Source organism: Eleutherodactylus coqui, chromosome 8 (genome assembly GCF_035609145.1).
Source record: "Eleutherodactylus coqui strain aEleCoq1 chromosome 8, aEleCoq1.hap1, whole genome shotgun sequence".
Lineage (NCBI taxonomy): Eukaryota > Metazoa > Chordata > Amphibia > Anura > Eleutherodactylidae > Eleutherodactylus > Eleutherodactylus coqui.
The window spans coordinates 172,759,005-172,831,093 of record NC_089844.1 but is presented as its reverse complement, the minus strand read 5'-3'; the positions used below and the strand labels follow the sequence as shown (position 1 = coordinate 172,831,093).

At 47.8% G+C, this 72,089-nt stretch overlaps 1 protein-coding gene across 2 annotated transcripts; it reads left to right on the top strand.

Annotated features, from left to right (window-relative positions):
• The first annotated feature begins 14,818 nt into the window (after positions 1-14,818).
• LOC136577196 (guanylate-binding protein 1-like) lies at positions 14,819-44,809 on the top strand. 2 transcript variants are annotated; one of them, XM_066576995.1, is made up of 11 exons: positions 14,819-14,925; positions 24,585-24,764; positions 24,912-25,039; positions 26,206-26,315; positions 26,435-26,622; positions 26,772-27,020; positions 28,198-28,478; positions 32,321-32,533; positions 32,633-32,735; positions 41,168-41,361; positions 44,315-44,809. In XM_066576995.1, exons 2-11 carry the CDS (start codon positions 24,587-24,589, stop codon positions 44,546-44,548), a joined length of 1,878 nt encoding a protein of 625 aa, XP_066433092.1. In that variant the 5' UTR covers positions 14,819-14,925; positions 24,585-24,586; the 3' UTR covers positions 44,549-44,809. The 2 variants fall into 2 exon arrangements, with proteins under 2 accessions (XP_066433092.1, XP_066433093.1); XM_066576996.1 differs by lacking the exon at positions 14,819-14,925 and adding an exon at positions 24,350-24,481.
• The last annotated feature ends 27,280 nt before the right edge of the window (positions 44,810-72,089 follow it).

Below are 72,089 nucleotides of genomic sequence, written 5' to 3'. Positions count from 1 at the left end.
AACATAATTAACATATAATAACAATTTTAACCCCCTCTGAACTAACCCTGAGAGAGATCCCTGGAGCCCTAACCATAAAACTAACTGCCGCCTCACCAATAACCGCCAGAAAATAGTTGTACCTGTTGCTGGTCGCACTTCCGACTCGGGTGACACTATTTTCCTACCACTTGCCCCGCCGCCAGTCGACAGACTCGGGGGCCCACCACTCATCACTTTGCCCCAGGTCGCCTCAACCGGACCCTGAGGCCGGCTAGCCATAACTTGGCTAACTATACCCACCAACTCAGCAGGGCCCGCCCTGCAAGAACCAGAGGCGACAGTCCTAAAAATAAACCACATCAAAGAGGGGAAGGAAGCTATCCAGCCCCTGCTACCCCTCTACTCCCCTTTTACTGGCTCCAAGGGACCCCTCCACAGCCATCACGGCTTGACCTACTCAAGCCTATGCAGCCCGCCACCCCAACAATGCTCTCTCAATCCCTTCTTGAATCCCTTCCAAACATAAATCTATTCCTATGTCGTTGAGGTGTACCCCATCCGACCTCTAATAATTCCCCACCCCAGCTTCCAAATCAATATGCCTCACCGTTATTCCCTCATGATACCCCACAAAGCGAGACACCTCTCTGTTTAATTTAATCCTCTCTTTTTTTAACCCCTTCACTGACCTAACCCCCCTCCACACTCTTCTCGGGACTATTTCCGACCAAACTACCCTTAACCGTGGGTAAGCCGACATCAATCTAAGAATATCATAACGAATATCCCTCGATAGGTCTCTAAATGGCCTCTGACCTAGGTTGTTGCCCCCCCGCGTGCAGGACAAGTATATCCGGCACCCTATCTAACTCTACCCCTCTCTCTACTTCTTCCAACACCCTACCCCATGACATCCCCCTAATCCCTATCCACCTCAACACCGCCTCACTACACGGCAAACGCAGCTGCCTCCCATCGCGCCTAGCCTTTGCTCGCTCCGTCCCCCAAAAGACAAACGAGTGACCTAAAATCCAGACTAGAGCTGGGCGGCGACCTCAAAGAAAATAAACCATAATCAGTCAACAACTTCTAAACAATTTTTTTTTTTTAATTATAACAACTGAGGTCGAACATACGACCTATAGCGCCCCGATCCCCATCTGCCTATCCTTTTCACTGCCTTTTCCTCCATCCCCTGAACCGAGGCCTCTGTTGCCGCCCCCACTCTGAACGAATGTGACCAAAACTGTGAACTATCACCTCGAGGACCGTCCTAAAAATTGCCGCAAACTGAAACCGCGACAAAAAACTCCCATTCCCGTGTTGGAAAAAAGGCCCATCACCTCCCCCCCGAATCCGATAATAGTCCTCCGACGCACTCACAGGGCACATAGATGCCCCCGGGACCCTCCCAAGCCGTAAGAGTTGACCCCGCCCCTCCTGATCCGTTTTTGACCGACGCACCAAAATCTTCAATTTTCCGTCCACCCATCTAACATCTTCCTTTTGCACCCCCCCCCCACTAACTTGCTAGGCGAGACTAACTCCCCCACCCTAAAGCCCCAAAAAACACTAGCGAAAAAGCAGCTCTGAACAGCAAACGTTCAAAGCTGTCACCGCATACCACCTCTATAGCCCCCCCAACCTTTCCAAAATATTAAACAACACCGGCCTCCTGGTATCCAAACTCGCATTACCCCTCCTGAAACCTTTTAATGCTTGCCTAACCATAAAACTTTTTGTAATATCCGTACTCCCCCTAAGTTTACACCCAAAAGCCACCTCCGCAACGAACCTATTTACCCGCGCTACCGACACGCCCTCCTTCGAGCTTTTTCCTATCCAACTCAAAAGTACTCCAACCCTATCATCTACTGAACCAGCCCCCCCGCACTGTTCCAACCAGCTCTCCCACTCGTGCCACGCAGCGCTATATCCCACCCTCGTCCCCTGAGCCAGGGACCGCTCAATCAGGTGCCCCACCGCTCGCTTACCGCGCTCCATAGCCGATCCAGGCACTTCCTTCCCTTTCTCTCTGCTTCCGGCGCCAGCATCCTGAACCGCTCCCACTGGAAACGAGAGAGCATCAGCAATGGAATTATCAACTCCCCGAACGTGCACCGCCACAATCCACATGTTTAGTGCCAACGCCTCCAGCACCAAATGTCGCAGCAAATTAATGATCGGGGGAGATGAGGCCGTCAAATTATTGATAACCTGCACCACTCCCATGTTATCGCAGTGAAACCTCACCTTTCAATCGCGAAAGTGAGCCCCCCCATAGCGCAATGGACGCTACGTTTGGAAACAGTTCCAATAGCACCAAATTACACACTAGTCCTTCCTTTCTCCACTACTCCGGCCATTCCCCCGCTTATCATCTACCCTGAAAATATGCCCCATAACCACCGCTGCCCGCCGCATCTGTAAACAGCTCCCAGTCAGCGTTATTGCTTACTTCCGCCATCACTACAGACCTGCCATTGTTTTAAAAATACGTCCCATACTGCCAAATCATCCTTATGACTCGCCTTCAACCTAATAAAATAATGAGGGGCACTCACACCTGCCGTTGCCGCCGCCAAACGCCTACAAAAAACCCGCCCCATTGGCATTATCTGGCAGGCGAAGTTAAGTTTGCCCAACACCGACTGTAAGTGCTGCAGCGTAATTTTCTTTGACACGGGTGCGGCCGCCACCTCAACCTGCAAATCCTTCAGCTTATCCTCAGGTAGGCAGCACTCCATTGCCTCTGTATCAATGGAGATGCCCAAAAAGCTCAGGGAAGTTGTGGGCCCTTCGGTTTTTTCGGGGGCAAATGGCACCCCAAAATGTTTCGCCACCCACTGAACTGTACCCAACAAAGTTGCGTAAACCTGCGATCCCGCCGGCCCAGTACACAAGAAATCGTCCAAGTAGTGGATCACCGACTGAACCTCAGCAGTGTCTCTCACTACCCATTCTAAAAATGAACTAAACGCCTCAAAGTAAGCGCATGAGATGGAACACCCCATTGGCAAACAACGATCCGCGAAAAATTTCCCATATCAACAACACCCCAGTGACCTAATGCTCTGAGGTGCCACCGGTAGTAGTCGAAAAGCCGATTCAATATCGACCTTCGCCAACAATGCCCCTTTTCCATATTTCCTTACCCACCGCAAAGCGGCATCAAATGACGTATAGACCACCGAACATAGGTCAGGGTCGATACCATCATTCACAGACGCCCCCTTTGGGTAGGATAGGTGGTATATCCACCGAAACTTGTTGAGTTCCTTCTTTGGGACCACCCCCAGTGGTAATACCACGAAGTCCGGCACCGGAGGCTCTAAAAATGGCCCGGCCATTCTACTCAAACAAACCCGCGCTGAACGTAAATTTTTAACAGAAAATGGGAAACCATGGGCCAGAGGTGGGATAACAAACCCTTGCTTAAAGCCCCTCAGCAACAGATCCGCCCTTTCTCTATCCTGGTACCTATTTAAGAAGGGAGCCATCTCTTCCACTTTTACTGGGGTCATCCCTTTTTAAAACACCCCCTGCCCCTCTACCCCGTCCATTCTTAAAACATTTTGCCGCTCCGTGGGACCCAGCGTTACAGTGGGAGCAGACATGCTTAAATTTGCATGTTGCCCCAAATTTACATTGACTTTCTTTGAATTGCCAACAAAAGCCAGAGTTTCACAGTTGCAGGAAGAACGCCTAGATGTAGAACTAGTTTGTCACAGTGAGGGTTCAATTATAGTCTCTAAAACCTAACTTTTATTCAAAATAAAATTAAAAAGGATTTTGTGTCTACTTATTGAATAGCTGTATAAATTGGTTGAGCTGGGAACATCATTCCTAGAGAGCTGACCTTCGTCCTTCCCCCAGCCTTTTGACATACGGTTGGGTGCTGGGAAAGAGAATTAGGATTTTCCCAAATCCAATACTGTTGGTTCACATACCTTCTCCCAAGGCAGCTCATAAACTACTTTCCCCGCTTTATGATTGGGGTTATGTTTTATTTTATGTTCGTGTGTCTTTGACTTAGGATTTTGAGACACAAAATCCTTTTTAATTTTATTTTGAATAAAAGTTAGGTTTTAGAGACTATAATTGAACCCTCACTGTGACAAAGCCAACAAAAGCCAGATCTATTCCCCCCCCCGCCTGTCCTGTTCCTGAGGTGGAAGCCAGGCCCGAGGGCCCGGCGCCCCCCTGAAAGGGCTGACCTAAACGCGCTGGGGCCATGACCCTCAGCCACAGACCAATGTCCTTTTGGTCCCATCTAATTGAAGGGCGCACTGCCTTACGCTGCCTAAACTGTTCATCATAACGCAGCCAGGTCTTCCCCCCATAAACCCGATAGGCTTCGCCTATCGATTCCATGTAACAAAAAAGGCCGGAACAATTTTCCGGCGCTTTTTCTCCAATCACGCTTGCTAAGATAGCAAACGCCTGAAGCCAATTGGTCAACATCTGAGGAATCAGATGCCACCTCCGCTTCTCTTCCTCCTCTTTTTTAAATTCTGTCCTCTTTCCTTTGTCAAGATTAAATTTCTCCAAGGGAAGGAGGGAGAATATCTCGACATACTCATCCTTCCATATTTTTTCTCTGACCTCTTTCTTCAAGTGGGCCCCTCAAAGCACACATACACTTCCCCCCTAGCGCGGTCATCCAGTCTAATCCCATCCCCCTCTTTCTCGGTCTGCACCGCAACCGTTGCTGAGTGCCCGGTTTGTGCACCCCCGCCGCCGCTCTGCGCGACTTCAGACACTACAGGAGAAACTGCATCTGCACGCCACGCTGAAACCGCTGAAGGAGCGGGGCTGGTGAAGGTTCCGGACGCCGCCTGGCCACCCCCAGTCCCCCCAGCCGAGTCCGTGCCTGGCGAGCCCACGATGCTGGACGATGCAGAAAACGGCGATTCACTCGCCACAGCCGGCAGCGCGGCCTGAACACCCCCTCCCCCCACTCTGCCACATCAGTAAACCGCACATAACGCCAAGCAGCACCCCAATTTCCCCTCCCCCACTTAATGCGCTAGCTATCACTGCGCCACCTTCCAGCAACCCCCTAACCCGCTCCGCGCGCGCTAATTGACTACCCCCCCCCCGGCCTCCTACCCCTGCCAGTAGGGGTTACCTGAGGGACTGCACGTGGAGGGGCCGGGGAAGGGCTCCGCAAGCAACGCCGGCGGGAGGGAGCCTGCTCCGGGCTCAGCCTAACCGGCGGACTCGCTCTCCGGGGTCTCCCCTCTCTCTCCCCAGCCAGGGGTGCTGCCATCGCTGCTGCAGCCAGGGCCGGCACCGCATCTTCAGGGGGCTGCTCCAGCATCTGGACAAGCCAGCTCAGGCCCCTCTCCTCCGCTGCTGCCCGGATCCGTCCTAGGATGGCCTCCATCTTTTCCTGGTGAGTAACTTCGGGCTCTTCTGTCTCTTCACCCCGCTGCACCCTACCTTCTTCACGCCGATTCTTCTCCCTCCTCAGACTTCTTCTCTGTCTTCTTTCTGTGTCCTGGACTTCGCTCTTCGGCTTGGGCTTCCCTCTTCTTCTGGTCACTGCTTTAAATCTTCTCCCGGTCTTCCTCTGTGGTCTTCACTCTTCGCAGTCTTGCTGGAAGTGAGTCTACCCCACCCAAACGGACTCCTCCTCTCCCCCTCCTAGCATTCCACTGACTCACCCTCCCCTTCTAGCAAAATCTAGCCTGTTAACCCTTCCCTCCCCGTTACCCGGTCATGTCTGCCTCTGCCTATGTTCCCTGAACTCCGGCTCCGGCGGTTCTTATTGACTGATGAGGTACTGTTTGTGTGAGGGCTGCACTCTCTTGTTAACCCTTTCCAGTCCAATGTCGGGCCTGCCCCGACATCATAATTTCCCTCCACAGCTCCGATGTCGGGCCAGGCCCGAAACTGCACTGCAGGAGTGGATCTGCACCCGATCGTCAGACACATCGGGTGCAGATACACTCCTGCACTGGTCCTCATCGAGGACCCCCGAGGAGAAGGCAGAAAGGGTTTTTAACCCTTTCTGCCTTCTCCTTTACACATTACATAACGCTCAATTAGCGCTATGCAATGCATAGATTCCGGCCGGCGATCATGTGACCGCCGGTGTTACCTGACCCCCAGCGGTCACATGAACGCCGAGCCGGGAGCCTGCACTGTGGGAGGACCTGCTTACCTGACCGGCGTCTTGCGCATTCTCCTTCTGTCACCCGGCCCGGCGATCATGTGACCGCCAGGAGCCACCTGACCCCAGCGGTCACATGATCGCCGAGCCGGGAGGCAGAAGGAGAATGCGCAAGACGCCGGTCAGGTAAGCAGGTCCCTCCCTGCACCATCCTGAACTCTGTCAGATCAGGAGGGTGCAGAGAAAAAATAAATGGATTGGAAAGGGTTAAACTTGTACATTATAAATATAAATATTTTAACATGAATGGCAAATTAAGATATATTTTTTATATATTCATAATCTGTCTATTGAGAATATCTTTTTCTTCCCACAAGTAGAGGCCTGATGAGTCATAACGAGGTTCGGGTAGATGCTACGATCACTTCCTGTGACAGGGAGGAAGTCAGGCCAGGTTTGGCAGATGTCCTCACTATCTGCAAACAGGAATCTGTCATCGGTGACAGCAGGAAGAATGTGCTGTGCTTCTAGCACTCGATTGGTGGGCGCAGCCAAGCCCCAGAATTGAGGGGGGGGGGGGGGGCTCTGAGCATTTAAACCAGGCTTCAGCCCTGAGCACTGGCATTATCATTCAGACTGTCCACCTACCATCTATGCTGCACGGCACCGATCATCTGGTGTATTTCTTTAGGATCCTGAGTCTATCAGAAACGTGTTGAGCCTGAGCAATAAATCTCCTTTTCATTTGCAGTAATCTAGATTTGCAATAAAGTGTTTAATTTTTTGGAGTTCAGGATTGTTAAGTTATTTTTGGGTCAGTTACCTCAGTGCTGCCAGCCTGGTCCCCTCTAAATGGTCACCTCAGGGCAGCATGGCTGTTTTACAGCATTTGAGGAGACTGGCATTCTATTAATGCTGAGTGGTGGGGAGGAGGCACTTTTTGCCTTTATTGTGTACTTCCCACATGTCTGCTGATCTCCCCACGTTGCCAGGAGGGGATCGGCAGCTCTCAGTCTGCACAGTGTGGGTCCAAGGACTAATTTCATAGTTGCAGGCTTAAACGTGGGAGTACTACCTTGGTGAACGGATGGGTATTCAGTGAGAGGGGTGACAGTGACGGTGCACCTCCCACTGATCCTCAGTTTTTCAGACACGTCCGCCTACACCAGTGTTTAAAATCGTAGGAACCTAAGGCCGCCTCCTAGTTTTTAGGATCCAGACCATGTAGTCCCTTGAGGTGGCATACCATTACATTAGTTGATGCCATCCATAGTTTTGTGTTAATTTTTTATTTGCTCTTGTTTTCAATTAGACACATTAGTAAAAGTTACATTTTAGATCCTCTCCGTGAATCCCCCTCACTTCAATAATTGGAAAAATATTTGAGGGGTTTCTGAAAGACATCATCCTAGAATACCTCAAGGAGAGCAACGGAATAACTCCTCACCAGCACGGGTTCATGAGGGGTCAATCATGTCAGACCAATCTGATCAGCTTCTACGATGAAGTAAGCTCTAGGCTGGACCTGGGAGAGTCTATTGATCTCGTATATCTGGACTTCTCTAAAGCATTTGACACCGTGCCACATAATAGGCTAATATACAAAATGAGACAGCTCGGATTGGGTGAAAACGTGTGTATCTGGGTAAAGAACTGTCTCAGAGATAGAAAGCAGAGGGTGGTAATAAACGGATCGTACTCTGATTGGGCCACCATCGCTAGTGGGGTGCCACAGGGTTCAGTATTGGGCCCCATTCTGTTCAATATATTTATTAATGACCTGATAATCTATCTATGTATCTATCTATCATCTATCTACCTGTCTTATATCTATCTATCTGTCTATCTATCATCTCGTCTAGTGAGGGCAAATTAAAGGGGGAAGGATGTCAACTCAACTTTACTGGTGTTCCGAACGACAGCTGATTGATATTGGACAGCTGGTGGCATGCTCTACTATGCGGCCCTCGCAGATGACACTTTATTCATCTCTTTACATTACAAGAGCCAGCAAAGCATACGCTGAATGAGCAGTCAGATAGGAAGGAGGAGAACCAGGAGAGAGCAGGGTCCTTTAGTCCAATAGAGCGAAACATAGCGAGGAGGAGTTTGTGGTCGACAGATACTGCGGAGAGATCGAGGAGGATCAGTAGGGAGTAGTTGCCCCTCGATTTGGCAATCAGGAGGTTATTTGACACTTTAGACAGGTGGTTTCTGTCAAATGTAGAGGGTGGAAGCCCGACTGTAGGGAGTCAAGAAGAGAGTGTTCTGATAATTAGCTTATAAGGCTATTAAATTTTGCAGTGATGTGTCGTGATATGTTGTGGCTGGAAGAAGTTGTCATGGCGGTCTGTGGTTGGATGGAAAAAAGTTAAAATGAACAATATCAACCATGAGTCACTGTTTTTAACTGGTCTGCAGAAATATTATATTCTCGGGGCAATATCACAATCTTGTCGTGCTACAAAGTCGTGCGACTTTGTATCGCTCTCTTGCCATGATTTTTTGGGGGGGCCTTAAAATATAAGACAATGTGATGACTGGGATTGCTTCATCGAGCACTGCACTGATTGGCTGAGCTGTGGTGCTCAAGAACCAATCAGAGTCAGCGCTTCCTGGAGGTGGGATTTATGAATTCCCTAACCAGGAATCGGCAGCTGAAAAACTGCAAACAAGTGCGGTGGAGCCTCAGGAGAAGAAGTGCGGCAGAGCGGACAGGGCCTGTTAATTATTGTATTATTTTTTCAGTTTTTCTAAATGCAGCTAGGGCTTATTTTAGGGGAAAGAGTAGAACTTCCTACTGTAAAGGTTGCATCGCATTGCGATGAGCGAGCGCACTCGTCCGAGCTTGATGCTCGTTCAAGTATTAGTGTGTTCGAGACGCTCGTTACTCGAGACGAGCACCATGCGGCACTCGACTCAATTACATTTCCTTCCCTGAGAAGTTTGCGCCCTTTTCTGGCCAATAGAAACACAGGGAAGGCATTACAACGTCCTCCTGTGACGTTTCAGCCCTATCCCACCCCCCTGCAGTGAGTGGCTGGCGAGATCAAGTGACCCCCGAGTATTTAAATCTGCCCCGCCCGCGGCTCGCCACAGACACACGCTAAGAGAGATCAGGGACAGTGCTGCTGCTGCTATAGGGACAGTGTTAGCGTCTTCAAGAACCACGACGGTCCTTCTTAGGGCCACAGCTCACCTAGTACATTACTGTTGTGGCTGCTGTGAGCAGTTTTGCACTTTTTTTTTTAATGTATATCGGGCGTGCAGGCTATAGCCTTCTTAGGCTGCAGTCTGTACTTGAGTATAGGGGCAGTATTGGTCAGGCAGGGACAGTGGTAGTGTAGAATCATTTCTACAAGAACCCCAACGGTCCTTCTTAGGGCTACCATGTGCATTTAACTCCGTGGTTGCTGGGAGTTGTAGTACTTCAGTATTGCACAGCAGAGCCAGCGTGCAGCCTTCATGTAAATATTTTTCGGTCCGCAGTTAGTGTAACATCAGCGCTGTCTGCCTCTTAGTCTACGCCAAGAAACCACAAATTTTTTACACCGCTCTGTGTTACACGCGTGCTGTCTCAGAAGTGTACGGTGTGTCAGACGCCCATAGATTGAAAGTGCAATACACAATGCATAGCCTCAGCCTGCATTGCATAGAAAAAAAAGGAAATTTTAAAAAGAAATCCTTTTTAGGGCTGACGGTGACCCAGTGCATTTGCCTGCGTGGCCTGTTGGACTTCACGTCCATCCAAACTGCATAGTTCACAGCTAGGCCTAAGTGCAGCCTTCATTTAAATATTTTGTGTCCACAGTTAGTGTAACGTCTGCGCTGTCTGCCTCCAAGTCTACGCCAAGAAACCACAAATTTTTTGCACAAGTGCACGGTGTGTCTGACACCCATAGATTGAAAGTGCAATACACACTGCATAGCCTCAGCCTGCATTGCATAGAAAAAAAAGGCAATTTAAAAAAGAAATCCTTTTAACGGCTGACGGTGGCCCAGTGCATTTGCCTGCATGGCCTGTGGGACTTCACGTCCATCCATCCAATCTGTGTATGATATTCGTCCTCCTCCTCCGGCTCCTCCTCCTGAAACCTCTCGTAATCACCGCGAACGGGCAATTTTTCTGTAGGCTTATATAACTTTTCTAAATAATATTTATCTGTTTCAATTCTCATTAAAGCACTGAAACTTCCACCTGAACCAATTGTTTTTTAGACTGGGTTGCCTCCAGGCCTAGTTAAAAATTAAGCCACAGTACGCTAAGCGATTAATGGGTTTCACCTGCCCTCTGGGTTGGACATGGGCAATTTTTTGTGGGGTACATTTGTACTGTCGGTACACCAATTTTTCGGGCCCTCGCTTACAATGTAATCCAAGTAATTTTTATGGGCTTCGCCTGCACTCATGGTACACCACTGTGTCTGGGGTTGGCCTACACTTTTGCTACAGAAATGTAACTCTGTTCTGCCTACCTATACTTCTGCCACAGTAATGCTAGAGGGGTCTGACTATACTTCAGCAACAGAAATGTAACTTCGGTCTGCCGATACTTCTGCTCCTGAAATGTTACCTTGGTTGGTGTATACAGTTAGTACTGTAATTTTACTAATACTGGGCTCTGCCCATACTGCTTCTACGGAAATGTTACTGGGGCCTGTCTATACTGCTATAACAGAAATGTAACTAATAGTGGGCTCTGCCCATACTGCTTCTACGCTAATGTTACTGGGGCCTGTCTATACTGCTATTACTGAAATCTTACCAATACTATGCTCTCCCTACACTGCTGCCAGGGAAATGTTTTTCTGCTGCTTTGACCATACTGCTTCTACATAAATGTTACTGGGGCCTGTCTATACTGCTACTACTGAAATCTTACCAATACTATGCTCTCCCTACACTGCTGCCAGGGAAATGTTTTTCTGCTGCTTTGACCATACTGCTTCTACGTAAATGTTACTGGGGCCTGTCTATACTGCTACTACTGAAATGTTACAAATACTATGCTCTCCCTACACTGCTGCCAGGGAAATGTTTTTCTGCTGCTTTGACCATACTGCTTCTACGTAAATGTTACTGGGGCCTGTCTATACTGCTACTACTGAAATGTTACAAATACTATGCTCTCCCTCCACTGCTGCCAGGGAAATGTTTTTCTGCTGCTTTGACTATACTGCTTCTACGTAAATGTTACTGGGGCCTGTCTATACTGCTACTACTGAAATGTTACAAATGCTGTACTCTCCCTACACTGCTGCAAGGGAATTGTGAATCTGCTGCTTTGTCCATACTGCTTCTTTGTTCATGTTACTGGGGTCTGACTATAGTGCTACTACTGAAATGTTACAAATGCTGTACTCTCCCTACACTGCTGCAAGGGAATTGTGAATCTGCTGCTTTGTCCATACTGCTTCTTTGTTAATGCTACTGGGGTCTGAGTATACTGCTACTACTGAAATGTTAAAAAAAAATGCTCTCCCTACACTGCTGAAAAGGAAATGTCAATCTGCAGCTTTTCCCATACTGCTTCAATGTAAATGTTACTGGGGTCTGTCTATTATGTTATTACTACTGAAAAGTTACTGCACTCTGTCAATACTGCTGCAAATGAAATGTTACTGGGCTCAGCCTACACTGCTGCAACGGAAATGTTACAGGCGTGTGTCTATACTGTTACTACTACTGAAATGTTACTGGGGTCTGTCCGCACTGCTGGAACTGAAATGTTACTGGGGTCTGTCAATACTGCTGTAAATGAAATGTTACTGGGGTCTGTCTATACTGTAGCTACTGAAATGTTACTGGGGCCTGTTCCTAATGATACTACTGAAATGTTACTGGGGTCTGTCTGCACTGCTGGAACTGAAATGTTACTGGGGTCTGTCTGCACTGCTGGAACTGAAATGTTACTGGGGTCTGTCAATACTGCTGTAAATGAAATGTTACTCGGGTCTGTCTATACTGTAGCTACTGAAATGTTACTGGGGCCTGTCCCTAATGATACTACTGAAATGTTTTTTGAGTATTACAGGGATCAGTGCATACTATGGGTGCACTAAGTGTTCCCATCACGGTGTTCCACGTACATGGCCCAAAAAAAAAATTACCCAGTCTGACTAGGGCATGCAGTGTGGGCCAAAGCCCACCTGTATTTAATCTGATGTTAGCTCTGCTGTCCAGGGCACTGCAATGGGATATATTTATGTACCGCCGGTGGGTTCCAGGGAGCCACCCATGCTGTGGGTCCACGCGGACTTCACATTAGGGAGTTGTACCTGCCTGTGTCTACTTATAAAAAAACCCAGTCTGACTGGGGCATGGAGTGTGGGCCGAAGCCCACCTGTATTTAATCTGACGTTACCTCAGCTGTGCGGGGCAATGCAATGGGATTTATTTATGTACCGCCGGTGGCTTCCTGGGACCTACCCATGCTGTGGGTCCACAGGAACTTCACAATAGGGAGTTGTACCTGCCTGTGTCTATTTATAAAAAAAACCCAGTCTGACTGGGGCATGCAGTGTGGGCCGAAGCCCATCTGTATATAATCTGATGTTAGCTCTGCTGTCCAGGGCACTGCAATGGGATATATTTATGTACCGCCGGTGGGTTCCAGGGAGCCACCCATGCTGTGGGTCCACACGGACTTCACATTAGGGAGTTGTACCTGCCTGAGTATACTTATAAAAAAAAACCAATCTGACTGGGGCATGCAGTGTGGGCCGAAGCCCACCTGTATTTAATCTGACGTTACCTCAGCTATGCGGGGCAATGCAATAGGATTTATTTATGTACCGCCGGTGGGTTTCAGGGACCCACCTATGCTGTCGGTCAACACGGAGTTGTACCTGCCTGTGTCTACTTATAAAGAACCCCAGTCTGACTGGGGCATGCAGTGTGGGCCGAAGCCCACCTGTATTTAACCTGACGTTAGCTCTGCTGTCCAGGGCACTGCAATGGGATATATTTATGTACCGCCGGTGGGTTCCAGGGAGCCACCCATGCTGTGGGTGCACATGGAATTCCCATTGCGGAGTTGTACCTGCCTGTGACTATTTATAAAAAACCCCAGTCTGACTGGGGCATGCAGTGTGGGCCGAAGTCCACCTGTATTTCATCTGACGTTAGCTCTACTATCCGGGGCACTGCATTGGGACAAACTACAGGAGCAATACAGCGCTAATGAGACGTGCACAGCTACGCTAGCATTGGAGTCCGCAGTAGGTCCGCGATTGCTGAGGGTTTGTGCAGAGGCCTATGTCGTGGGTGCAGTGAAAGTCCGCTTCCTGCCTAGGATTGCTGAAGCTGTGGGCCGAGGCCTATGTCGTGGGCGCGGTGCAAGTCTGCCATGTTTGGCCGATCAGATCAATTTTTTGCTCATGTCTTGGGTTTCCTAGGACCCACCTATGCTGTTGGTGCAATCTTAGTTCCCATTGCGGTGTTTGACCTGTCTGGCACAAAGACACTGACTGACTTGGGTAGGGGGCAGAGTGCTGACGGCTTTCCCCTTGCAGTGTGGATTGAGCTATGCGACACCTTGACAGAATGAATACTGTGTGGCACATGGATTCCCCGTTGCTATGCCCACGTTTGCAGCTCCTGACGGAGGTGGCACAGGATTGGATTTCTCATTGCTTCTGTACAGCATTATGGGCTATCACCCCGCCCTTTTTAAAGAGGGTCACTGCCTAGCCGTGCCAACCCTCTGCAGTGTGTGCCTGCGGTACCTCCTCATGGCAGACGCACTTATAAATAAACATGAGGGTGGTGTGGCTATGAGGCCAGCGTGTGGCATGAGGGCAGCTGAAGGCTGCGCAGGGACACTTTGGTGTGCGCTGTGGACACTGGGTCGTGCGCTCGCGCGCGCGGGGGAGGGGGGGGTTGGGCAGCATGTAACCCAGGAGAAGTGGCAGTGGAGTGTCATGCAGGCAGTAATTGTGCTTAGTTGCAGGTAGTGTGGTGCTTAGCTAAGGTATGCATTGCTAATGAGGGTTTGTCCGAAGTAAAAATTGTTAGGGGGGGGGGGCTCTCTCTTGCCGCTATTGTGGCTTAATAGTGAGACCTGGGAGCCTGAGATGCAGCCCAACATGTTGCTCCTCGCCTGCCCTATCCGTTTCTGTGTCGTTTCCATCACTTTCTGGGGTTTTGCAGATTTTCAACAATGAAAACCTTAGCGAGCATCGGCGATATACAAAAATGCTCGAGTCGCCCATTGACTTCAATGGGGTTCGTTACTCGAAACGAACCCTCGAGCATCGCGGAAAGTTCGACTTGAGCAACGAGCACCTGACCATTTTGGTGCTCGCTCATCTCTACATACGATGCAATACAACACAAAGGAAGGCTCCATAGGGGACATAGGCTACCAAAAATCGCAAATCGCGGCTGTATAGAACATGTCACAATTTTTTTTTTGTCGCAATGTAGCAGCCTACAAAACAGCGCTAATGTGGAGGAACCCATAGGAAAGCAGGGGCTTCACAGACGTGTGTTTTGTATCTCCGTCGCATTGCGAGAAAATCGCATGATTTTGTAGCCCGTGTGAAAGTGGCCTTAATAGCAAAGTGACCTCTGGATTGAACTGCTTGCTGGGCTAAAGTATAACTGTGAGAGGAGGAAGGCATATTTCTGATTTGCAACAAGAAGAGTCTGCAGTATTCCCTCCGGGCGTAGAGCATCCGTTACAGCTCTTTTCTCCCTTTTCTCCTTTCGCTTTCATTTCAACCATTCTAACCCCACCCTGCAGACATTATATAACCGGCTTTGGGTCAGATTCTTTCACTTTTCTTTCTCCAGCCATCGCCGTGCTGCGCCAGGAGTCTCCGGTAATCGCTCTCATTATCTGTATACAATGTCTTGTTTCCTGTCAGCATTCTTCTATATAGACATGTAGCAGAGCTGATGTGAACCTGCAGTTCTATATAACACCACAGATACTACTTGGGGAATCATATCATAAGCAGAACTACATGACAAACTCAGCTCTACTACATCTGCATTTACTATATATAGAATTCCGGCTGCAGACGTCCCTCCTGGCAACACCTTTTTGGTTTTTGGACAGCGGGACTGACGTTATCTGTTGGGCGTGGGTAAATATGGGCAGAAATATGACAAGACCACAGATCACATGAAACCCCCCGCAGCAGAGGAGGGCTGCTTACACTATCTCTAACGCTGCGCGGGATCTCTTCTCTCACTGAGTTAAACTTTGCTTTGCTGAAGTCTAACAATGTGTAAGGTCATGTAGGGGTGGCTATAGTCATGTATAGACATATACATAGAGTTATGCTTTACAGCAATCTCATGGGTCATAGGCAAAACGGGCAGGAAGGTGGGCATTAACCTGTGTGGGAAAGTGTTGTGGGCATGCCCTGTTACTTGTGCAGGGATGGGAAGGAGGTGAGCTGTGACATCAGCTATTGTGAATAGTGGATGCTATGTTATCTATATATAGGGGTCACCTATTAAATTAATGGAGTACCGCTAGGAAAAAGTGATATGGAAAAGGACCTGGGGGTATTAGTGGATAGTAGACTAAACTGGAGTAACCAATGCCAGTCAGCTGCTGCAAAGGCAAATAAAGTCTTGGGGTGCATTAAAAGAGGTATAGGGGCGAAGGACGAGAACATTATCCTCCCATTATATAAGGCACTAGTCAGGCCTCACATGGAATACTGCGCACAGTTCTGGTCACCGGTGCTCAGGAAAGATGTTACAGTACTGGAGGGGGTTCAAAGAAGGGCAACTAAACTAATACATGAAATGAAGGGACTGGAATACCCAGAAAGGCTAACAAAACTGGGATTATTTACCCTAGAAAAAAAGAAGGTTAGGGGGCGATCAAATAACTATGTATAAGTACATGAGGGGACGATACAAGGATCTCTCCCAAGATCTGTTTATACCCAGGACTGCAACGGTAACAAGAGGGCATCCACTACATCTAGAAGAAAGCAGGATTCATCACCAACACAGAAGGGGGTTCTTTACTGTAAGAGCAGTTAGACTGTGGAACTCTCTGCCTGAGGATGTGGTGATGGCAAAATCCATAGAGGAGTTTAACAGGAGACTTGATGTCTTTCTGGAGGCGAAGGATATTATAGGTTATAAATCTTAGGTTAATTGTTAATTCGGGTATACAGGCAGGTAGGAACTATTAGGGGTTGATCCAGGGAACAGTCTGATTGCCATTAGGGAGTCGGGAAGGAAGGTTGTTTTCTGATGATACATTTCTAGGACTGTTTTGCCTTTACTTCTAAACTTTTTAGATTAATAGAGTTCTACAGACTTCTATGGGAAAGTGTTATGGGTATGCTCTGTAACCTGTGCATGGAGAGGTGGAAGGTGAGCTGTGACTATCTATTGATTTCTATGGGAGAGTGTTGTGGACATGCTATGTAAGGTGAGCAGAGGTCCCAATTTAGGTGGGACAGTTCCACTTTCTGCCAAGTCCCCAGCAGCATAGCCATTTATCCCGCTTTTGGGATATTCGGTCACAATTAAAATTGCTACCAGCCATGGTGCCGCAGCTTCCCTGCCGGTAATCACACTGCAGTGTTGTAACTAAGGTTGCACCAGGTAGGTAATCCACCGGCCTGGCCGGTATTTTTTCTGTGAGGCCGGTGCCAGTATTTTTTTTTTTAATAATAAGAAATTCCATGCAAGGAAAGAGTGTAATCCACGCTGGCTTGAAGAGTAAAATTGGTAATCTTCCTTTATTTAGTGAGATTGAAATTGCCAGGTGTACACATCTCTAACCAGACGCGTATCGGCTGCACAGAGCCTTCGTCAGTACTACATTTTAATATGACTAAGGCCGACTGCAGACGGGCGGGTCAGATCCGGTGGCGAGGATTCTCGCCGCAGGACCCGACCCGAGCGCCTACAGGGACCAGCGCGTACTCACCTGCTCCCCGCAGTTTCGGCTCTTTCATGTGCCAGCTGCCTGGCAGCCGGCGCATGCGGAGACCGGAGCCAGCGGCCGGGTGAGTGACGTTTCTGTGCGGGGCTCTGCGAGCTCCGTACAGAAATAGGACATGCCGTGGTTTGTTTGCCGTGCAAGATTTCGCGCAGCCAAACCGTGGCCGTCTGCATAGGATTGTGTTTGTTAACGCAATTCTATGCAGGCTTGGAGCGGCGGAAATCCCGCCGCGGGATTTCCGCCCATGTGCAGGCGCCCTAAGGCTGCCTGCACAAGAGCGTTCCGGATTACGCCAGCAGATTTTCACGCGCGGGAGACCTATGTATGGCACCTAAATGTGCTTGCAGATAGGTGCAGATGCGTGAAAAATCACGCGCGGATATATGCGGATGTGCTGCGGAAAAACCAGCAGCCACCCCATAAAGCAAACCAACCCCTAGAGAACTGCCCAATTCCTTGAAAAACAGCATAAAAACCAACACCCAGTCTCTATTTTGTCCATCTTGCTTGTGAGAGCAAGGCTGGTGGCTGGTGGCTGCAGGCTGGTGGCTGCTGGATGAGGTGACTGTGGGCAGTGGAGCAGCTGAAATTTGCCTGTGGAGCCTCCTACTACGCCTACTTCCTCTAATGTCATAGCAACCAGTGCCTTCATCCGCAGCTGCACAGCGGATGTACTGCGTGAAAAAACGCGTCCATTCACTTGTATTGGAGTCTCCACGCACAGAATCCGACCCAAATTAGGACATGCCGCGTTTTTTTTCTAGCACGTGAAAATCCGCAATGCAAATCCATCCGTCTGGGGACAACTGCGGATCCCCATAGAAGTATATTGGCTGCGGTCAGGGGCGGACAATGTGCTTAAAATACCGCGGCAGAAATTCCGCTCATGTGCAGGCACCCTAAATAAAGGAGGATTACAAATTTTACTCAGCAAGCAAGCGTGGATTATACTCTTTCCTTGCATGGAATTTCTTATTGCTAAAGCCCAGGACCGGGGGCAGGTGAACTCGCTTGAGCAAGCAGTGGATCGTGAAACATACATGAAGTGAGCAAGCTAACATCACAGTACACCATATTCAAGTATTTTTTTTTACCGGCCCTATTACAGGCCGGTATTTTTAGAGCCTGCACTGCCCCCTAGTGCCAGTTAACTCTCCTCCGACAGGGGAAACACAGACTTGCAGAACTGACAGCTTCCAGGGCCTCCGATGATGTCATGTCATGTGATACCCTGTGTGAGAGTAGTCAGGGATCACATGACCACAGGGGCTAAGTAAATATAGGACTGGGTGGTAGTACTGGTATAGGGGAGTGATAATACTACTGGGGTACAGTGAGGGTTTGTTAGGCAGGTACGGATATAAGAGTGGGAGTCCCTAAAAACCACCCACACCTCTGACCCTACCTATTTGCCTCCCGGTAAGCTTCCTCCTAACATTACCCCCCCCCCCCCCTTTTATGGGGGACCTCTGGAACCCCGACCATCGGAGCAGGAAACCTCCTATGAAAAGAGCGTACAAGACGAGGAGCATGAACTTCTCTGGCAGGAACCCAAGAATGTTCCTCCAGACCACCGCAAGAATGAATTCCTTCAAAATTGTCTTGTGGAACACCTTATGGACTCTCCAAGTTTTGGGCAAATCTAACTTATAGGCCATTGGGTTGATGACCCAAGTAGTAGCAAATGGTCCCACAAGGCATGAACTTAGAGGAAGGTACTTTGAGGTTCTTGGTAGACAAGTACATCAATTGACCCACGGAAAAAGGCTGAGAAATAGTACACCTCTTTCTGCTACGATCTTGCATGTCATTACATGCCTTTTCGATATTAATACGCACATTATTCCAAATCTCTTGAAATTCCTGAATACAATCCTCTACCGCCAGAATGTTTGACTCAAGAGAATTGAAAACTGAGAATCGAGGATGCAGACCGAAATTACAGAAAAACGGAGTCTTCTTAGTAGCAGATTTTACATGATTGTTAATGGTGAATTCTGCCAATGCCAAGAATCCTGCCCCACGACTGGGGTTGTCACCCACAAACAACCCAAGGTATTGGAGAAGTTCCTGATTCGTCCGTTCAGTCTGCCCATTAGATTCAGGATGGAAGTCGGAGGAGAATGATAACTCAATACTAGAGATGAGCGAACGTACTCATTAAGGGCGATTTCGCAATCGAGCATCGCTATTTTCTCTACTCAATACCCATCCTCTTACAAAAAGTTTGCCAAAATCGAGCTACAAATTGGACACCACGGTCAGAAACAATGTTGGTGGGAATGCCGTGTAATCGAACAATCTTCTTAGTGAAAACGGTGGCCAACTCAGAGGCAGTAGGTAGTTTTTTAAGAAGAACAAAGTGAGCCATCTTAGTAAACCTGTTGACTACAACTAGAATGACAGAGTTACTTAACGATTCTGGTAAGTCCATGATAAAATCCATAGAATGGTGCGACCACGCTTTGTTTGATATCGGTAGGATAAGGCAGAAGCGGACCCTCCGTACATCTGCGAATGGCATTCCCTCAGGCGCAAACTGAACAGGCCCTAACAAACCTCTTAACATCCCGCAACATTTGTGGCCACCAATAAAGACGCAAACATAAATTCAGGGTTCCTCAAATGGCTGGGTGCCCTGCTAATCTTGACAAATGCACTTCTTCCAAAACCCCTAATCTCAAGGTTCTGGGAAAGAATAACCTCCCTTCCGGAAGACCTTCCGGTACTGTCTGTTGTTCAACTTGAAGTTGAGTTGCCAAGCTAGAGGATAGAGTTGCCACTACCCTGCCTGGTTGTAAAATATTTACCGGTTGGCATTACACAGAGTCTGGTGCCTCAAAACTCCGCGACTGGGCATCCACCTTGACATTCTTAGTACCCAGAATGTACGTAACCATAAAGTTAAATCGAGAAAAGAAAAGTGTCCATCTGGCTTGTCGGGCATTAAGGTGTTTAGCCGTTTCCAAGTAAATAAAACTTTTATGATCTGTAAGTACTGTAATTGTATGCCGGGCATCCTCAAGAAAATGTCACCACTCGTCAAAGGCCCATTTTATCGCCAATAACTCCCTATTGCCAATATAATAATTTCGCTCAGCTGCGTTGAATTTCTTAGAGAAGAAAGCACAAGGCTGCAAGCCAGAGCCTCCTTGGAATTCCTGCAACAAAACTGCACCCACACCATGCTCTGAAGCATTAACCTCAACTGCAAATGGACGATCAAAATTAGGTTGAGCAAGAACTAGCGCTGAAGAAAAGGCCTTCTTCAACTGAGTAAAGGCTTGGACTGCCTCTACCAAGCGCTAAAGTCCGCCCCTTTTTTAGCCATGTCATTTAATGGTTTGGCTATAGTAGAAAAATTCCTTATGAATTTACGATAAAAGTTCGCAACCCCTAAGAACCATTGTAAGGCTTTCAAGTTGGTAGGTTGCGCCCATTCAGAAATAGCCTTGACCATGTCAGAATCCGTTAGAATGTTAGTAGGAGTAATTACATACCCTAAAAAGGAAATCTTTTGAACCCCAAAAATACACTTCTCAAACTTGGCAAATAAGTTCTGAGTGTGAAGAATTCTGAGATAACACAATATGTAGGTGTTTAACATGTGTTTCCCAGTCGGGGGGAAAAAATCAGTATATCATCAAGATGGACCCACAAATGTCATGAAAGATAGAATTCATGAAACCCTGAAAAACAGCAGGAGCATTACACAAGCCAAAAGGCATGACCAAACACTCAAAATGACCTAAGGGAGTATTAAACGCAGTTTTCCACTCATCACCTTTTTTTATACAAATTAGGGTTACTATTATTACTGAGGCGGGTATAGAGAAGTACTAATACTTCTGGGGTACTGTGAGGGTCACTATTATTGCTGGCGCTGGTATAGAGTAGCACTAATTCTACTGGAGCTACTGTGGAGGTCACTATTATTGCTGGGGCTTGTATAGGGCAGCAATATTACTATTGGTATATTGCGAGGTCACTATTATTGCTGGGACTGATATAAGGGAGCATTAGTACTACTGGGGCTACTGCGCTAATACTATTGGGGTACTGTGGGGGTCACTATTATGACTGGGGCTGGTATAGAAAAGCAATAATACTATTGGGGTTACTGTGGGGGTCATTATTATTGCTAAGGCTAGTACAGGGGAATACTAATACTACGGAAGCCACTGTGGGGGTCACTATTATTGCTGGGGCTGTTATAGGGGGGCAGTAACGCTATTGGGGTATTATGGGGTCACCAACATTGCTGGGGCTGGTATAGGGGAGTGAAAATACTATTGGGGTACTGTGGGGGTCACTATTATTGCTGGGACTGGTATGGGGGAGCACTAATACTATTGGGGTACTATTGCTGTAGCTGGTATAGGAGAGCACTAATACTACTGAGGCCACTGTGAGGGTCACTATTATTGCTATGGCTGCTACAGGGGAGCAATAATACTATTGGGGTACTATGGGGGGTCACTATTATGGCTGAGGCTGGTATAGGGGAGCATTAATGCTACTGGGGCTGCTGTGGGGGCACTATTATTGCTGTGGCCGCTATAGTGGAGTGCGCATACTACTGGGGTACAGTGAGGGTCCCTATTATTGCTAGGGCTTGTATAGAGGAGCACTAATTCTACCGAGTCCACTGTGGTGGTCACCATAATTGCTGGGGTTGGTATAGGGGAGCAAAAATACTATTGGGGTACTGTGGGGGTTACTATTATGGCTGAGACTGGTATAGGGGAGCATTAATCCTACTGGGGCTGCTGTTGAGGTCATTATTATGGCTAAGTCTGCTATAGGGGAGTGTTACTACTACTGTGGGGGTCACTAGTATTGCTGGGGCCGGAATAAGGGAGTGTTAACTGTACTGGGGCTATGTGGAGGTCACTATTATTGCTGGGGCTGGTATAGCGGAGCGAAAATACTATTGGGGTACTGTGGGGGGTCACTATTATGGCTGGAACTGGAATAGGGGAGTACTAATTGTACTGCGGCTACTGTGGAGGTCACTATTATTGCTAGTGTTGGTATAGAGGAGTGCTAATCCTACCGGGTCTACTGTGGGGGTCACTGTTATTGCTTCGACTGATATAGGGGAGCGATAATACTATTGGGGTACGGTGGGGGACACTAATAATGCTGGGACTGGTATGGGGGAGCGATAACACTATTGTGGTACTGTGAAGGTCACCATTAATGCTGAGGCTGGTATAGGGGGCGCTAATACTATTGGAGTACAATGAGGGTCACTTTTATTGCTGGGGCTGGTATAGAGGAGTGCTAATACTTCTGGAGTACTGTGGGTGTCACTATTATTGCTGGGGCTGTTATAGGGGAGCGCTAATACTACTGAGGCCACTATGAGGGTTACTATTATTGCTAGGGCTGGTATAGGGTAGCACTAATTCTACTGGAGCTACTGTGGAGGTCACTATTATTGCTGGGGTTTGTATAGGGCAGCAATATTACTATTGAGGCTACTGTGGGGGTCACTATTATTGCTGAGGCTGGTATTGGGGAGCACTAATACTACTGGTGTACTGCGGAGGTCACTATTATTGCTGGGGCTGATATAAGCAAGCACTAATACTACTGAGGCCCCTGTGAGGGTCACTATTAATCTTGGGGCTGGTAGACGGGGTGCTAATACTGTTGGGGAACTGTTGAGGTCACTATTATGGCTGGGGCTGGTATATGGGAGCGATAATTCTACTAGGGCTACTGTGGGGGGTCACTATTATTGCTGGGGCTGTTATAGGGGACACTATTACTACAGAGGCAACTCTGCATGTGGCAGCGTAGCTCAAGCTGACTTAGGAAATGTTTACACATGGTAAAAGGTCTAATCCAACTGTACATTATTCACCAAGCCTACCTTACTCCCAACCGATTACACAAAATGCGTAGCACCACCTCAGACTCATGCCAGAGATGCCGCCAACCAAAGGCGGACTTTTGGCACCTGATCTGGGAATGTCACTTTGTGAAGGAGTTTTGGTCAAAGGTGACAAACCTCGTGAACTCACTTCTACGGCCCCCACTATCCATAGAACTAGACCCCAAGGTGGCGCTGTTCAGCTTGCTGGAAGAGGAAGTGTGGCCACATCATATCCGCGTTTTTCTCGAAAAGACACTATTCCTAGCTCGTAAGGAAATAGCCATGAAATGGATGGCAACAGAGCCCCCCTCGGTCCCACAATGGGTCCAGTCCGTAAATACAGTAACCTCATATGAAAAAATTATATACCAAAAAAGAGGATGCCCGACCAAATTCCAAAAAGTATGGGGAGCCTGGCTAGAATCTCACTCTACCCTGACCATCGATTAAAACATTAACTTACTCCACGCTAATCACTCCCCCCCCCCCTTTTTTTTTTCCCACTCCTTAATACCCCCCCCCCCCCCCCCCATTGACAAGCGCCTGGAAGTTCCTCAACCCCGAATCCCCTAACCCCAAAAGGGAATAGGAGGAGCAGAGCCTGATGTTATTTTATTGTTCCCTTTTTCTTTTCTTTTATAAAGTTAAAAGTTTAATGTTACAACATATGAACAAACAGTTTGAGAGACACAGCAACCAAGTTGATGTTAAACCAATGTATGTAACTATTTCTGTTTTATATCACCATGTGCAAGGCAAAGTTTACCTTACTGTGTATTTCGCAAACTACATATTACCAATAAATAAAACGAATTTTAAAAAAATTCTGCATCTAAACATACAATCAAAATCTGTACCATTGGTTCAGATTTTGACTGAAAATCAGTTGCATCTCCACAGCTGATTTCACACTGTGCAGCGCTTCTCCTCACCTCTTCTGACGGCTATTCGCAGTCAGTGCTCCCCGCCTTCCGGCTCCCTGCAGCCTGGTCAAGTGATGCTGGTCAGTTGAGGCCACTAGAGGCCACTGGAGACCGGAAGCTGGGGAGCGCTAACAGTGAATAGTACAATCCATGTATAGGTGTCACTTCCTGTCATTGTAGTTCTGTCTGTAAAGATAATGAGATAACAGGTGAGAAGTTCTCTCTACAGATCAGGAAGTATCAGGCTATTGTTAGTGTTAGTGTCATTGTGAGATCTGTAGGATTTTAGGATTATTTTAAAATATACATAGCGATTACAAGAAATAAAAAAATTACCAAAAATTCAGGAAAAAAAACATTTAATCTCTTTTAATAGACAACGTCACTGTCAGATGACACATCCATTTTAAAGTTAAAACTATGCAGCAATACCGATAATCAAAAGAAAGGATATTGGCCAAAATGATAAAAAATAAAGTCTAAATAAAGAGGATCTGTAATTATGAAGTTATCAACATTTAAGTTGTTCTGTACAAAATCTTTAGAAAAGTGACCTGAAGATTACCTCCCCAAATAACCTTTGACCTTGGGGGATAATCATATCTCCGATGAGGCGGCCCTGAGCTCTGAGGCACAAGATACTAGTCCTGGTAAGCGGCAGATCTACAAAAAATTTACAAAAACTAGCCACAGTGAAAATAATACAATTCATCATTTCTGTGTTTAAATCTTTGTTTACTGCATCCTCTGCAGCCATGATGAACAGCCCAGTGTGTCTGATTGAGAACACGAAGGAAGGAAAACTAGCTGTAAATGAGGAAGCCATAAAGATCCTTACGACAATCAAGCAGCCGGTGGTGGTGGTGTCCATAGTTGGCTTGTACCGAACAGGAAAGTCCTACCTGATGAACAAGTTAGCTGGAGCTAAGAAAGGTGCAATATAAAATTGGATGAAGTGTTATCATATATACGTTTACACTGTCACTTCAACCAGAAGTCCTTCCTCTCCTATAGATAAAGAGTTGATGTTTTTGTGTTTGTCAGAAAATAACATTGATTTTCAGTATGCAATATCCATAGGTTTTAACCTGGGCTACAACGTCCAAGCTGAGACCAAAGGCATCTGGATGTGGTGTGTTCCTCATCCTACTAAACCAAACCACACGCTGGTTCTGCTGGACACGGAAGGTCTTGGGGACGTGGAGAAGGTGATGTAGACATATGAGGCTTCATGTTCAGTTCTTGGCTACCAGAGTATTCCACACGAACAAGGAGACTCAACCAGGACCTTCTAAAGGATTTGAAGATTGGTGGTTCACATCTTGACTGGTCTCATCACTTTTGGCCCTTTGCATGCATCTAGTGTTAGATTTTTCCTAAATCTTCTGAAACGTACTGTAAGAAAAAAGTGGAATTGATGAACCCCTTAGTGACCAGCCTATTTTGTATCTTAAAGACCAAGGGATTTTCATTGTCACATTGTAAGAGCCATAACTCATTGACATAGATGTATGAGGGCTTTCTTTTTTTGGAATGAGTTGTATATTTTAATGGCCCCACTCATGTTGTAAAGCATTTATTATTTTAGTCGGGCAGATGGGAAAAATAGCCAGAAATTCTACCACGAAAACATTGAGTTTTGTTTTCATGGTGCTTTACTATTCCGTAAAAATAATATGATAACTTTGGTATCTGGAGCAGCACGATTACCTGACACCAAGTTTATAAAGATTTTTTTTACATTTTTGACTACTATAACACAAAACATGTCTTCAAATTAAACTTTGTTCAACTTTTTATAATTTTCTTTGGGCCTCCAAGGGGATGTGATTGTTCAAGCGTTAGGATAATACACTGCATTACTTATATAGTGCATTCTACTATGACTATGACATCAGCCTATTAGACTCTGTAAGTCGTGGGGCCTAATAGGCTAAGTTACATGGCAGACATGGACACCTTTGTCAGGCTTCCAACTGTACCTTACAATGCACTGCAGGTTGCTGATGGGAGACATAAAAGAGCCCCGTCTCCTTGCCATCTACTTATATGCTGCAGTTGCTATTGATTGTGGTATGTAAGTGTTTAAACTGCCAGGAACTGAGGCTGTTAGAGCAGAAGCCTGGCTGTCAGTAGTCAGCCAAGCACCGGCTTAAAAAAATGTATGTGCAGATTTAAATCCCATTACTGACCACCATAAAAAGTTGTATTGGTCACAAAGAATGTATAGTTCTAAAATAAGCAAGTTTTTTCTTTGGTTGTATGGGAGGTTAAAAGTCAAAGGAAGATCAGTTTTGGTAATCCATGAGTCAGTCAGAAGGAACATAATTTATCAAAGACCATGAGAATCCATAAAACATTTTTTCTTTTGCAGGGGGACAAGAAAAATGACATCTGGATCTTCTCCCTCGCCGTCCTCCTGAGTAGTGCCCTGGTGTATAATAGTAAGGGCACGATTGACCAAGATGCTGTAGACAAGTTGAAGTATCCTTCTAAGACATTACGTTAACGTTTACATACTTTTCAGTTATCATTGTATCACAATGAACATTATACTATTGATGGAGATCTAGAGCATTTGGCTCCTTATCTACGGTGAACAGATTTGTGGGGGATATTGCAGAACTAATCAAGGTGAAATCTCAGGACAATGAAGATGAGGAGGCAGATTTCTCTAAGCATTTTCCTGTTTTCATCTGGGCTGTGAGAGACTTCCATTTGAAGCTTAATGTTGATGGGAAAGAGATTTCGGAAGATGACTACCTGGAGAACGCTCTAAAGCTGAGAGAGCGTAAGTATGGAGAAGACACTGAGAGGTCCACATGAGATGAAGTTGAACGAGTAGAAACATGTCCTACAAGTAGCATAGGGGGAGGTAGGGAGGGGGTGATAATGGAAAGTGATGTTATCACTATTACAAATTTATTTTCTTCACACCAGGGGAAAAAACAAGCAAAGATACAGAGTATAATGGATTGCGACAACGTCTCCGAATGTTCTTCCCCGAACGCAAGTGCTTTGTGTTTGACCAACCATCTCCGAAAAAAGAGGATCTCCAGAACATGGACAACATTTCTGATAGTGAACTGAAGCGTGAATTTGTGGAGCAGACAAAGAGGTTCTGTGATTATGTCTTCTGCAAAGCGGAAGTGAAAAAAGTGATTGGCGTCACTGCAGTTACAGGAATCCGTGAGTCGATTCAACACTCAAGAGATAAGACTACTATCTTCAACTGAAAATACCTATGACTCTCACCTGACAGTAGTCTGCTATCCTCACCTGAGAGGAAGCTACTATCCTCATCTGAGAGATGACTACTGTCTCCACCTGAGAGTAGTTTTACTAACCCTAGAGTACCTATAATCCACACCTAAGTTATAGTAGTTGAGACAGTTAAATCTAGTGTAAGGTTTTCTAGTTTCTCCAACATTTTTCAATAATAAACTTTGTGAAGTTGTGGCCCCTTCTATGAAGGACACTTTATCTCTTTTTTTGCTATCAACACCTGAGAGTGGACAACAGTCCCCACCTGAGAGTGGACAACAGTCCCCACCTGAGAGTGGACAACAGTCCCCACCTGAGAGTGGGCAACAGTCCCCACCTAAGAGTGGGCAACAGTCCTCACCTGGGAGTGGGCAACAGTCCTCACCTGAGAGTGGGCAACAGTCCTCACCTGAAAGTGGACAACAGTCCCCACCTGAGAGTGGGAAACAGTCCCCACCTAAGAGTGGGAAACAGTCCCCACCTAAGAGCAGGCAACAGTCCTCACCTGGGAGTGGACTACAGTCCCCACCTGAGAGTGGGCAACAGTCCCCACCTAAGAGTGGGCAACAGTCCTCACCTGGGAGTGGGCAACAGTCCCCACCTGAGAGTGGGCAACAGTCCCCACCTAAGAGTGGGCAACAGTCCTCACCTGGATGTGGACAACAGTCCTCACCTAAGAGTGGGCAACAGTCCTCACCTGAGAGTAGACAACAGTCCTCACCTGAGAGTAGACAACAGTCCTCACCTGAGAGTGGACAACAGTCCTCACCTGAGAGTGGACAACAGTCCTAATCTGAGTGTGGACAACAGTGCCCACCTGAGAGTGGACAACAGTCCCCACCGGGAGTGGACAACAGTCCCCACCTGCAAGTGAACAACAGTCCCCAACTGAGAGTGGACAACAGTCCCCACCTGGGAGTGGACAACACCATGTCAAATTATACTTTTATCCCTAGAGTACCTATGATCCCCATGTGAGTTATGACAGATGTGGCAGTTACATCCAGCATAACACTGTCCAGTTTTTACAGCATTTTTCAAAAAGTGCCACTCTCTATGAAGGACATTTCATTAATTCACACATTGCGTTTTTTGCTTTCAGAACTCGGTGAATTGGCAAAAATGTACACAAACGCTATAATGACGTCCAATATGGCCTGCATGGAGGACATTGCCCATTCACTGTCTGACATGGAAAACAAAGCGGCTGTCCAGGAGGCTGCACAACATTACGAGACTATGATGAACAAACGTGTCATCCTCCCCACCGACACTCTGAACCAGTTCCTGCAGTTCAGCACCCAATGTGAGGATGAAGCTCGTCAGATATTCCTGAAAAGGTCTTTTAAAGACATCGACCAGAAATTCATGAAAAACTATATGGTGAGTCCAACATTCAAACACGTACTAACCTTATTCAGAGGACGTTCTATTCTCCTCCATGACACACAACATATTTTATGTCTCACTGCTTGAGCGTCAGGAATCATGAGAAATTTGCATAAAAAATAAAGTAAGGGAAGCTTTGAGGAAGCAGGAAGTAGAACATGGACATCGACTAAAACTAGAAATCAAATACATCTCTCCAAATATGACTACACTTGCTTAGCTTAAGAAACTTGTGTTAGGGAGAGGATAGAGAATGATGCTTCAAGCACATTTCCCCCATAAAATAACAATCACTTTGTAACTAGCTAATATACCCGACTTAATTTGTTACAGATGTTTACCTGTTGTTTGCATGAAAAATGTTATGAAGTTGTGGTTCCTTTAGAGGAACCGAGGAATAAAATATTTATAGGAGCGTTAGATTCTCCTCATTTTGCATGTACCGATGTCCCTCTGCAGAATGTGCCACCCTCACACTCTCCTCACTTTTTACTCCCCTTTTTATTCAAATTTGCCACCAGACTGGAGGTTGTAGCACCTTCTTCATCTTAAAGGTATGCTTCATCCCTGTAGTCCATGGCCACTTTCTTATGTACTTTACAGTATATGCACAGTTAGATTCTCCAGTATATACACACAGTATATTTGTAAGCGTCAATGTATTCCAGTAACACTTTCAGGTAATTTGTTTATTACCCCCCAGCAAGCTGGGTACTCATTTTACTGACCTGGAAGGATGGAAGGCCGAGTCAAGCTTGAGCCAGCTTCCTGAACCATGCAGTCATGAGTGAGAGACGCATCCTTCAGGTCATGAGTGAGAGCTTAGGACTGCATTCTGCTGCCTTAAGGACATCGAGAGGTTAGAGAATTAGATTATGTACATTACATAAGCCATTACTTACTTTTGCACTTAGAATTGAATAATCAAGCTGTGACCACTTAATTTTCCTATTTAGGACCTAAAGAATGGTCGTGACAAATTTCAAGTTCGTATGACACCGGGAAGTTAGAGAATTAGATTAGGTACATTACATTGGGGGGTCACTTACTTTTGCACTTAGAATTAAATAATCAAGATGTGACCCCTTAACTTTTCCTATTTAGGACCTAAAGAATAGTTATGCCAAATATCAAGTTTGTACGACACCGGGAAGTTAGAGAATTAGTGGTGAGTTAGTCAGTCCGTGAGTAAGTGAGCCAGTCAGACAGTGAGGGCACTATGACCTAATTTAATACTATCCCATTGTGGCACAAAGGAGACACTATTACCTTACAGGGCTTCCTTTTGGAAGCACAATCTATATATATATATATATATATATATATATATATATATATATATATATATATATATGTATATATATATATGTATATATATATATATACATATATATATATATATATATATATATATATATATATATATATATAGATTGTGCTTCCAAAAGGAAGCCCTGTAAGGTAATAGTGTCTCCTTTGTGCCACAATGGGATAGTATTAAATTAGGTCATAGTGCCCACTTCCAAGTCTGACTACAGTTACTTGCTCTATCCACTGCTTCAACCCCTTGGTGCTACATCTTTAGGTGTAACTATGTCTTTCAAATCAGAAACCCCAGTCTCCAACACAGTAGTGCACTGTCATAGATTTTGTACATTCACTCAAAACAAGCTGAAGTTGGACTGTAAAGCATCTGTCTTTTCTGTAAGCATGGGCGGACACTCCATTATTGCCTTGATAATGTCCATAATAGTCAGGCTAGTTGTTGGAGACGCAGCTAGGGTAGCTACTCTACAGGAGACCCATGAGACTCGGTAGAGACACTAGTTTGAGGATCCGCCATAGGGCTGTTCTGTGCAAACTGCTGTAGCTTATTAGTAAGTTTAGTCTGCTTGATGGAGGCCATGCACATGGAAGAGGCCCACAAAAAAACAGGAAGAAGCGGAGATATTATAGTATTATAGGGGAGTCCTCAGATAAAGAGTTCGGCCTTCACTATATTATAAAACACTTGTATATACCACACCATGGTGAGCCACAGGGTCTATAGTGGCCACCTGGTGACAGCAGTAGGAACAGACAACTAGATGGCAGCCATTGTGAAGATATAGTATGAATGCCGGAAGACTTGAAATGGTTAATAAATGAGAAGTTTCTTGCTGTGTATTAATAAAATTACTGCCACAATTTGATTATGGTAGAGAAGATAGTGCAAGTTGTAGAGTTGTTGGCTTTCTACCAAACTTCAATGTAAATAGAATGAGGACCAGTGGAGACAAGAAGAGTCCTCGTCCATGGATGAAGACTCCCTCTGGCAGTGTTTACGGCTGTTGGATACTTCTCTCCCACTGTGGCAAATCCAAGGTGGTGCCCATTATTAGGCCTCTGCTCCTCCACATGACTAAAGCCCACAGAGAACCGTGACCACATCACAGATGCCCGAAGCAGCAAGCTGGGACCCGACAGATGACATGGACTGCTGATGGAGAGCTCCAGGCCACTGTTCACCTCTGCACAGTGTCACAACTGGAGGGGAAGCAGGCAAAGTCGAGGATCTGGCACTCAAGTAGGCAGCAACTGATCAGGGACATCCTCACACTTCATTCCACATAAAGAGCCTCCTGAAGCAGCTCTCTAAAGGGCCAGAAGAGAGAAGAGGTCGTTGGTAATGGAAATAGCTGAAGATTAGGGCTAGATGGTGATGAATTAAGCCCGATTTTAACAGAGCAAAAGTCCCCCACGTTTTCTCTCTTTAGAGCATAAACCACTCCCCCGTGCTACATCTTGAGGTGCATCTTCATGAATTTTCCTGCTCTCCAACTCTGTCTTCTCCTTTTCGATCTTTTGAGTACTAAAGAGGAGGATTCATGTAGATTGACTCATATTTGCTGCATGGCACGTGGAGGGGGGAAGCATCGGATATAGGAAGTAGTGCAGTTCAAAATCCAGGAGATTTCCAATTCTTCCAGTAGTCCAGGAGGTCAACCATTTTTTCCAGGAACTTCCCATATGTTCCAGGTAGTTGGCAGCTATGAGTATGACCCACATCTTCTGAAAGAGCCACATATAAAATGTAGTCCAGCCCTAACTTGACCAGAAATATCCTCAATGCTCTATTGTCAAGGGACATGGGTCCGGGTTTGGGAAGAACTGCCCGCAACCCCTGACCCTACCTACTTGCCCCCCTGGGGTAAAACCCCAGGGCGACAGTCCCTACACTCCTCTAAGGATGCGGGGCAGGAGTCAGGTTACAAACACCGAAACAAACAACACAAAGGCTGGTCAAGAAATCCAGGTCAGCAACAGGAGGGTACGCAGTACAAGGGGTCGGGCAAAGTCAAGGTCAGGATACACGCAGTAGTCAAATCGGGAAGTCAGTCAAAGCAAGGAATGCGAGTGCTGCAGAAGAACAAACAAACACTGGGCAATGCTGGAAGGAAACAGACACTTTTAAATGCTGTCAGAACTCCCGTCCCAGCAGCTGATTGGAGCTGGGAGCCTGACAGCAGTAGGGCCCAATCAAGGAGATGCTGCCCCCAGCCCTGCTAAACAGACAGATGCAGAGGAAGCAGGCCTGGTAGTCATGGTAACGGGGACGCAGCACGGGACGGCACCCGCTGCGTCCCTAGCAACCCGGCAGTGACCAGACTTACGGCGGCCAGGTGAGATCACCAGAACCCGGGCTCCCCTGCGCCGCACTCCTGCAGCCCAAGTGGTAGGAATGGCCGTACGGGAACAGAGGACCTGAGAGTCCTGACATCTATATATTAAGCTACGTTAGGAGCTTATCTCTAAAGACCAGTAAATAATAGAAGTCTACGTGTTTCTTCCTTTAGGAACTGGTGCAAGAGAAAAAGAATGAGTTCAGCAAAAAAAATGAGGCAATGTCCCAGGAAAAGTGTGAAGGTCTGATTAAGAACCTTTCTGTGGAGCACGAGGAAGCTTTAGCTCAAGGATCGTACAGCATTCGTGGCGGCTATGAAAGATTCAAGCAAGATTTAAAAGCAATAGAGGACAAGTATAACATTGCACCTGGGAAAGGCGTTCAGGTGAGTAGAAGAGATTACGGTTAGGATCTTGTACACATAGGCTGAGTATTCATCATTTATCCAACTATTGCTATATTTTGAACATGTTTAATTGTTTAGGCTGACATGGTGCTTCAGAAATACCAGGCATCTAAGGGAAGTATAGGAATCAACATTCTGAAAAGTGATGAAGCCTTGACTAAGAAAGACAAGGAGATGGAAGGTGAGGGAACGTTAACATTTATTGGTCCCATGTTGTGTTGTAGTAATGCCGGCTAGACACAAGACAACAGAACTGGACTTCACCTATTGCAGTCACCTTTCCTGGGTACTAATGGTGTCTCCAAGTAGAACATGGACGGAACTTAGAGTAGGTGTGAATTATGTAACAACAGGACAGTCAAATGAGCAAATATATGAAGGCTGTATCAACACTAGTAGGTAATCCAAAAATAGGAACAATGATAGAAACAGAATGGTGATGGTAATCAGATGATGGCACAAACTGATGATGGTTTTAAGATAATGGAGCAGATGGTTGATAAAAAGAGAAGTAAAAACCTGGCAGTACATAGTCCTAACTGTAGCTATCCCTAAATCTTCTGCTGATTTATCCCATGACCCGGGAAGGGCAGACCCACCTATGCTGTAGCCCACTTCCCAATAACGACACAACAACTTTCTTTGGATGAATTGGCCACAGCAGCCAGTTTATTACTAACAATAAACAACATTAAAATTATAATTACCCAGGAACAATTACGGGGGGAGGGTCCTTGGAGCCACAAAATCTGGTGCAACTATACCACTCTGAAAATACTTCGCCCCACAGCCGGACTACAGGCTCAAGGGCAACAATAACCGCCCATTGGGTGGCTAACACTCCCATTACTTAAACCGGAGGGAGTCTACTGCCCCCTCCACCAACCAAGTAACCGCACCAGATAGCAACCAATATACTAAGGAGGGAGTCTAAACAGGTGAGCACTTTGCCCTCCCAACTCCCCCCCCCACAATTTCCAACGACTCCAAGGACCCCCCACCCGCCAATGCAAGCACGGCTTACTCTCTATCCCCTCCTGAATTCCAACCGCCCAGATATCGATCCCGATATCATTAAGGTGAATACCGTCTCCAGCCCAATAGTTGCCTTCCCCTTTCTCCAAATCAATATGTCTGACACTGACTCCTCCATTCCTTGCCACAAACGCTGAAACATGTCTATTAAGCTTCACCCTTGCCCTATTGATTCCTACTAAGGAACGGGCACCCCTCCAACTCTTCCTTGGGATAATCTCTGACCATACCACTACCATGTGAGGAAACAGACCACGTAAACGCAAAAAATCGTACTGAATGTCACAACGCAATTCTCGCGCCGGACAATTCCCCAAGTCGTTCCCTCCCACATGTAAAACCAAAATATCTGGACTCCTGTCCATTCTGGCTTAAGAGTCCACCTGCCGCAGCACCTGACCCCATTTCATTCCCCTCTCTCCTAACCAACGCACTACGACCGCTTCCTTGCTAAACCCCAACTGCCTCCCCATAGGCCGAACCTTTGCCCTCTCCGCAGCCCAATAAACGTACGAATGGCCCATCAGCCAGACCAACACTGGATCTCTGAGACCTGCAAATGGAATAAAACCACAAATAATTTCCACAAATCACCCGACCAACAGCCAAAATAACTTTTTTTTTTTTTTTTTAAATTATATATACATAATCCTCGCATTCACTACCACTTACACCTGATCCGGACGAACATATAACTGAAACCTTCTCGACTCCCATCTCCCAATCCTCTTCACAACCTCTCCAGATAACCCCAACTGTGTCGCTTCCGTTGCAGCCCCTATCCGAAAAGAATGTGATGAATATCCTCCTCCCACTAAACCCAAAGCCGCCACGATTCCCTTTAACACCGCAGTAAACTGATAGTACGACAAGAAGGCCCCATTTCTATGACATAAAAATGGTCCCCCAGCCCCTTGCCGCAACTCTGCATATTCCTCAAAGCAACGTACTGGACACATCAATGCACCCGTCACCTGCGCCAAACACACTTCTTTACCTTTACCAGCTTGATCGGTTTTTGACCGTCGCACCCAAATATGCAACACTCTGTCTACTACATTTACATCCCCAAATTCTAAACCCCCTTTCACTAACTTACTGGGTGACACCAATTCACTCAACCTGAATGCCCCAAAAAATGCCAAAGAAAATGCACAGCGAAACAACCGCACTTCGTAAACATCGGAACAAAAACTTCCCAACTCTGCCCCCATCCTCTCGAACAACTCAAAAGTAATGGGACCCTCCTATCCTTCTCCCGCCTACCCCTCCGGAACTCTTTGAATGCCTGCCGCACCAAAAAGACTTTTGTCAAATCCCGCATCCCCCTAAACTTGAAACCGAAAGCTAACCCTGCCATAAATCTATTTACTCTCGCCACTGACCACCGCATAATAGCTACGTTACCCAACCAAGCCAATAGCGCATTAACCTGCTCTTCCTCTGACAATACCTCCCCCAACGTCCCCAACCAACACTGCCAATCCTCCCAAACTGCCAGATAAGATGTCCATGTGACCTGCGTCAACGACCCGGCAATCAGCTGCTCCGCTGCACGTCGACCACACTCCATAGTTCTGGTGGACAACGCAGACGCTCCCGTTCCACTTCCGGCGCCAACTCCCGAAAACGATCCCACTGAAAACGAGAAAGGGAATTTGCTATATTGTTGTCCACCCCCGGAACATGGACCGCAACCACCCACGCGTTCAACGACAAACAAAGCAAAACTAACTGGCGTAATAAATCAACTACTGGCGGCGACCGAGCTGACATGCTATTAATCACTTGTACTACTCCCAGGTTGTCACAGTGAAAACGAACCTTCTTGTTCCTGAACCATTCCCCCCAAACCGACACCGCTACCACAATTGGAAACAGCTCCAGTAGTACCCAACTTTTTACCGCCCCATATCGCTGCCACTCCTCCGGCCATTCACCGGCACACCATTGCCCCTGAAAAAATGCCCCAAAACCGAGCGCCCCTGCCGCATCCGTGAATAACTCGCAGTCAAAATTATCCACTGCCTGTTCAATAAACAACGACCTCCCATTGTATTTTACCAAAAAAGAAGACCAAACCGCCAAATCTGCGCGAATCTCTGCTGAGATCTGCACGAAGTGATGACCGGCCTTCACTCCCGCCGTTGCTCCCGCCATTTTTCTGCAAAACACACGCCCCATTGGCATAATCCGACACGCGAAATTTAACTTCCCGAGCAACGACTGTAACGTTTTTAAGGTAACCTTTTTAGCTCGAGACACCGTCTGCACGTCTAACCGCAGTGAATTCAATTTATCCTCTGGCAGGCGACATTCCATCCTTTCAGTATCAATCGTGATACCAAGAAAATTCAAACTCGTAACCGGACCCTCAGTCTTTTCTGGCGCCAGCGGAACACCAAATTTTTTAGCCACCCACTGCACCGTAGACAAAAGGGCACTGCACACACCTGAACCCGCCGGACCAACACACAAAAATCGTCAAAGTAATGCAAAATGGATTGCAAACCGGACACGTCCTTAACAACCCACTCCAGGAATGAACTGAATGCCTCAAAAAGAGCGCACGAAATCGAGCACCCCATTGGCAGGCATTGGTCCACAAAAAATTTCCCCTCCCAAACACACCCCAATAAGTGAACACTATCGGGATGAACCGGGAGCAACCGGAACGCTGATTCAACATCTGTCTTTGCCAGCAGGGCCCCTCTACCGCATCTCTGCACCCATCTCGTGGCTGCGTCAAAAGACGTGTAAACTACCGAATAGAGTTCAGGAGCTATCCCGTCATTCACTGACTCGCCTTTTGGAAAAGACAGATGATGAATCAATCGAAACTTTCCTTGTTCCTTCTTAGGAACCACCCCCAATGGAGAGATTACTAAATTGGGAATCGGGGGAGACAAAAACGGCCCCGCCATGCGTCCCAACAGCACCTCCTTCTCTAACTTATCTCTAACAACCGATGGAAATTGTAACGCTGAACGCAAATTTTTGCGACGCGGAGGGCACCCGATGCATAGGCGCTGGAATTTTAAAACCTTCAGTAAAACCCTGCAACAACAACCAGCCCTTTTCTACATCAGGATACCTATTTAGAAAGGGGGCCATCTCGTGAACCTTCACCGGCGTCCTCCCTTTTCCCATCTGTCCCGCCGGTCTTACCCTTTCCGCGTTCAAAACATTTAGCGGCACCATGGGACGTCCCGCTACACACGGAGCAATTGTGTTTAAAACGGCAACTTGCTCCAAATTTACACTGGCCCTCATTATATTGCCAGCAGAATCCCGCCTTTCGCACTCCTGATGTCCCGCCACTCGCGGCAGAGCTTCCTCCACTGCTTGCGCCGGATGGACCGGCGCTCTCAGGAAAGGACTGCCCATACCGCGTTGGAGACATCACCCTGAGCCACAAGCCAATATCCTTGTGATCCCACCGGATATTAGGGCGCACCGCTTTGCGCTGACGAAATTGTTCGTCGTAGCGCAACCACGCCTCGCCTGACCACCGTACGTCCTATATGCCTCTCCGATAGAGTTCATATAGCAGAAAAGGGCCGAACAATTTTCGGGCGCCTTCTCTCCAATGACCCCGGCTAAAATAGCAAACGCCTGCAACCAATTTGCAAACGTTTGCGGAATAAGCCTCAACCGCTTCTTCTCTTCCTCCTCTTTTTTTGAGTCCGTTCGCTTACCTTTCTCTAGATTAAATTTCTCCAGAGGTAGCAATGAAAAGATCTCGACGTATTCGTCTTTCCAGATCTTTTCACGCACCTCTTTTTTCAAATGGGCCCCCAGCGGACCCTCGAAGCAGACATAAACTTCCCCTTTGGCCCTGTCATCTAACCTGACTGCTTCCCCATCCTGCTCCGTCTGCACTACCACTGTAACCCCCCCGACGCAGACCTACAGATGTACCCGGGCCGTCCCCCACACCCGACGCACTTCCGCTCCTTACCGGAACCCAAGCCGACACCGGAGTTGGGGTTAATAAACCCGAACCTCTGTCCCTGTCACAAAGCTACAACAACTCACGTACCGTCCCTAACAACTCCCTCAATTCACCCCCAAATTCACCACCTCCAACAACACTCACACCCCCCCTTTCGTCCACAGCACCACAATCACGGGGGGGGGAGAGGGAGAGAGAGATCTCCCCTCCATTCCTCCCCACCGCTCCCCGCTCCCTGCCCCCCGCCGGCAGCCGAATCTTTGCTCCCGAGGGGGCAGGTACTCGCTAAGGGCAATGCTCGATCAAGCAATTGCCCTTAGCGAGTATGCTAGCTCATCTTTAAATATAATGTGTGCAACACAATTTTTGTAACAGATAGGCTTATAATAGCTTTTGTGCGCTGAATTCATATGTGATATCCGTTTTCTTCTGCCACATAAAGTTTTCCGGTCATGGGGAATAATGTAATTCATTTGCTGTTCTACTTTATTTTTCGGAAATACGCCTACACAATTAATCTATGTCACTATGTTACAGTTGGCTTTCCATTAACTTTGCTTAATAATAAGAATAACAAAAGTGATTGTGCAACTATTTTGCAATTGCTATTATACACCGCCCGCGGACTGAACACTATAAGGGTAGGTTAGGGTAACATATAGGGTATGTTTCCACATGGTGGAAACGCTGGGAATCATACACCAGTAAATTGTAATTAAGGAAAAGTGTTTTTACAGGTCATTGGTTAGACTGGGACTATTTAATAACAGTATGGCTGAGTGGCGCGGATGTCTGAACAACCAAGACAATTTTTGCTATGTCTGCGGACAGTTCACAACAAAGACACAGCAGAGGAGAATTACATCCTTGGTAAAGTAAGCCTATCACAAGTATTTCAGATTAAAGCTTGGTGACCAAGATAAGAAGTGTCATGTAACACTCATCTCACACATCGACTGAAAGGGAAGAATATAACACCATTCTGATGGTATGGCGAGAACCAGGAGACCACCATACTGACTGTTATTTCTGCATGACCAATACCAAAGGTTTCTCCAGTAAACAGAAAGATAACATCCAGATATACCTACTGTAATAAGACCTGTGCCTCATGATGCCAGATTACCTCTTCTTGATCCAATGGGAGGGTTACTATTGGCCTCTGGCTGGGCAGCATCACTATTACTATTTGGGCCAATATATAGGACATTGTTGATACTGCGGTCACTATGGGGGTCACTTACTACTGTGGCCACTATGGGGGTCACGATTACTACTCAGGCCATTGTGGGGGTCACTATTACTACTGAGGCCATTGCGGGGGTAACTATTACTACTGCGGGAACTATGGGGGTCACTATTACTACTGAGGCCACAGTGTGGGTTACTATTACTACTATGCGATATGTATTTGCACGACCAAAAATCATTTACAACCACGTTTTTCACCTGCTCTGACGTGTTTTTAAGTGCACAAATACACTGCATATTTGCACATGCAAAAAAGAACATAGACAGGCTCATTGAAATGGTGTGCAAATAAACAAGTTTCCTGCGTACTCACTGCGTATTTGTGCCCGCCCATTCAATTCAACGGCTTATTGCAGTGTGTAATACGCCCCAACAAGATCATGCTGCGTATTTGTTCATGCGATTGTACATTTGGCGAAAAAATACGCCCATGTGAACGAACTGGTTCTCAATGCACTTTGTATAATGCACACAAGACATCTCAGTCATTGAAGACCGTTACAAAAGGAAGTACAATCCGAATATGATGGATCTTATAGAGGGAAAGTAATGTTTCTTTCAGGAGGAAGTCAGGATCCAGGCGTCATTTTCCACCAAAAACAGTCAAATAGTCTCATTGTCAAAACCCATGGAGGATCTAGTATCCAGTTGTACTGCCTCTAGCTTGGCTGCAAGATGTGATACCAGGGGGGCATGGAGCCTCTAGCACCCGGTTGTACCACCTCTAGCTTGGATATAACATGTATAATCACACATCCACCGGTCCTAACACCTAACTGTTTGGTCAGAACAGCCCAGGTGGGGGCAATACCTCGATATGACCATCCAGCTTCTCACATCCCAATAATCCCACTGTAGGTGTAACTGTCTTAAACTAATAAAAAGAGCAGTACTTACACGTCCTCAGCCACGGGGATCTAGCGCCTTTGCCCCGCTGTCCTACTGGTGATTGTTGTAGAAGATGACATCACAGGAAGTCACCTACATCTAATGAGAGGCTGAAGCGTCACCACCCATTCTCCTGGCATCAGCCGCTTGCATTCTGGGTGCCATGATGCCAGGAGTTCATTACGGAGACGCTGCAGCCCCTGATTAGCTACAGTGGTCTAGTGACTTCCTGTGATGTCATCCTCTATAACAATCTCCAGGAGGACGTTGGGGCAATGGCGCCAGATCCCTGCAGCTGAGGATGGGTAAGTACTGCCCTTTTTCTTATTTTAAAAGGTGTGAACCAAGATTTCAAGTTATCCCCTATCCAGAGGATATCTAAGTTGCTGATTGGTGGTGACCCCCGCAGATCTGTCCCCTTCTGCCTGTCACTGTACGAGTCACTTCTTCCCCACAGTGATGTTAGAATGAATGGAGTGCTGGCCTAGAATGCCTGGTTGGTGCTCCATTTATTTCAATGGGGTTTGCCGCTTGCGTATCTCAATAGTCCCATAAAAGTCAATGGAGCACCAGGGTGTTTGCGTGACCAGCGCTGCATTCAGTCTCCTTACTGCAAGGAGTGCAGAAACCTAGCAGTGAGGAGGACAGGGGTTATGGGACTCCATTCTTGAGATCGGCAGTGGTCTTGGGGTGAGACCCCCACCAATCAGCACGTTATCCCCTATCTTATGGACAGGGGATAACTTTTAATCTTGGAAATTCCTTTAAGAAAGCTACAGCTATAGCAGTAATGCTGTCTGGTAACCAGACAACACCTTTTAGGCAAACTCCTCCCCAGTTTGACATGTGACCACTGTTTTTGTATCTTAACAGTGGGCCACACTGGCTGACATCTTGGGCTCCCCCAGAAGTCTGTAGCAAACTGCATAACGGAAATATTGATACACACTAATAAAATGCGGGTGTTAGTTTATCATTTTGGCCAAGACGTATAAGCTGACGGGCCGACGGCAAGGCCACACCACGTCCGTCAGAACCTACACTTTCTTACTGTAAAGTAAATTAAAATCACAGAGGTGAGGGGGGACACAAAAACATGTCAACCATGTACTGTGCTGACCTGATGAAGTGCTCAGGAGGGACATTTCTACTGATAGTAACAGCTCTTATTTATAGACCTCACTCCAATCTTATGTTCGAATTTACAATTTCTCTTATTCAGCTCATTGTTTATCCTCTTCCAATGATCTGGGTCTTCACATAATACTGTTCTGTAGATCCAGAATTAGCAGGCATGTATTCAGGTCTATTATGGCTTCACACAACCTCTGACCAGCTAAAGGTTCTGGAGAGAATGTCCATTAAATGTGCATATTGTACAGAAACATATGCAGTTTGTATCAGAAGGGAGGAACATAAAAGTCGGACAATGCTTCAACCTACTTCAGGTGAAACCTTCTTATCCATGATTCTTCCTTCTGCAGAGGAGATGGCTAAGAAAAAAGTTCAAGAGATGGAACAAAAAGCGCGTGAAGAAGTAGTATCTCAGCAGAAGCAGAAGTCTGAGGAACTGCAAATGTCATTAGAGAAGAACGTAATGGGCTTGCTTGAAAAAATGAATGAAGAAAGAAAATATATGCAACATGAACTACAGCGGGTGATTGCGGAAAAGAACAGGGTAAGTCCAGGCAGGCCCCTTCATCAAACTAATGAACTTGCCAAATAAGTATTGAAGTTTCATTGTATTATGGGGCGTATGATTGTTAGGCATTTGTTTTCATTACCTCTTCACCTCTTTAGTTTCCCTGCCTATATAACTAACAAAAAGGAGAAGATCAGGGGTGGGAGGTATCAGGCCTTGGACTTCACCAACTCTAAAGCTGACTGTACACATGGATATTCTCCAAGGTCTGTAGAGTAATGTGCTAAAACACAGCTAGTGAAAACTCTGGTGTTGGACCATGTTGTACCAAGGTTGTGAAGGGTCTCATACGAGACACCTCGCTAATGAAACTAGGAAGAGGAGATAGTAGAAGCACCACAAGTTATGTTTTCCTGTAGAGGAGCTGCTGAGCTGCCCCAGGACCTTCTGGAAATCTTATCCAAGTAACTATATTGTCTTTGTGCCTCACGTACAGTGTAACGGCTGTAGGGTGGAGTAAGGTTCCTCAGAGTCTCCATTCTCCCCCTTTTTCTATAATAGACCCTGGAAGACTATATTTACACCACCAAAGTCTCTATTTACACCACATTCTTTTGAATCTCACATTACTCTTACACTAATTTCACGCCACTTTCCTCTAAGAACCCGTTCACCCCACATTCCCATAAGACTGTTTACACCACGTTCCTCTAAATCTATTCACATCATTTTCCTTTAAAATCAGTTCCCACCACGTTCCCATAAGACCCCATTCACACCACGTTCCCATAAGACCCCACTCACATCACGTTCCCATAAGACCCCATTCACTCCACGTTCCCTTAAGACCCCACTCACACCACGTTCCTGAAGCAGGTGGTGGTGTTATGTATGGCGCAGCGGTACATTTTTTTAAAAGCAAACTTTACTAAACGAACTGGTAATTAGGTGCTTTTACTACATAAGAGGTCATGAATAATTAAATGTTGCATAATTAACCAGACATCACCTTTTTAACATATCTCTATCTCAGTATTCTGCGACATATGAGTTAAATACATCGTAGGTGCAGGGGTACATTTTTCTCTTTTCTCGGATTGCTCCACAACCAACATTGTACCCCACATTATTGAATGTCCGCTGCAAGCCAACATCACAGCCTAATGCAGATGCCAGAGTACTCCCCTTAATGTTGGAGGTCTGCGTCACTGAGGTCTCAAACGCACCCGAGGTGCGAACATTCTCGCATAGACTTTTATCTCACATTACTGTCTCTCATCTGCACATAGCGCTGCTATACCTGAAATGTCCTGTCCCCCGTTACAATAAACTCTGCATCATAAATCAGTACACATCACACTGCTCACTAACCGTACCTGACATCACTCACTAACATAACGCCCATTGTGTGAACCTCTTAAAATTACAGCCCCTAACATCACTACGAGGAGATACTTCCGCAGTCCCAAGCTGTTTGTCACTGTCTCTATAGTGTGCAACACTAAGGCCTCATGTCCACGGGGAAAATCAGGCCCGCTACGGATTCTACATGGAGAATCTGCAGCGGGTCCCTCCTGCCCCGCGGACATGAGCGCTGAAAATAGGAATTTAAAAGAATTTACTCATCCGGAGCGGGCGGGGAAAGTCTTCTCTTCCTCACGGCCGGATCTTCTTTTTCGTCCGGCGGATGAACTCGTCACACCGGCGGCACGTCGCCGGCACGTCGCCGACTTGCCGCGCGCATGCGCCGGGCACATCCGCCGAGCCGAAGCAAGAAAGATCCGGCCGTGAGGAAGAGAAGACCTTCCCCGCTCGCTCCGGATGAGTAAATTCTTTTAAATTCCTATTTTAGGTCTCCCGCGGATCCGGACGGCTTCCATAGGCTTCAATAGAAGCCCGCGGGAGCCGTCCCCGCGGGAGACCCGCATGAAAATGGAGCATGGTCCAGATTTTTTCATGCTCCATTTTTTTTAAAATCACTTTTATTGACCATCCGCGGGTATTTATCTACCTCGCGGGTGGTCAATGCATCCCTATGGGGTGCGGATCCGCAGGCAGGAGAAGAGTTAAAATCTGCTGCGGATTTTAATTCTTCTTTTGCCCGTGGACATGAGCCCTAACTGTCATGTTGAACCGGACTTTCATATTTCGTAGTTTTCTAGTGTCTCACTGGATCATGATGCCATCGTAGACTTCAGGGACAAAGTCCCAAGTGGAAAGGGAGTCTCCCTCTCCTTCCACATGGTCTGTACACTGTGGTCCCTGGATCATTGGGCCTTCCATTGCCCCCATTTCAGCATGCTGTGCTCCTTGCCTGGGGACAGTAGTCAGCTCACACTTTTCATTGGTCATTGCCACGTGCTCTGCTGGTTGGCCCCTATACACACTCTGTTTAGGGCTCCCCTGATGCTTACACAGTCATTGCTGCCACTCTCTCCTAGTTTTGCCTGCTCCTGCTATGATGCAAGTCAGAGCCTTTTATATATGCCCCCTATCATGAACTCAAAAAGCCCTGCGCTTGGCGTTGGGGGGAGGGTCTGGGTCTAAGCCCTCACTATTCCCTATGGAGGGGCTGGATCTTCGTAGCTATATCACCGCCACCTTACTGGTGGAGGCGGAGCATCCATGTAAAGCCTCTAAGAGGCTCAGGAAAAATAGCGCTGCCCATGATATTCCAACGTGGCGCCAATGTGCGCCTCTTCTGCTTCCCTCACTGGCAGTGGCTATGGCCAGTGGAGAGGGAACGGCCAACACTGCGCCACAGCGCTGTCCTGAACGATGCTGCCAAGCACCAGTCTCGTGCCTCCCACCGCTCCCCCTAACGTCCAGGTACCGGACCGAAGGAGGTGGGGAGAAGCATCACCATCGGCTGTTCTTCTGTAAGACCCTGTTCACACAACGTTCTCATAAGACCCCATTCCTACCAGGTTTTGTTCAACATGCATTGTATATATAACCATATGCTAATCCGTTCTCGTTGTTTATTCAGGAACGGGAATGCTACGAGAGACAAGGATTTCAAAGACAGGCCAATATGTACCAAGCACAGATCGAAGACTGCCAGACGGAGAAGGAGCAATTGCAGGAGCCCAGTTGGTATGAGCCCATTGTGGACAAATTCAAGACGGTGGCCTGCAATGTGTTCCCTACGATTCTTGAGCTTGGAGCAAATATTCTAAAGACTAAAGTCGTCAAGAAGTGGGAAAGTTACAAGAAGGAATAAACCTTGTAGATACTTGGAAGAAAATGCTTTACTTCTACAGGTTATGACGTCAGATAGCTGCTTCTTTAACTCCTGTCTCCAGACTTAGGGCTTTTACACAGTAGCGTTTTTGTTTTCGCTGGAGATCTGCTGCGTTTTTTTTTCCAAGTGTCAATGGGACTTTCTAATGTTAAAAACACAACGCAAGTTTGCCTTTTTGCGGTTTTTGTGCGTTATTAAAAATATTAAAAATGATATTAAAAATAAAAAAAATATGCCAGAAATGCAGATCTTGTTAATCGTCCCTCTAGAAAAAATTGAGTGCTAAAAAATTTTATCTGTTCCCAAAAATGGGATAAATGAAGATCAGATCTCATCCCACAAGATTAACTGAAATCTGATAATAAATGAAAATCTGTTATTCAATTGCTCCTCTGAGCCACCGCCGAGCCATGCTTCTGCTTTCTGTTCCTTTTCCACTATCCCTAACACCTTGGAGGTCCCTGCATGTGGTCCTTATGATGGAAATGACCTAGACTCTGACACGCTCATACTATTATGTTGGCAAGAGGACTAAGTTCTACCTTATTGGGGACTGCACTAGGATCAGATCTCCCCAGTGATATATACAATCAGAACCTGGATTTTCCCGACCCCTGGGCCATTATTCGGATGTATTAATGTTTGTAGGTTCATTCAGTGTTTGGTTCCAGCTACCCAGAGGGATACTCACCTTCAGTCCCTACTGGTTAGTGTAGTGTGCCCTTATGTCTGCATGTTTTTAACACATCTAAGAATAAAATTAGGTTTTTATTAGAGATGAGCGAGCATGCTTGTTCGAGCAGTAGCATACTCGACAGTGCTCGTTACTTGAGCGAACACCATGCGGTGCTCGAGAAAATTTCATCCTCTCCTCCCCGCATGTTTAGCGCCATTTTTTAGCCAATAAACTTGCAGGGAAGGCTTTGGCACATCCTACTGTAATGTGCCAACCCTGTGCACATCTATAGCAGTGACTGGCTGGCCAGATCGGGTGACCTACGAGCATAAAAACTCAAGTCACCTGAGGCTCGCCTCACACGCATGCTGCATTAGCTGAGGGACAGAGCTGCTGTAGGTTAGAGGTTGCGGTTAGGCAGGGATCCTTGTTCCAAGAACCCAACAGTCCTTTCTAGGACTACAACGCCTCTCAGTGCGTGCATCAGCAGTTTGGCTGGCTGGGAGCAGTAGTGTGCACAAAGTATTCTCAAGCATCCCGGCTGTATACTGCATACTGTTACCTGTTTTATGTAGTATACTGCTAGTGGTGTACAGAGACTAGATGAGAAGTAACAAAGCTCCAATCATTTTTCATTTTTTAATTTTTTTGGGGAACTCAAAGCGTAGGGTATATACCCGTGTGTGGGTGCTGTCAATCCACGGTATCTAACAACAGTATACACTGTTCATTGTGTATATTATGGGGCTCAAAGCATACACTATATACCCCTGTGTGCGTCCTGTCAATCCACGCTATATAACAATAGTATACACTGTTCAGTGTGTATATTATGGGGCTCATAGCGTACGCTATATACCCGTGTGTGCGTCCTGTCAATCCACGCTATCCAACAACAGTATACACTGTTCATTGTGTATATTTTGAGGTTCAAAGCGTACGCTTTATACCCCTGTGTGGGTCCTGTCACTCCCCGGTATCTAACAACAGTATACACTGTTTAAATTTTTTATTTTTTTGGGGGGGGGGCTCAAAGCATACGCTATATACCCGTCTGTGGGTCCTGTCAATCCACACTATCTAACAACACTTTACGCAGTTTACAGTGTCTATTTTTGGGTTAAAGTGAAAGCAAAATACCTCACAGTTTGCGTAGCATTTTGACCAAGTACATTATCCAACATGATGAAGACTAAGGGTAAGGGTAGAGGTCGAGGACGTGGGCATCCGAGTGAGGGTGTAGGGAGAGGCCGAGGTCCTGGGCAGGGTGAAACAGTGCCTGCTGCTGAGGGATTAGTAGAGCGCCGCGTATCTACACTCCCTAGCTTCATCTCACATTTTGCAGGTCCGTGTGGTAGACCATTATTAACCCCTTCCCGCTCCAGGGCGTAAGTTTACGTCCTGGCAGCGGGGTACTTCCCGCAACAGGGCATAAACTTACGTCCTGGGGATAGCGCGAGATCACTTATGATCTCGCGCTATCCCGCGGCGGGAGCCAGCTGTCGGTCACAGCCGGCCTTCCACTGCAACAGCGGGGGTGCATCGGAGATGCGCCCCCGCTGTTAACCCCTTCCCTGCAGCGATCTATGTAGATCGCGGCCTGGGAAGGGTTCACAGAGGGAGCGCGCTCCCTCTGTGAAGTTACTGGGCTCTCGCAATATAATCACAGAGAGCCCGGCCTGTTGCCATGGCAACAGGACACCAGACACTGGCGTCCTGTAGTGCCATAGCCTGTGATCTCTGTATAAGCGATAAGGCATGGCAGGGCAGTAGCCCTGCCATGCCTTATCACAGCAATCATTCGTGCTGTGCTGCAAGTCCCTCAGAGGGATTCACATTGTGTAAAAAAAAAAGATTAAAAAATGAATGAAAAAGAAAAATATAAAAAAAAGTTAAAAAAACCCTTTTTTTTTTTTTTTTTTTCATATTAGCATAAAAAAGGTAAAAAAAAAATTAAAACCCCACATATTTGGTATTGTCACGTCCGTAACGATGTGTACAATAAGTTGCACATGCTTTTGACTGTGCACGGAAAAAAGCGTTAAAAAAAACGCTAGAAAACTGATGTCAACTGCTAATTTTTTAGCATTTTTGCCTCCCTAAAAACGCAATAAAGGGGATAAAAAACGACTGTACCCCAAAATGGTACCAATAAAAACTACAGCTCGTCTCACAAATAATAAGCCTTCATAGAGCTCCGTACATAAAAACATAAAAAAGTTACAGGACTTTGAATGCCGCGATTTAGAAAAAAAAGATTTCCAAAAAAAGAGTTTTTATTGCAGAAAAGTGGGAAAACCTAAAAAAAAGTAAGAATTTTGGTATAGTTGTAATCGTACCGACCCGCAGAAAAAAATGGATTGTGTCATTTATGCTGCATAATTAACGTTGTAAAAAAAAAACAAAAATCTATTGCAGAATTGATGTGTTTTCTCTCCCTGCTATCATAAAAAAAATAATAAAAGTTTTACAATATAGTCTATGCATCCAAAAGTGGCACCGATAAAAACTACAGTTCCCACGCAAAAAACAAGCCCTTATACGGCCGCATCAACGGAAAAATAAAAAAGTTATGACTTTTGAAAAATGGAGAAGAAAATCCGCCAAGAATCATTGCGTCCTTAAGCCCAAAATAGGCCATGTCATGAAGGGGTTAATTACCTGTGGGTGCCCAATGATTCCCTAAGGGTGCAGATCATGTGTGCAGGAGACCTGCGCGGTTTTTAAAATTACGTTTTTGCCGTGGACATGAGGTCCAAGAGTTCTAAATTGATGGAAGCATTCCTGGCAGGCAGTTCGGTGTGAAGAGAATCATGTGGGACTTCATGGGATCACTTTCTTTTGGCTTGCCTCTTGTAAGTGAGTTCCGGAGCATCCCTACACACAGATCAGCAGTAATCCGCAAGCATTGCTTCATTCCAATGGCCCTGATATCTTTGTTCCATTTCAGAAATATCCTGGTGGAATCTTTCATCACTGACAGCTCCACAACTAGGAGGGAAAAAGTCTAGGTGGGATGGAGAAAATGGATATTAAGGGGCATGTTGCATCCGAGTTGATGGTATTTTTCAGAAGTCCTGTCACCAACTGAGTGCAGTTATCATCTGTTTTGTTGCCTAAGAATCCTTGAATAACTTCCCTTAAGGCTTGCCAAGCTTCCTTTTCTTTTCCCTCCTAAACTTGGTCAAACGTTCCATCTTTTACAAGTTGTCGAATTTGTGGGCCAACAAAAATACCTTCCTTAACCTTTGCATCACTCAATCTAGGAAATCTGTCTCTTAAGTACTTAAATGCCTGTCCTTCCTGGTTCATACCTTTGACAACATTTTCATTAAACCCAGCTTTATATAAAGGGGTGGAAGAAGAACATCTTTTGGGTCCACGAGAGGCTCGGCAATGACATTTTTCTCGATAGAGTCAAGATTTCTAGCAGGACAGACACTTGAATGTAATGTGATTTCCTGTCCCTACTGTCCCACATACATAAGAAGCAACAGTATTTAGTGACCCCAGTTGTATTCCTAAGAGTACAGCGATGACTTTTAGATCCCCACAGATTTTCCACTTGTGTTCAGCATATTTGATTGATTTGAGGAGGGCTGTCATGTTTGCATAAGTCTTCTTCATGTGACCAACAGGAACAGAATGAAGACGGTTCCGTTGTGAAGTAATACAGCTTTCAGACTAAGCTTGGAGGAGTCTATGAAGAGCCTCCATTTACTTGGATCATGGTTCAAATTCAAATATTTCATCAAGCCATTAACATCACAGCAAACAACCTGATTGTTTTTCTTCTCAAAAAAAGGAAGCAGACCCCCCTGATCTCTGTACTGTGAGACCCTGACATCACGTTGGAGAAGATTCAAATGCTGTAGTCTTGACCCTAGAAGTTCTGCCTTCTCCTTTGACAAGTCAAGCTCTCAAATGAGATCACTCAATTCCGCTTGACTCAGCCTGTGTGGTGTATCATCTTTTACCTCAAAGGCCGGGTCATGGGATGTGGAAGGCTTGTTGGGTTCTTCTATTTCCACACTTTCTTCATTTTTTACTTCAAGCTCATAATGTTGGGGTGGAGTAGGAACTGGTAAACTATCTGAATGTCGAATAGCAGATGGAAGATTCGGGTATTGAAAAGTTCCTGTTTTCTTCATTGACAATCCTGCCTTTATAGGTGGAGTCAAGCAGAAATAGCCCTCATCTGTTTGGTTTTTAGGCTTCAGCCAAACCATAGGCACAGCAAAAGCCAGAGATCGTTTATTATTTTTCATTCATTCTCATAGTTGAACAAGAGTTGCAACATATATGTGGAGCCCATGACTTATCCTGGTCCCCTACCTTCATACCATAAGAATGATGATAGGCAGTCTTCACAAGAGGCATCAGATTGTGTTTCTGTGACGAAAATGTTATTTCACCACAAATGTAACAAAAATTATTCACTAAATTTACACATTTTTTGTGGCATTTTGTGGCATTCTCCAAAACCAGAAATTCTGAAAAAAAAGAAAAACAGAAACAACATGAAACTCAGTCCTAGCAACATTTATTATGTTTATAACCTACAAACATACGGAGAACATTGTGTTATGTCAGTTCAGAGGTGTGACAACTCCCCCCCCCCCCAAAAAAAAAGAAATTCCCACAAAATAAAAAAGTAAACTCTTTGAGCCCAAAACAAAATCATCATTGGGCAGTGTTATATTTCACTACTGCTGAGCCACTGTTAACCCTTTCCAATCCACTGTCTGACATCTAAAGACATTATGATTTAAGGCTGTACAGCTCCGATGTATGAAGACATCCGTCGGGGTTCTCTTACTGTATATTGTCAGCCTCTCTGCTGTTGGAGCCTATCCAACGTGTCACCTCATGCAGTACTGGCTTTAGCCAGCAGATAGCACCGTTTTATAACGGCAGAAAAAGAGTAAGCCCCCTAGGAAAACCAGGATACAAATTGGATTGGAAAGGGTTAAAAGAAAAAAGACACAATGGCTGAAGTAATGTGCATTGAACCATTAAAAATTCATTTCCCCTATTTTAAATGCACACTATTATATTACTGACCTGGTATTTCTAGCTAAGCTTTAGGAAGGGACATTTTCTTCCTCTAAAGAGGAATCCTAATCCAGATTTATCTTCACCAAATCCCTAGCCTAGTAAGATTTTGGAAAGCTGCTGCAAGTGTGGGGTGCCTGTGATTAGCCATCAAATAAGCATCTTCATACTGTATATACAGTGACATGGGCTAACTGTCTTGGTTCCTTTTTTGCCAGCTTTACGGCTCAGTTACACGGGTGTTTTAATGTGCATTTTTTCACGCGTAGAAAAAAAATTAGTACTAGATAGAACCAATGCTTTTCAATGGCAGCAGTCATGTGCAAATTTTACATGCGGAAAGATGCCTACGGCGAAATTTATAGGACACCGTTTCTGAAATCGCAGGTAACTGTGGCATCAGTGTTTTTTGATTGTGAAACCCTTAGATGTGACAGCACACCCCATTGAATTCATGAATGGGTGAGTGCTGCCTCTGATTGGCTGAGTGCAGGGACCAATCACAGGCAGCTCTCAGCTGTCATTCAATAGCTGAGAGCTGCCTCTGATTGGTCACAGTGCTCAGCCAATCAGAGGCAGCCCTTTCAGCAGGTGGGGATTTTAAATCTCCACCTGCTAAAAATCACTTTACAGCAGTGCAGGAGAAGACCCAGCTGGACGTGCCTGAGCCCCGGCAGCTCCTTAGAGGTGAGTATATATTTTTTTTTATTTTTCACACATTTCAGAGATGTTTTTTTTAGGGAAGGGCTTATATTTAAGGCCCTTCCCCGAAAATCAATGCCGGGCTTGCCGGCAGCCCATTGCTTTCAATGGAGCTGGCTGTAGGGCCAGCTCCATTGAATTCAATGGGAAAACATTGCGGTCCTCTGCCACAGCTGTGAGAGCAGTGACAGAGGATTTATTCATCCATTTCTTCAATGAAGAAATCCTCTGCAGACTAGGACTACAGGTGTCCAAACAATCTTAGGGAAGCAGAGCCACACAATAGACTTACTTGCAAACACAGATCAGAGTGGAAACCAGCTGAACATGACTGATCACAAGTTACAGGACACAGAACTAACATGAGTGCTCACCCTAGGGAACCCAGCCAGACTGACCAGGAGCTGGGTTTATATGTGAGCACAGAACCAGGAGATTGGCTAGCAGGAAGTACCACACCCAGCCAGCTCAATTAACCCTCAACCACCTGACTGTGCTGCCAGGAGTACATAGTACAACAAAACCCCAGCAGCACACGTAACACATATACTACAAAGATCATTCTCCTCTGCCACAGCTGTAACAGCTGTGGCAGAGAAGAACGATGTTCGCCCATTGAATTCAATGGAGCCGGCAATACAGCCGGCTCCATTGAAAGCAATGGACTGTCGGCGAGCGCGGGATGAATTTTCGGGAAGGGCTTAAAAATATAAGCCCTTCCCTGAAAATCATCCAAAAATGTGAATAAAAAATATATATATACTCACTAGAGATGAGCGAACGTACTCGTCCGAGCTTGATATTCGTGCGAATATTAGGGTGTTCGGGATGCTCGTTACTCGTAACGAGCACCACGTGGTGTTCTGGTTACTTTCAGTTTCCTCTCTGAGACGTTAGCGCGCTTTTCTGGCCAATTGAAAGACAGGGAAGGCATTACAACTTCCCCCTGTGACGTTCAAGCCCTATACCACCCCCCTGCAGTGAGTGGCTGGGAAGATCAGATGTCACCCGAGTATAAAAGTCGGCCCCTCCCGCGGCTCGCCACACATGCCTTGTGAGTTAGCTGAGGGAAAGTACTATCGTGCTGGTGCTGCTGTAGGGAGAGCGTTAGGAGTCAGTGTAGGCTTCAAGAACCCCAAAGGTCCTTCTTAGGGCCACATCTACCTGTGTGCAGGCTGCTGCTAGCAGTGTTTTTTTTTTTTTTTTTCTCAAAATCGGCAGTGCAGAGCATTGCACCCGGCATTAGGGACAGAAGTGGTGCATAGGCAGGGAGAATGTTAGGAGTGAGTGTAGCCTTCAAGAACCTCAACGGTCCTTTCTAGGGCCAAATTTAAGCATGTGCAGTACTGTGCTGGCTGCTGTTAGCAGTGTTGCATATTTTTTTTTCTCAAAATCGCCTCTGCAGAGCATTGCACCCTCCATTGATACTGCAGGGAAAGAATTGTGTAGGCAGGGCCACAACACAGTTATTGTTCATTGAATATACGCAGTGGGTCCTTCCCTTTGCAAAAAAGGAAAAGAAATTATATTTGGCCTGCCTGTGTCAGTCCTAAGGTCTCCGTGTACGTGTGTGCTGCGTGGACAACGTACAAAAATCAGACGCAACCAGCTACGGTTTACTGCAGGCTTGCGCCATTCTCTTTCCTGACTGGCAAATACCTGCTCTGCTAGAGTTAATAACTCTGCTACACTAAAGTTGTGTGTCACTTTTTCAGGGCCACACTACAGTTCTAAAAGTTATTGTTCATTGAATATACGCAGTGGGTCCTTCCCTTTGCAAAAAAGCGAAAACATTATATTTGGCCTGCAGGCTTGCGCCAATTTATTTCCTGCCTGGGAAATCAAATCACTGGTAATACAGCATGCTGAGGGGTAGGGGTAAGCCTAAAGGACGTGGACGTGGACGTGGCCGAGGACGCGTAGGCCCAAGTGAGGGTGTGGGCACAGGCCGAGCTCCTGATCCAGGTGTGTCGCAGCCGACTGCTGCGCGATTAGGAGAGAGGCACGTTTCTGGCGTCCCCACATTCATCGCCCAATTAATGGGTCCACGCGGGAGACGTTTATTAGAAAATGAGCAGTGTGAGCAGGTCCTGTCCTGGATGGCAGAAAGTGCTTCGAGCAACCTATCGTCCAGCCACAGTTCTGCGCCGTCCACTGCTGCAAATCCGAATCCTCTGTCTGCTGCTCCTCCTTCCTCCCAGCCTCCTCACTCCACTACAATGACACATGCTCAGGAGCGGGAACACTCCCAGGAACTGTTCTCGGGCCCCTGCTCAGATTGGGCAGCAGTGGTTCCTCTCCCACCAGAGGAGTTTATCGTCACTGATGCCCAACCATTCGAAAGTTCCCGGGGTCCGGGGGAAGAGGCTGGGGACTTCCGCCAACTGTCTCAAGACGTTTCTGTGGGTGAGGAGGACGATGACGATGAGACACAGTTGTCTTGCAGTGAGGTAGTAGTAAGGGCAGTAAGTCCAAGGGAGCAGCGCACAGAGAATTCGGAGGAAGAGCAGCAGGACGATGAGGTGACTGACCCCACCTGGTGTGCAACGCCTACTCAGGACAGGTCTTCAGAGGGGGAGGCAAGGGCATCAGCAGGGCAGGTTGCAAGAGGCAGTGCGGTGGCCAGGGGTAGAGGCAGGGCCAGACCGAATAATCCACCAAGTGTTTCCCAAAGCACACCCTCGCGCCATGCCACCCTGCAGAGGCCGAGGTGCTCTAAGGTCTGGCAGTTTTTCACAGAGACGCCTGACGACCGACGAACAGTGGTGTGCAACCTTTGTCGCGCCAAGATCAGCCGGGGAGCCACCACCAACAGCCTCACCACCACCAGCATGCGCAGACATATGATGGCCAAGCACCCCACAAGGTGGGACGAAGGCCGTTCACCGCCTCCGGTTTGCACCGCTGCCTCTCCCCCTGTGCCCCAACCTGCCACTGAGATCCAACCTCCCTCTCAGGACACAGGCACAACCGTCTCATGGCCTGCACCCACACCCTCACCTCCGCTGTCCTCGGCCCCATCCAGCAATGTCTCGCACCGCACAGTCCAGCCGTCGCTAGCGCAAGTGTTGGAGCGCAAGCGCAAGTACGCCGCCACGCACCCGCACGCTCAATCGTTAACCGTCCACATAGCCAAATTATCAGCCTTGAGATGCTGCCGTATAGGGTTGTGGAAACTGAGTCCTTCAAAGCTATGATGGCGGCGGCAGCCCCGCGCTACTCAGTTCCCAGTCGCCACTACTTTTCCCGATGTGCCGTCCCAGCCCTGCACAACCACGTCTCGCGCAACATTGTACGCGCCCTCACCAATGCGGTTAGTGGCAAGGTCCACTTAACTACGGACACGTGGACAAGCACAGGCGGGCAGGGCCACTACATCTCCCTGACGGCACATTGGGTGAATTTAGTGGAGGCTGGGACAGAGTCAGAGCCTGGGACCGCTCACGTCCTACCCACCCCCAGAATTGCGGGCCCCAGCTCGGTGGTGGTATCTGCGGCGGTGTATGCTTCTTCCACTAAAGCACCCTCCTCCTCCTCCTCAACCTCTGTCTCGCAATCTAGATGTGTCAGCAGCAGCAGGACGTCGCCAGCAGTCGGTGTCACGTGGCGTGGCAGCACAGCGGTGGGCAAGCGTCAGCAGGCCGTGCTGAAACTACTCAGCTTAGGAGATAGGAGGCACACGGCCCACGAACTGCTGCAGGGTCTGACACAGCAGACCGACCGTTGGCTTGCGCCGCTGAGCCTCCAACTGGGCATGGTCGTGTGTGACAACGGCCGTAACCTGGTGGCGGCTCTGCAGCTCGGCAGCCTCACGCACGTGCCATGCCTGGCCCACGTCTTTAATTTGGTGGTTCAGCGCTTTCTGAAAAGCTACCCACGCTTGTCAGACCTGCTCGTAAAGGTGCGCCGGCTCTGCGCACATTTCCGCAAGTCCCACACGGACGCTGCCACCCTGCGCACCCTGCAACATCGCTTTAATCTGCCAGTGCACCGACTGCTGTGCGACGTGCCCACACGGTGGAACTCTACGCTCCACATGTTGACTAGGCTCTATGAGCAGCGTAGAGCTATAGTGGAATACCAACTGCAACATGGGCGGCGCAGTGGGAGTCAGCCTCCTCAATTCTTTTCAGAAGAGTGGGCCTGGTTGGCAGACATCTGCCAGGTCCTTCGAAACTTTGATCAGTCTACCCAGATGGTGAGTGGCGATGCTGCAATCATTAGCGTCACCATTCCTCTGCTATGCATCTTGAGAAGTTCCCTGCAAACCATAAAGGCAGCCGCTTTGCGCTCGGAAACAGAGCCGGGGGAAGACAGTATGTCGCTGGATAGTCAGAGCACCCTCCTGTCTATATCTCAGCGCGTTCAGGAGGAGGAGGAGGAGGATGAGGAGGATGAGGAGGAGGGGGAAGAGACAGCTTGGCCCACTGCTGACGGTACCCATGCTGCTTGCCTGTCATCATTTCAGCGTGTATGGCCTGAGGAGGAGGAGGAGGAGGATCCTGAAAGTGATCTTCCTAGTGCGGACAGCCATGTGTTGCGTACTGGTACCCTGGCACACATGGCTGACTTCATGTTAGGATGCCTTTCTCGTGACCCTCGCATTCAACGCATTCTGGCCACTAAGGATTACTGGGTGTACACACTGCTCGACCCACGCTATAAGGAGAACCTTCCCAGTCTCATTCCCGAAGAGGAAAGGGGTTCGAGAGTGTTGCAATACCACAGGACCCTGGCGGACAAGCTGATGGTAAAATTCCCATCCGACAGCGCTAGTGGCAGAAGGCGCAGTTCCGAGGGCCAGGTAGCAGGGGAGGTGCGTAGATCGAGCAGCATGTACAGCCCAGACAGTGCAACAGTCTTTAAGGGCCTGGCCAGCTTTATGGCTCCCCAGCAAGACTGTGTCACCGCTCCCCAGTCAAGGCTGAGTCGGCGGGAGCACTGTAAAAGGATGGTGAGGGAGTACGTAGCCGATCGCACGACCATCCTCGGTGACGCCTCTGCCCCCTATAACTACTGGGTGTCGAAGCTGGACACGTGGCCTGAACTTGCGCTGTATGCCCTGGAGGTGCTTGCTTGTCCTGCGGCTAGCGTCTTGTCGGAGAGGGTGTTTAGTGCGGCTGGGGGAATCATCACAGATAAGCGTACCCGCCTGTCAACCGACAGTGCCGACAGGCTAACACTCATCAAGATGAACAAAGCCTGGATTTCCCCAGACTTCTCTTCTCCACCAGCGGACAGCAGCGATACGTAAGCAATACGTAGGCTGCACCCGCGGATGGAAGCTACGTTCTCTCTCACCATCCAAAACGGGGACATTTCTGCTTCATCAATCTGTGTCTAATATTCCTCCTCCTCCTCCTGCTCCTCCTCCAGAAACCTCACGTAATCACGCCGAACGGGCAATTTTTCTTAGGGCCACAAGGCTCACTCATCTAATTTTTCGAAACAATTTTTATATGTTTCAATGCTCTTAAAAGCGTTGAAACTTTAACTTGAACCAATTTTTCGTTAAACTGGGCTGCCTCCAGGCCTAGTTACCACTTAAGCCACATTAACCAAAGTGATTAATGGGTTTCACCTGCCATCTTGGTTGGGCATGGCCAATTTTTACTGAGGTACATTAGTACTGTTGGTACACCAATTTTTTTGGGCCCTCACCTACAGTGTAATCATAGCAATTTGTATGTTCTTCGCCTGCACTCATGGTACAGAAGTGTGTGTGGGGTTGGCCTACACTTTAGCTACATAAATGTAACTTGGGCCTTGGCTATACTGCAGCTACTGAAATGGAACTAAGACTGCGCTCCCACTATACTGCTGCTTCGGAATTGTTACTGGGGCCTGTCTTGAGTGCTACTATTGCTGACATGGAACGAAGACTGCGCTCCCGCTATAATGCTGCTAGTGATATGTTAGTGGGGCCTGTCCTAATGCTACGGCTGAAATGTTACGAATTCTGGGCTCTGCCTATACCGCTGCTAATGGTATGTCTCTGGGGTGTGGAAACAGAGGCTTCCCAAAGACATGATGGCGGCGAGGCCATTTCCCACCAACGCGGTTACTGTTAAGGTGCATATAACCACGGACACGTGGAGAGGACACGTAGTGCCTCAAAAACATCCCCCTCCTCCTCCAACAGGGAAAATATTCTTGACAAATGCCTTTGCATTGGTTCGTCTGGTGGCAGTCCAAGAATTTCACCTTTACCGACACAACAAGAGAGCCCCCACACCATCCCCCCGCCACGGCCCACTTAATCCTGGCCACATTCCGAAAACCAACAAAATAAAACCGCGCTACTAGGTCCGCAGTCACCACCACATTACCACCAACGCGGTTACTGTTAAGGCGCATATAACCACGGACACGTGGAGAGGACACGTAATGCCTCAAAAACATCCCCCTCCTCCTCCAACAGGGAAAACATTCTTGCCAAATGCCTTTGCATTGGTTCGTCTGGTGGCAGTCCAAGAATTTCACCTTTACCGACACTACAAGAGAGCCCCCCCACCATCCCCCCGCCACGGCCCACTTAATCCTGGCCACATTCCGAAAACCAACAAAATAAAACCGCGCTACTAGGTCCGCAGTCACCACCACATTACCACCAACGCGGTTACTGTTAAGGTACATATTACCAGTCTGACTGGGGCATGCAGACACCTTGACAGAATGAATAGTGTGTGGCACATAGGTTCCCCATTGCTATGCCCACGTGTGCAGCTCCTGATGGCGGTGGCACATGATTCTATTTCTCATTGCTTCTGTACAGCATTGTGGGCTATCGCCCCACCACTTTTAAAGAGGGTCGCTGCCTAGCCGTGCCAACCCCTCTGCAGTGTGTGCCTGCGGTTCCTCCTCATGGCAGACGCACTTCTAAATAGACATGAGGGTGGTGTGGCATGAGGGCAGCTGAAGACTGCGCAGGGACACTTTGGTGTGCGCTGTGGGGGGGAGGGGGGGCGGTTGGTCAGCATGTAACCCAGGAGAAGTGGCAGTGGAGTGTCATGCAGGCAGTGATTGTGCTTTGTTGGAGGTAGTGTGGTGCTTAGCTAAGGTATGCATTGCTAATGAGGGCTTTTGTGATTGCAAAAGCTTACTTCGAGTTGGTGCAGACGCTTACAGTCTTAGGGCGCCCACCCACTGGCGATTTTTTTTCCTTTGCGTTTTGCGTTTTTTCTCAAGAGCAATTAGTTTTGAATGTACTCCTGTCCACTGGCGTTTTTTTTTTCAGTCCGTTGCAATTTTTAACATAGGAACTGTCAGTTGCATGTATGTCCTTATTTTTCTCTTAATGCACCCATGAAGGTCAATGTAAATTAACGGAAAAAGCCGCGAAAAACGCGCGGAAAACGCTGCGTTTTTCACGCACAAAAATCGCAAACGCCAGTGGGTGGGCACCCTCACCTTCAGACACACTTCAGTGAACGCCATCAGCTCAGTCTCCTGAGCAGACTTCCTGGAGGGAGTGGTTTTCTGTCTAATTACCTTATTATTAGTTACCTCTACATATTCTGTTTTTCTTCCCCATTATCATGGTACCCAGTGACCTATTAATGAAAAACTCTAAATCTGCATTGGCAGTGGGAAATTCAATAATATTTTTGAGTCCCTAAGTTTCATTTTCTATTAACTCTAAGCAATCGTGTAATTGCATTTGATGTTCCATGTTTTCTCTCCCCCCCCCCCCCCCCTTCCTGAATTCAGTGGAAGTAATGAAACTGGATTCAGGACACATCTTCTAATTGTGATATGTGAGGGCACTATTTTGGGAGAGACAGACAGTAATAGAGAGGTTGCAATGGGCTGGAATCTTGAGGTATCCATTTTCTGTAATACCTCACCAATCCCAGGAAAATGTGCAGTTCTTGGGGTTTTCTGGGTAGCAGGATAGCCTGAACTGCCTGAATTTTGTCAGAAGTAAGGTGCCAAGTGCCCTGTGAAATGCAATGGCCGAGGAACACAACCATTGACAAAACTGAAGATTGGACTTGGATGCCTTGCGGTCATTCTCAGTGAGAAAGTATAACAGACTGATAGTCACCTCTAAACACTGATCAATAGTGTCACAACACAAGAGCAAATCATCAACATATTGAAGCAGTAAGGTGCTGAGATATTTTGACACCCAGCTTTGCAAAACTGTTTGTAGAATATCAGAGTATTGCCTTGGGGAGTTTGCTGATCCCTGCGGCAATATACACTTACCAACAATATTGCTAATAAGAGCTGGGCATTCTCTTTAGTGCTGCACTGAAGAACCATTTGTGAGATCAATGCATGTCAGAACAAAGGTCCTACTCACCGAGGTTTTGTGCCAGTCTGGTATCTGTCATCAAGAGACCCCTGCAATCCAGACTATCACTCCCCAGATGTATTCAGTGTCCAAGGAGATCGTTTGGAGGGTCATCAGGAGGGGCCCATCCCAAGGCTGTGGGCATAAGGGGTTTTCTCTGAGGTCGACCATCGCAATGTGGAGAGGCGGCCCGACCAAAGGTGCTGAGGACAAGAGGCAAGTCGCCCGCTCCACCAATGCATCCCCGCGGCTCAACTCTGGTCAGCTCTCCTAATGACACGCCAAGGTTCCCAGGTCTGCAGGAATCTGTCATGTGTTCCATTGGACCAACTCGAAAGTTCCTCTAAGTTTGTTAACATTTCGACTCTGGACCTCCAAAGAGCTAACGTAGGAGGGTCGTTCTGTTTCCACATCGCTGGGATAAGAGATTTAGCTGTGTCAATCAGGAGAGCAGCCAGCCTGTGCTTGCTCGGGTGGAAGGCAGGGGTAGGTCTCCACAGGAAGACCACATCCCGGGAGAGCGCCAAGTCAGGCAAGAGCTTTTTCATCTCTTCGGCCAGAGCCCTCCAAAAAGGGGATATGATAGGACAGTCCCACCAGATATGCAGGTAAGATCCCGTGGACCTCCCACATCTCCAACACACATCCTCCTCCACTAGTTTGTGGTCATGCAGCCACTGCGGAGTTCTGTACCACCGCGCCAGGAGCTTATAGTGTGACTCCTGGGCGGTGACACATGCGGAGTGCCCAAAGGCTGTCTTTAAAATCAATTTGGTCTCGTCTCGCTTTCTGATAAGGTAATGTGTAGCTCTTTCTCCCAGGAGATGAGGAAGGCAGGTTTCGTACAAGTAGGGCGGGGTATAAACTTCTTGCGGATGAGAGAGATTTTCCTCAAAGAGGGATTGGAGAGGTTGCCAATTGCAGTTTCGAAAGGGGTGAGTGGCCTAGAGGGGCCGCGAGTTTTCCGGAACTCGTTTAGGACTCTCACCAGATGAGTCGATATCAGGAAGGGAAGGGAGCGATCAGGGAGGAGGTCCTCCATGGTAGTGAGGGGTGCCTCCTGGTTGAGGTCAAATATATCTTGGAAGCGTTTTCCGGAAAGCATCCTCCAAACTCTTGTCGAGCAGGAATCTAGTGAGAGGTTCATGTATTTATATAAGGCGGACAAGGGTGTACAAGGGGAGGAGGCGGAGCCAAGGTCTTCCCCAAGGTGTCCCAGGATTCCATCGCTCCCTCTAAGAGGGGATTTTTTTTGCGATCTCTACCACCCTTTCTCCCCGGGAACCAGAGGTCCTCTAATAGAGAGGGGCCGTAGGATCCCTTTGCTAGGCGCTGAATTAGTGGATCCCTGTTTGGATGTGTTAGTTCTATCCAATGGTTCAGTAGGGTGGCAAGGTAAAATTCCCATGTGCAGGGGAGATCCACTCCTCCTTCCGTGCGCTTCCTGATCAGCAGGCCATAGGCCAGTCTAGGTTTCTTTCCCATCCAGAGATATCTGGAGAAGGTTGAGCGAATCGTTTTAAAGACGCTGGATGGGAGAGATATAGGGAGGAGCCCCATCTTGTAGAGGATTATGGGAATAATATAGGATTTTAGGATGTTCTTCTGACCTAGCCACGAAATAAAGGGGAGATCGTAGGCACGTAGTAGCTTCCTAATTTTGGCTAGGATGGGAAGAAAATTTGTCGCAAACAAATCTTCCGCCCTCTTAGTAATCTTTATACCCAGGAAATCAATTGCCGAATCGGACCACGCAAAAGGTGATGCTTTTTTGATAGCGTTGAGACGGTTGATGGGGATGGACACGTTTAAGGCAACAGACTTGGTAAAATTAATTTTAAAATTAGAGAGGTCTCCGAATCTCTCCAGCATAGAGGAAAAGCGAGGAAGTCCCTCTTCAGGGTTAGTAATAAGAAAGATAATATCGTCGGCGTAAGCCGCCGCCGAGAGAGTATCATTCTCAATTCTTAGTCCTTGTATGATAGGATCTAATCTGATCTTTTGGAGGAATGGCTCCAGGGCCAGTATAAAGAGCGTGGGAGAAAGGGGACACCCCTGCCTAGTGCCGTTCTTTATGTCAAATGGTGGGCAGAGAGAGTTATTGATCTTGAGGCTTGCATGGGGCATAGCGTAGAGAGAGAGAATCGCCAACACGAATTTGGGGGGAATGTTGAAATGCAGCAGGACTTGTTCCATATATAGCCAATTCACCCGATCAAACGCCTTTTCGGCATCTGTACCTACTAAGGCGAGTGGTATATTGTGCTTTTGGGAGAATCTAGCCGCATATAGGAGTCTTAAGCAATTGTCTCTCCCCTCCCTACCCTGCACAAAGCCCGTTTGCTCTGGGTTGACCAAATTAGTGACATGTTTCTCTAGGCGTTTTGTTAAAATTTTGGCCCATAATTTCATGTCGAAATTAATCAGGGAGATGGGGCAGTAACTCCCACAGGATTCGGGATCTTTATTTTCTTTATGCACAAGGGTAATGTGCGCTTCTTGCGCTTGTCTAGGCAGAGGGGTCCCATTCAAGAGTGAGTTATAGAGCTCGGTTAATCTTGGGATAAGAGAGGTATTCAATGCCTTATAATACACAAGGGAAAGGCCATCTGGGCCCGGGCTCTTGCCAGGGGGAGATGAGTTTAGGAGGTCCTCTACCTCTTGTGGAGTGATCGGAGACAAGAAGGGTGCGGTATCATCCTCTTGAATTTTGGGGAGGTTTAGGTCTTTGAGAAAGTGGTCAATTTGTTTTTTTATACTAGAGCTGTTTTCAGGGGTGAGTGGGTCTCTGAGGTTATAAAGACGGGAGTAGAAAATTTGAAATTCTTTAGCTATCTCAGGAGTAGATGTGACTCTATGGCCCGTAGGAGATTTGATGGCCTTTATGAGATTTCTTGTTTGAGTTTTTTTAATAAGGGACGATCCAAATTTGCTACCCTTGTTTCCTTGGGCGTAAGAGATATGTTTAAGATTAGAGATGAGCGAACACCAAAATGTTCGGGTGTTCGTTATTCGAAACGAACTTCCCGCGATGTTCGAGGGTTCGTTTCGAATAACGAACCCCATTGAAGTCAATGGGCGACCAGAGCATTTTTGTATTTCGCCGATGCTCGCTAAGGTTTTCATGTGTGAAAATCGGGGCAATTCAAGAAAGTGATGGGAATGACACAGAAACGGATAGGGCAGGCGAGGGGCTACATGTTGGGCTGCATCTCAAGTTCACAGGTCCCACTATTAAGCCACAATACCGGCAAGAGTGGGCCCCCCCCCCCTCCCAACAACTTTTACTTCTGAAAAGCCCTCATTAGCATGGCATACCTTTGCTAAGCACCACACTAGCTACAACAAAGCACAATCACTGCCTGGATGACACTCCGCTGCCACTTCTCCTGGGTTACATGCTGCCCAACCGCCCCCCCTCCCCCCCACAGCGCACACCAAAGTGTCCCTGCGCAGCCTTCAGCTGCCCTCATGCCACGCCACACTCATGTCTATTTAGAAGTGCGTCTGCCATGAGGAGGAACCGCAGGCACACACTGCAGAGGGTTGGCACGGCTAGGCAGCGACCCTCTTTAAAAGGGGCGGGGCGATAGCCCACAATGCTGTACAGAAGCAATGAGAAATATAATCCTGTGCCACCGCCATCAGGAGCTGCACACGTGGGCATAGCAATGGGGAACCTATGTGCCACACACTATTCATTCTGTCAAGGTGTCTGCATGCCCCAGTCAGACTGGTAATATGTACCTTAACAGTAACCGCGTTGGTGGTAATGTGGTGGTGACTGCGGACCTAGTAGCACGGTTGTATTTTGTTGGTTTTCGGAATGCGGCCAGGATTAAGTGGGCCGTGGCGGGGGGATGGTGTGGGGGCTCTCTTGTTGTGTCGGTAAAGGTGTAATTCTTGGACTGCCACCAGACGAACCAATGCAAAGGCATTTGCCAAGAATGTTTTCCCTGTTGGAGGAGGAGGGGGATGTTTTTGAGGCACTACGTGTCCTCTCCACGTGTCCGTGGTTATATGCACCTTAACAGTAACCGCGTTGGTGGGAAATGGCCTCGCCGCCATCATGTCTTTGGGAAGCCTCTGTTTCCACACCCCAGAGACATACCATTAGCAGCGGTATAGGCAGAGCTCAGAATTCGTAACATTTCAGCCGTAGCATTAGGACAGGCCCCACTAACATATCAGTAGCAGCATTATAGGAGGAGCGCAGTCTTCGTTCCATGTCAGCAATAGTAGCACTCAAGACAGGCCCCAGTAACAATTCCGAAGCAGCAGTATAGCGGGAGCGCAGTCTTCGTTCCATGTCAGCAATAGTAGCACTCAAGACAGGCCCCAGTAACAATTCTGAAGCAGCAGTATAGTGGGAGCGCAGTCTTAGTTCCATTTCAGTAGCCGTAGTATAGCCAAGGCCCAAGTTACATTTATGTAGCTAAAGTGTAGGCCAACCCCACACACCTTTCTGTACCATGAGTGCAGGCGAAGAACATACAAATTGCTATGATTACACTGTAGGTGAGGGCCCCAAAAAATTGGTGTACCAACAGTACTAATGTACCTCAGTAAAAATTGGCCATGCCCAACCAAGATGGCAGGTGAATCGCTTTGGTTAATGTGGCTTAAGTGGTAACTAGGCCTGGAGGCAGCCCAGTGTAACGAAAAATTGGTTCAAGTTAAAGTTCCAACGCTTTTAAGCGCATTGAAACTTATAAAAATTGTTCAGAAAAATTATTTGAGTGAGCCTTGTGGCCCTAAGAAAAATTGCCCGTTCAGCGTGATTACGTGAGGTTTCAGGAGGAGGAGCAGGAGGAGGAGGAGGAATATTAGACACAGATTGATGAAGCAGAAATGTCCCCGTTTTGGATGGTGAGAGAGAACGTAGCGTCCATCCGCGGGTGCAGCCTACGTATTGCTTACGTATCGCTGCTGTCCGCTGGTGGAGAACAGAAGTCTGGGGAAATCCAGCCTTTGTTCATCTTGATGAGTGTTAGCCTGTCGGCACTGTCGGTTGACAAGCGGCTACGCTTATCTGTGATGATTCCCCCAGCCGCACTAAACACCCTCTCCGACAAGACGCTAGCCGCAGGACAAGCAAGCACCTCCAGGGCATACAGCGCTAGTTCAGGCCACGTGTCCAGCTTCGACACCCAGTAGTTGTAGGGGGCAGAGGCGTCACCGAGGATGGTCGTGCGATCGGCTACGTACTCCCTCACCATCCTTTTACAGTGCTCCCGCCGACTCAGCCTTGACTGGGGAGCGGTGACACAGTCTTGGTGGGGAGCCATAAAGCTGGCCAGGCCCTTAAAGACTGTTGCATTGCCTGGGATGTACATGCTGCTCGATCTCCGCACCTCCCCTGCTACCTTGCCCTCGGTACTGCGCCGTCTGCCACTAGCGCTGTCGGCTGGGAATTTTACCATCAGCTTGTCCGCAAGGGTCCTGTGGTATAGCAACACTCTCGAACCCCTTTCCTCTTCGGGAATGAGAGTGGGCAGGTTCTCCTTATAGCGTGGGTCGAGCAGTGTGTACACCCAGTAATCCGTTGTGGCCAGAATGCGTGCAACGCGAGGGACACGAGAAAGGCATCCTAACATGAAGTCAGCCATGTGTGCCAGGGTACCAGTACGCAACACATGGCTGTCTTCACTAGGAAGATCACTTTCAGGATCCTCCTCCTCCTCCTCCTCAGGCCATACACGCTGAAAGGATGACAGGCAATCAGCTGGTGTACCGTCAGCAGCGGGCCAAGCTGTCTCTTCCCCCTCCTCCTCATCCTCCTCATGCTCCTCCTCCTCCTCCTGTACGCGCTGAGAAATAGACAGGAGGGTGCCCTGACTATCCAGCGGCATACTGTCTTCCACCGCCCCCGTTTCCGAGCGCAAAGCAGCTGCCTTTATGGTTTGCAGGGAATTTCTCAAGATGCATAGCAGAGGAATGGTGACGCTAATGATTGTAGCATCGCCGCTCACCACCTGGGTAGACTCCTCAAAATTACCAAGGACATGGCAGATGTCTGCCAACCAGGCCCACTCTTCTCAAAGGAATTGAGGAGGCTGACTCCCACTGCGCCGCCCATGTTGCAGTTGGTATTCGACTATAGCTCTACGCTGTTCATAGAGCCTGGCCAACATGTGGAGCGTAGAGTTCCACCGTGTGGGCACGTCGCACAGCAGTCGGTGCACTCGCAGCTTAAAGTGATGTTGCAGGGTGCGCAGGGTGGCAGCGTCCGTGTGGGACTTGCGGAAATGTGCGCAGAGCCGGCGCGCCTTTACGAGCAGGTCTGACAAGCGTGGGTAGCTTTTCAGAAAGCGCTGAACCACCAAATTAAAGACGTGGGCCAGGCATGGCACGTGCGTGAGGCTGCCGAGCTGCAGAGCCGCCACCAGGTTACGGCCGTTGTCACACACGACCATGCCCGGTTGGAGGCTCAGCGGCGCAAGCCAGCGGTCGGTCTGCTGTGTCAGACCCTGCAGCAGTTCGTGGGCCGTGTGCCTCTTATCGCCTAAGCTGAGTAGTTTCAGCACGGCCTGCTGACGCTTGCCCACCGCTGTGCTGCCACACCGCGCGACACCGACTGCTGGCGACATGCTGCTGCTAACACATCTTGATTGCGAGACAGAGGAGGAGGAGGAGGGTGCTTTAGTGGAGGAAGCATACACCTCCGCAGATACCACCACCGAGCTGGGGCCCGCAATTCTGGGGGTGGGTAGGACGTGAGCGGTCCCAGGCTCTGACTCTGTCCCAGCCTCCACTAAATTCATCCAATGTGCCGTCAGGGAGATGTAGTGGCCCTGCCCGCCTGTGCTTGTCCACGTGTCTGTTGTTAAGTGGACCGTGGCAGTAACCGCGTTGGTGAGGGCGCGTACAATGTTGCGGGAGACGTGGTCGTGCAGGGCTGGGACGGCACATCGGGAAAAGTAGTGGCGACTGGGAACTGAGTAGCGCGGGGCCGCCGCCTCCATGATACTTTTGAAGGACTCAGTTTCCACAACCCTATACGGCAGCATCTCAAGGCTGATGAATTTTGCTATGCGGACGGTTAACGTTTGAGCGTGCGGGTGCGTGGCGGCGTACTTGCGCTTGCGCTCCAACAGTTGCGCAAGCGACGGCTGGACGGTGCGCTGAACTACACTGCTGGATGGGGCCGAGGACAGCGGAGATGAGGGTGTGGGTGCAGGCCATGAGGCGGTAGTGCCTGTGTCCTGAGAGGGGGGTTGCATCTCAGTGGCAGGTTGGGGCACAGGGGGAGAGGCAGGGGTGCAAACCGGAGGCGCTGAACGGCCTTCGTCCCACCTTGTGGGGTGCTTGGCCATCATATGTCTGCGCATGGTGGTGGTGGTGAGGCTGTTGGTGTTGGCTCCCCGGCTGAGCTTTGCGTGACAAAGGTTGCACACCACTGTTCGTCGGTCGTCAGGCGTCTCTGTGAAAAACTGCCAGACCTTAGAGCACCTCGGCCTCTGCAGGGTGGCATGGCGCGAGGGGGCGCTTTGGGAAACAGTTGGTGGATTATTCGGTCTGGCCCTGCCTCTACCCCTGGCCACTGCACTGCCTCTTGCAACCTGCCCTGCTGATGCCCTTGACTCCCCCTCTGAAGACCTGTCCTCCTGAGTAAGCGTTGCACACCAGGTGGGGTCAGTCACCTCATCGTCCTGCTGCTCTTCCTCCGAATCCTCTGTGCGCTGCTCCCTCGGACTTACTGCCCTTACTACTACCTCACTGCAAGACAACTGTGTCTGATCGTCATCGTCCTCCTCACCCACAGAAAATTGTTGAGACAGTTGGCGGAAGTCCCCAGCCTCTTCCCCCGGACCCCGGGAACTTTCGAATGGTTGGGCATCAGTGACGATAAACTCCTCTTGTGGGAGAGGAACCGCTGCTGCCCAATCTAAGCAGGGGCCCGAGAACAGTTCCTGGGAGTGTTCCCGCTCCTGAGCAGGTGTCATTGTAGTGGAGTGAGGAGGCTGGGAGGAAGGAGGAGCAGCAGACAGAGGATTTGGATTTGCAGCAGTGGACGGCGCAGAACTGCGTGTTGACGATAGGTTGCTCGAAGCACTTTCTGCCATCCAGGACAGGACCTGCTCACACTGCTCATTTTCTAATAACCGTCTCCCGCGTGGACCCATTAATTGGGCGATGAATGTGGGGACGCCAGAAACATGCCTCTCTCCTAATCGCGCAGCAGTCGGCTGCGACACACCTGGATCAGGAGCTCGGCCTGTGCCCACACCCTGACTTGGCCCTCCGCGTCCTCGGCCGCGTCCACGTCCTCTAGGCCTACCCCTACCCCTCAGCATGCTGTATTACCAGTGATTTGATTTCACAGGCAGGAAATAAATTGGCGCAAGCCTGCAGGCCAAATATAATGTTTTCCCTTTTTTGAAAACGAAAGGCCCCACTGCCTCTAGTGAATGAATAATCTAAGTTTAATAACTGTGCTGTGGCCCTGCTAATGTGTCACAGAACGTGAGAGTAGCAGAGTTATTAACTCTGGCAGAGCAGGTATTTTTTTTCCCAATTAAGGAAAGCAAATGGCGAAGCCAGCAGTAAACCGTAGCTGGGTGCGTCTGATTTTTAAACGTTGCACACGCAGCCGACACGTGTCCACCGCCCTTAGGACGGACAGAGGCAGGACAAATACAATTATTTTCAGTTTTTTTCCACCAAAAGGCAGCACTGCGTATATTCAATGAATAATAACTGTGTTGTGGCCCTGCCTACACAATTCTTTCCCTGCAGTATCAATGGAGGGTGCAATGCTCTGCAGAGGCGATTTTGAGAAAAAAAAAAAAATGCAGCACAGCTAACAGCAGCCAGCACAGTACTGCACACGGTTAAATATGGCCCTAGAAAGGACCATTGAGGTTCTTGAAGGCTACACTCACTCCTAACACTCTCCCTGCCTATGCAGCACTTCTGTCCCTAATGCCGGGTGCAACGCTCTGCAGAGGCGATTTTGAGAAAAAAAATAATTGCCACTGCTAACAGCAGCCAACACACAGCTATCAGTGGCCCTAATAAGGACCTTTGGGGGTCTTGAAGCCTACACTAACTACCAATTCTTTCCCTACAGCAGCTCCGGTACAAACAGCACTGTCCCTCATCTAACTCACACGGCATCTGAGGCGAGCCGCGGGAGGGGCCGACTTTTATATTCGGCGGACACCTGATCTCCCCAGCCACTCACTGCAGGGGGTGGTATAGGGCTTGAACAACACAGGGGGAAGTTGTAATGCCTTCCCTGTCTTTCAATTGGCCAGAAAAGCGCGCTAACGTCTCAGGGAAGGAAGTGAAAGTAACCCGAACACCGCATGGTGTTCGTTACGATTAACGAACATCCCGAACACCCTAATATTCGCACGAATATCAAGCTCGGACGAACACGTTCGCTCATCTCTATTTAAGATATAAGTATTTTTTGTTAAACTTAGCTTCCAGAAGAAGCTTAAGTTCTGTTCGGAAAGAAGTGAGTTTCTCTGTGGCGGCTTTACTTTGTGAGAGTTTAGTCAGGTGCTCCAGCTTGGCGATTAGGATAAGTTTATCATCTATGTCTTTTTGTTGCCTCTTCTTTGCTCTGGAGCCAGCTGCAATCAGAAGTCCTCTCATAAAGGCCTTATGGGCCTCCCATATTATCGGGACTGACAGATCATCTGATGTGTTGAGTTAGAAGAATTCTTCCAGGGCTTTGCTTAGCTGGGATCTGTCTTCTACTGAATCGAAGAGAGAGGGGTTGAGTCTCCATCTCCATTCTCAAGGAAGGGAGTCTGGGAGATGGAGAATCAGGTGGACTGGGGCGTGGTCCGATATGGCAATGGTATCTATTAAGGCTTTTTTTGTGTGTTGCAGAAGGGAAAAGGAGACAAAAACGTAGTCTAAGCGCTGGAAGGAGGAGTGGACCTGTGAGAAAAATGTGTAGTCCTTAGTGGACGGGTTGAAGCATCTCCAGGCATCGAGTATATCGAGTTGGGCGAGGTATCGGACGAGTTTACTTAATTTTCTTTGCGATATCTGGGATTTCCCAGACGATGAATCCAGACAGGGAGAAAGGCGAGATTAAAATCCCCACCCAAGATGATCTGACCGATGGCGAAGTGCTTGAGTGTCTCTAATTGTCTCATAAGCCATTCTATTTGGTCTTTATTAGGAGCGTAAAGGTTAGCGAGGGTTATTTTAGTTTCGTTAAGGCATCCTCTCAGGAAGAGAACCCTGCCTTCCTCATCTGCATAGCGAGCCTCACAATTAAAATTAAGGGATTTGTGTATTAAAGTTGACACTCCTTTGGAGGTGGAGGAGGGGTGGGAGCTATGAAACGCCACCGGGAACTGACCCCCCGGTAGGGATAAGCATCTGTCCCCTTTAAAATGGGTCTCCTGCAGAAACACTACCCCAGAGCCATACCTTCTCAGGAGCAGGGCCACGTGGTGCCTTTTGTTTGGAGAATTCAGTCCGTTAACGTTAAAGGTGGTGAACTGAAGAGGTTTCGCCATCTCGGGAATGTGGAGCGGGTCGGCGGTATCCTTGCTAAGGAAAGAGAAAAGGGAACAAAGTTATGTAAATGGGGGCTTTATACACCAAGTCCAAAACGACGTCTCCTGGGCAGGCGCAAGAGTAGGGGGGTGGGGGGGAGGTGTGCAGAGGATTAAAGGAGGAGGCAAAGGGTAGACACGAGTGGGAAGATCGGGTACAGATAAATATGTTGCAAACCGCAACACTGGATTGAAAATTTAGGTCAGCAGGTCCTAGGAATGCGGACCTTGCTGGGGGTGAGGGCGAGTTGTCTGGGCCTTATAGGAAGGTCCACCAACTACGTCAATAGCAGCCTGATCAGGCAGGCGCCCACAGGAACCCAAATTTGAAGAGTGAATGCTGTAGCTAACTATCCGCTGCTAAGGAGGAAAGAAACAGCATTAATGCAATAACTTGTTTAGAACAGCAACAGCAATAACATTACGTTCAAAGTACCAGTGGCCTAAGACCACATTTAGGAGGAGACATGTCCAACATGGCTACGCTTCTCAAAGTGTTCATAGACGTCAGAGGTAGTAAAACAGAAGTAGCCAAAACAGGAGGGTAAAAGGGCCGACGGGGTGTCAGATGGATGACAAAATGGAGAGACTGAATGCCGTCGGGGGCGATAGGAAGATCTTTAGCTTTCTTCTTTTTACTTCTGGGCGATTTGAGATTGCCCGCTACTAGAGATGAGCGAGCACCAAAATGCTCGGGTGCTCATTACTAGGGACGAAATTATCGCGATGCTCGAGGGTTCATTTCGAGTAACGAACCCCATTGAAGTCAATGGGCGACTCGAGCATTTTTGTATATCGCCGATGCTCGCTAAGGTTTCCATTTGTGAAAATCGGGGCAATTCAAGAAAGTAATGGGAACGACACAGCAACGGATAGGGCAGGCGAGGGGCTACATGTTGGGCTGCATCTCAAGTTCCCAAGTCCCACTATTAAGCCACAATAGCGGCAAGAGTGGGACCCCCCCCAACAACTTTTACTTCTGAAAAGCCCTCATTAGCAATGCATACATTAGCTAAGCACCACACTACCTCCAACAAAGCACAATCACTGCCTGCATGACACTCCGCTGCCACTTCTCCTGGGTTACATGCTGCCCAACCCCCCCCCCCCCCCCCCCCAGCGCACACCAAACTGTCCCTGCGCAGCCTTCAGCTGCCCTCATGCCACGCCACACTCATGTCTATTTACAAGTGCGTCTGCCATGGGGAGGAACCGCAGGCACACACTGGCATGGCTAGGCAGTGGCCCTCTTTAAAAGGGGCGGGGCGATAGCCCACAATGCTGTACAGAAGCAATGAGAAATATAATCCTGTGCCACCGCCATCAGGAGCTGCACACGTGGGCATAGCAATGGGGAACCTATGTGCCACACACTATTCATTCTGTCAAGGTGTCTGCATGCCCCAGTCAGACCGCGGTTTTTTATAAATAGTCACAGGCAGGTACAACTCTGCAATGGGAATTCCGTGTGCACCCACAGCATGGGTGGCTCCCTGGAACCCACCGGCTGTACATTAATGTATCCCATTGCAGTGCCCATCACAGCTGAGGTAACGTCCGATTAAATGCAGGTGGGCTTCGGCCCACACTGCATGCCCCAGTCAGACTGGGGTTCTTTAGGAGTGGACACATGCAGTTACAACTCCGTGTGGACCCACAGCATGTGTGGGTGCCAGGAAGCCACCGGCGGTACATAAATATATCCCATTGCATTGCCAATCACAGCTGAGGTAATGTCATGTTTAATGCAAGTGGGCTTCGGCCCACACTGCATGCCCCAGTCAGACTGGGGCTCTTTAGAAGTGGACACATGTAGTTACAACTCCGTTTGGACCCACGGCATGGGTGGCTCCCTGGAACCCACCGGCGGTACATAAATATATCCCATTGCAGTGCCCAACACAGCTGATGTAATGTCAGCTTTTATGCAGGTGGGCAAAAAATTAATTGGATTACACTGTAGGCGAGGGCCCCAAAAAATTGGTGTACCAACAGTACTAATGTACGTCCGAAAAATTGCCCATGCCCAACCAAGAGGGCAGGTGAAACCCATTAATCGCTTTGGTTAATGTGGCTTAATTTGTAACTAGGCCTGGAGGCAGCCCAGTTAAAATAAAAATTGGTTCAGGTGAAAGTTTCAACGCTTTAATGACCATTGAAACGTATAAAAATTGTTTACAAAAATTATATGACTGAGCCTTGTGGGCCTAAGAAAAATTGCCCGTTCGGCGTCATTACGTCAGGTTTCAGGAGGAGGAGGAG

Coding starts and splice junctions, on each gene's coding strand:
- LOC136577196 (XM_066576995.1), top strand. CDS start 24,587: ATGATGAACAGCCCAGTGTGTCTGATTGAGAACACGAAGGAAGGAAAA. Junction 26,316..26,434: donor GATGCTGTAGACAAGTTGAA/GTATCCTTCTAA, acceptor TACGGTGAACAG/ATTTGTGGGGGATATTGCAG. Junction 32,736..41,167: donor GAAAGACAAGGAGATGGAAG/GTGAGGGAACGT, acceptor TTCCTTCTGCAG/AGGAGATGGCTAAGAAAAAA.